We start from the raw sequence: 71,525 nt of genomic DNA, 5'->3' as shown, positions 1-71,525 counted from the left end.
TTCACACTCACACACATACACACACTAAGTTGAACACACACATTCTTGGGTTTACAGTGGGTTATTTAGGTTTTTCTAAAAACAGAACAGTGTGTGTGTGTGTGTGTGTGTGTGTGTGTGTGTGTGTGTGTGTGTGTGTGTGTGTGTGGGGTTGAGAGGATGCTGGTGATGTCAGGGGAAATTTGCAGTGTGAGTGCAGGCAGAGCCCCAGGGGATTTAGAGGCAGACTGCGTCGGCTGGCCTTTGGGAGTTCGACCAGCTGTGCAGTTTTGCAAACAAGAGTGTGAGCCTGGCTGCTGAGGTGAGACCTTTATCTCCAAACAGGCCTTCAGAGGGGGGCAGGCAATCGTCCATGTCAGGCACAAAGTGTTTAGCCAGGAAGCCAGGATTACACTCTGTCTGTTTGACACATGAGGAGCTGCTGGTGTCGTGGCCCGGACCCCGTACGACCAGAAGGTTGATCTCGTAAGACAACATCCGAATTTAACTGTTGGACGGGGTCGCGGTGATGGAGGATAATCTATTGGATCACATCTCAAGATTGTATGTCTGTATGATAAATATGAAGCTACAGTCAGCAGCCAGTTGTTTTAGCTTAGCATTAAGCCTAGAAACAATAATTCTGGGTCTATCTGAAAGGAAACAAAGTCCACCCACCACTTTACAAGGGATACTTAAGGGACCAGAATAAAAATAAATTTTTTTGGGCAATGCTCTGATGAATGCTTTATACCGAAACGCATCAGCAGATTTGTCAATAAATTCATATAAAGGATCAATCCATGAGCTGACTGTTTATAGATCCACCTTCTGTCCTGACTTTGTTCTAGAGAATATAGACAAATATACAGTGTACGTCAAAACTGCTTGTTGGGTCATCGAACAGCTTTGGAAAACCCCCGTGCCTCACAACTTTCTGAATCAGAATGAATTAGAGGCGGGCTGTGAATGTTTTCCAGGAGACTGTTTGAAGATGTGTGCTGTTATCCTACCAACATTCACTCCTTCTCTTTTCGCTCTTCTTTCAAGGGGCTTCTTTTTGAATAGGTACAAACATATTTTTGCATATGGTCAGAGAACACGCCAAATGAACAAGTCCTTTCAAGCATAACCTGGCCATTTATTGTGTCCAAGGACTAATCACTATCACACAGGAGGCTAAGCAATACAGCAACAATGTGACCCTTCGAAAATTAATTTTCCCAAAGATGTAACGCCTCCATAGCAACAGAAGGCACCATGTGTCAACCCCATCAAAACCTTAGGCCTGAATAGACCTGTCATGTGAAAGGGAAGGCAGGCGGTGATGGAAGAGGACCAAGTATCTCAGCACAGCAGTGTCCTGTTTTCCTTTCTAAGACTTTCATGTGCCTCCTAACAGGTGGTCCTTTGAGGAAACACAGGACGGGGATGATAATGGAGCACTCTGGGTGGCATTCCGGGTTTTAAGCACAGTCTCTTGTGTGTGATAAACAACCTCCACGAACAACATAGCCTCCTGCCAGAGCCTGTGTTATACATGGCTGTGTGTAGTAGGTAGGGCACAGCAGGGCAAGCATCTGCTACTGAGGCGATGGGAGGCCAAACGAGACAACGAGTTCCACTCCCAAATGAGATAATCCACCCTCTTTGAACTGCAACATTTAAACAGTGACTGATGGTGTATTGAAAAACCGATGATAAGAATTTGGTCTTTCATTTCTTGGTTGAAGGAATGAAAACATGTTCAAGGCCTTGAAAACCTGTTTCCTCCTTTAGTTTCTTACTATATCAAGAGTTTTGGTTATTGAGTCATTTCTGTATGTCTGTTTTCATCGGAAATCTTCTCTCTGGTTGGGCAGATCACCTATTTCCCTGCACCAATCAGGACTTAGCAACATTTAAATCAAGATGTGAAGGCAGTAGCACGGCTGCTGACTTATTTTATCAATCAAACCTTACCCACAAAGTCTTGAAAGAGTGTTGATGTTTTTTCCTCTGAACTTTAACTTTAATTGTTGCTTATTTAATCATGAATATTTATGGTTATAGGAAAATACTCAAGATTTGTAATAAAGTTTTCAAGGGCTTTAACAACATAAATAAGAGTTTTTTTTAATTAGATATGTTGGAAAGCAAAGTTATTCCCCATCCGAAAATCAATACAGAGCTTTACCAGAGAAGGGTTTATTATTATTGCAAAGACTGGAGGACCGGACCATGTGATGCAGCCTGGGGACTAACATGAGGTGACGGCCCCTTTCAGTTCAGCCATTTATTCAATGCCTTAAAATATACAAATAGAAAACAAGTGGTGTTGAACGAAAGTAAGTTTGAAATGAGCTCAACACAGCTGCTACCACAAAATAAGGGACTGGCAGCTGTTATGAAAACCAACAGTGAAATCACCTCAGCTTTAAAAATGTCAACAACAACAACAACAACAACAACAACAATGTTAAGTCTTGATTTTGATGTAATGCGTCCATTTAACGTTATATTAGCATTAATTTTACTACTGCTGATAGTATAATTAAAATATTATAAAAAATGTCACTTTTGTCACATTTGGTCTGCATCACACACACAGGTCTGGTGTCTAAAACCAGGACTTCGTCCTCTAAGAAGAGAAGAGGAAACTCATGATATCAGGGGAAATTTACAGTGCAGAAGTAATAACTGAGTAAAAATCAACAAATAAAGGTTTTTTTTAAAAAGGACACAACATTCGGACAACTGTATATCTCACTGTGACCTCAGATCTCCAGGTTGTAATGTTGAGTTTATGGCCATCTGAGCTCAGCAATATAAGGAGAGAAATGATGTACTGCAATATAAAATATAATAAAATCTTAATATCAATTCTACATTTTGAGGAAACCAGAGGAGGAGCATAGAGGTTAATATTGGATTATTATGGTTAACATTTTGTAGAAAACACAATATATATATGTGTATGTGTGTGTATGTGTGTGCCAGAAGCTTTTATAAGCACAGCGTAACAGTGTGAGATGGCCACCAGAGAGACATGCATCAGAGCAGAGTGGGATAAGTATGAAGCGATAGGTAATCTTGCAAGAAATTGCAAAGGGGGCACTATTGGAGGCTGGATGATTAAGCTCTGATGAGATCAGAGACCTCTCTCCAGTCTGTGATCAATCGGTCAGTCCCCTAAGCATGGCGGTACTTCTGTGACACACTCGTTATAAAAATATACTTAACAGAGAGTGGACCCAGATCTGAGGCCGAGATGAGCAAGGTAAGCAGGAAAAGCAGTGAGGCAGAGCAGGAGGCGACCCTGGTACTAAACTGCTGTATGTGCGCATCTTTTAGCTTCACCTGCTGTGACACCAAACCTCCAGGAGCCATCTGCTCCTGTTGTTTTATCTCTCATAGCAACCAGCAGGGCCATAAGGATCCAGCAAACAAAGGCTCCAGAAACAGGCGGCTGAGGCAGAGCTGTCATGACAGGCAGAGGCCGTCTTCTTTTTCCTGGTCACATGCAGAGACTCAAGGTTTAAATCAAGAAAAAAAAAAATTCCTGTCGATTAGTAGATCATATCTAATGGAACAGAAAGTCTTCAGCCAGCCATTAATCAGGTGTTTTCAACATACGCTCAATTTGAAAATTTATTACAGGCTGTCAAAAAGAGACCTACAGGTCACTCTGGGAGTGTGTTGCTGCACAGGAACAAGCTAAATCTCTCCTTTGAGCTGCACGCTTCATTGAGCAGCAGCAGCTCAAGTATCTGATTTAAACAGGCACGAAGGATAATAATAATTTTTTTCAAAAGCCATGATCAAATATAACAGTCGCAAAGAAAAACAAAAGTATCATCTGTTGTGTTACAAATACAGTTCAGCTTCACTCCACAGAGAAACCGTTCCTGTCTGTCATCAAGCAATAATGCTGAATATTTGATGCATAAACGCTTGGTTTTATATTTTTCATCTAGTGTAAAATAGGCCTCGTTTATACCACAGAATTATCATAAATATCAGCTCAATAACAAGCACCCAAATTACAGCTCTAGTTAATGCCTCTGCATAATAAACACCTCTGCCAAAGCCGCAGTTAACACCATAAAACTTCATTTCCTTAAGGGCCAATATGACTGACTTCAGCAATATAAAAGTGCTTTGTCTCCCAGAATCCTCAGCAAACAATATTGGTGAGATTCACACGTCGACTGGGGAGGCTTTTCGCAGCTTTTAGGTGTGTATTGGATGGTAAATGCGAGCGACACAGGGTGATAAAAAAACAAGAGCCATAAGGAAGGTCCATCTGTCAGTAAGTGAGCCGAAGCAGAGAGCACGGAGACGCCGAGTGATTCAGTGGTAATTTGGTCGCAGGTACAACAGATGTGGGACGAGACCAGAACATTGTCACTGATGCATGGTAACATCAGTGGCATCCTGCAATGAGGCCCTTATCTCCCGTTTGAGTGCACCAAGGCCTGCACACATACACACACACACACACACACAGATTTCCTCTCTATTGCAATCAGTGTATGCACACAAACACACACTCACAGCGGGGAAACCTCCTCCAGACACCTACATAGAGGCATGTTCCAAAAATGCTGTGAGACACATAAAGCACCAGAAGCACAGCAAGAGGCGTCCCACAGAGAGGAGAGAGAATGAGAGAGACAAAAGGGGGGTAGGAGGGAGGGGGGAAACTGAGAGGAAAGCAGAAAATAAGATGTAATGCTGAGAGAGAGAGAGAGAGAGAGAGAGAGAGAGAGAGAGAGGAGAGAGCAGGAAAGAAAAATAAAAAAGTGAGAGAGAAACAGGGAGGGAGGGAGAGGAGAGAAACTGAATCAAAGCGGGAGAGAGGGAGACAGAGGGAGGATTTATCCTGTCTTAATTAGAACAAAGTGTCGGTGGCATCTTTCATTTTGGTGGCAGATAAGGACACCAGCTGAATCCCCTCTAACGCACAAAAACACAACAAAGCTTTGGCTTCTGAAACCAACAACAAAACTTGTTCTTTTGCTAACCCGAGAAAATCTGGACACCTGGGTCTGTATCTGGTCGTTCCGCATGGGAACAGTTTGACCGGTCAGCGGTGGGGCGGTGGGGGGGGGGGGCACTCCTGCTTAGAGATGGTCAAGTGAAGCATGCAAACGCATTACATGAACCCCAAAGTTTCTCTCTCCCCCGGTCCTCCTCCCCTCCTTTGGTGGAAGCGAGCGGCATTGACTTCCTGCCAGTTTTGAAAGAGTCTTGATCAAACAGATGCAACCAAGCTTGGCAGTGACGTTCAAGGCAAGTTTCACACCACGGTGGAGGAGACTGGATGGGTGTTTAGCAATGTAGCCTTTTGGCTGAAGATCAAAACCGGGACAAAGGAAATAAAGAGATTTGCTCGTGTAAAGACTGAAAGCACAAATTTAAAACAAAATGTGATTCTTTCATGGCTGTTTGGATCCGTGTTTGACACTTTCAGATTAGATCCTGTGTGTTGTACAGATAAGTGATGAAGAGTTGGATGATGCCACAAAATGGATTTAGTGGGTATTTTTGGTAATTTTTTTTTGAAGAATACTAAATTCATTTCCACTTGAACATCAAATGATGTGAGTGTGTCCTTAGGTTACTGTCTCATTTTCACATAATTCAGTGATGGGTGAATCTGAGCTTTTGTTTTGGCCTGAGGTCGACTCACTGTGGGGTCCCTCCACACTCCTTCTGATCAGGTCTAATGCTTCCCTGCTGATTGACTCGCAATTAATTAACAGCAGCTCGTTAATGTGAGTCCTCAAATATTGCTCCTTTGCAGTGTGTTTTACTTTTAATTGAATGGTGTCACACTGAGACTCCCAACTTTAATCTCACCCTTTTTCATCTCTCCCTCCCTCATTCTCACCCCCCCCCTCTCTCTCTCACACACACACACACACACACACACACACACACACACAGTCTCTTTGGTGTGCAGTGAGCAACAATGTGCTGTCAAGAAGAGATAATCGCTGCAATCACTCCTGATTCTCCTCACTATTCATACAATACATTCCTCTGTGATGTTAAACTGATTTTTAAAGCATGGCAGGAAACGCACAAAAGTTGAAGTGATTATCAGATTAAATCTGTTTTTCCGGTATCAAACCAAATCTAATTTGCTATTTGCAAACAGTCAGTCTTTCTATCGACCGTGTGTGTGTTGAGCGACTCTCTACCTGCAAGTCAAACTGCTTTTTTTTTTTTTTTTTTTAAATCTGTGAAACTGGGAAGGAACCGTTTGCATTAATTAAGTTAATAACTTTTGTGACATTATGAAGATGATACACTGATGCGTTTTTTACGCAAAGATGGAAATCATGGCGGGCAGGTAGTAGCCTACAGTACAACTGCAATAAACCTATAATGTTTGATAAGCACTTTGGTGAGTTATGGCAGCAGAACTGAGAACTACCGACTATCTGGTGTATGGGTGACAATAAATCAGGTACAACGGGGAAAATAAAATGGCATATATTACCATAAAGTCGCTGCAAACTCATCTGAGCATCACAGAAACACCAGAAAACCATCCCACAGGACATCACAGAAACGATACCGGTGGGTTTTCATTGCGAACTATAGGATGAAAGCCACAAAACGGTAATAACCAACCCCCAGCACTTACACTGGGAATAATGCAGCTCCTGTATAAAGATCAGTCCTTACCTTGCGATTGTTTGTTGTTGTTGTTGGTTTTTTCCCCTCTTTTGTTGTTCAAGGTTTGAATACCAGTTCGGTCATATGGCTGCAGGCTGACACACAGAGAAACACAGCGCAGCAGCAGCAGCGGCAGCAGCAGCAGCGGCACCTCTGTAGTCCGCTCTCCGTGCACCCCGGGATGTGCCAAGCATCCGGACTGTCTCTTGCCTCTTATGGGGAGGAGAGTCACTGGCTCCGAGTGCGCGCTCCCGGGTGCGCGTCCGCGTCAGGTCTGGCTGCAAGGGGCTTGTCCCAGCAGGTGATACAAGGACAGAGCGGAGGGAGTGTGGGTGTATAAGAGAGACAGAGACCAGAGGAGATTATCCAGAAGTGATCCATCAGAGCTTTTTCTACAGGTTGTCATGATTTCCACCTCAAACCTCCATACTATCTGGATAATCACCTCAGGTCAGCACCACAGGATCCAAGTAAAACTAGTTCATCCTACAATAATTTGCTCAAAAGCGCCAAAAGACCACATCTGTCTGTTCTGCTGCTGTTTCCCAGTTAAGGTAGATCTATGTACAATGATATTTCAGACAATAGTGTGCTTCCAGCCTTGTGTCAACACTTTAAGGTTGTGTATTGTGAGTCTCAAGTATGAATAATATGGATCTGTATTGAAGTACTGTCTATAAATGTATGGGGACACTGGGAAGAGTAGCCACTGTTACACTTCCAGGAAAATTTGACTAAACCCGAAAAGAAGGTCAGTAGATGACTGGGATTTTTCACATTTTGTTTATTTAGTGAATCTTCAGTTGCACTTTCTGTGGGTTTGTTTCCCAGTATGAAGGTCAAGGCCTTCTCCACACTAAAAGGACCAAAATCTATGTGGTTAAAACCTGCAAATCCACAAAACAAACGAATAAATACCCAACTCCCACAATTTGCAGCCTGGTCCCAATACCTTGCAGAAAGTCATCCCAGGTGTAATGAGAGGTTCAAAAATCACATACAGGTGTAATGTTCAGGTGTCCATTTACTTATTGAACAGAAGTCATAAATGTGACCTGGTGTTTATTCCTCAGTTTATGAAAAAAAAAAGAGAATTTAGGTTTTGTGAATAAACAGCCCAGGAAAGCTGCGGTATCACCTTCAGTAACAATCTGTTTGCACTCAGTGGATATCCTCTGCAGTGAAACGCTGTAACTGCATTTTTCATGGCCTGTACTTTGTCAGTCTTACAAACTCAGTTGACTCCAGCAGGAATAATTCTAAATCTACTGTGTGAGCCTGTTGTGCGTCGACAGATTTAATGCTGTATATTTGCAGAGTGATTGTGTGTAAATCACTTAAGGGACTTGGTTGACATTTAGAATTTTAGTCTGTTATTTTGATTTGTGTGTCCGCCCTGAAAAAATTGTTTGTTACTCAAGCCAATAGACAAATGTTTGTTATTGAAGCCAATGAACAAGCTTTATATTCATTTGGTTTGAATACAAACAATGCTGACAAGCCACTTAGTGAAGTGTGAGTGTGGCACAGAAGGACTTGAGTCTGCTGAAGGAAGATAACAGACTCAAATTTAAAATGCCCTTAGAAATTTTGCACTCAATGCTCAAACATCTTACTTTGTGAAGGGTCCAATCATGCATGTCGTGTGTATAAAACATGCACCCTGTGGGTTTATTTGTATTTGTTACATACATGCTGCATGTTTCTTTATTTATCCATCATCTGTTTACTGGGCACAGGACTTCTAAGGAGGCTTGTTTGCACACTGATCCTACAGTCAGTATTCTTGGGATTTAAAAACACATTAAAACGCTTTGACTTTTTAAAAAAAAAAATTTTTAAGCTTCCGTTTCAAGTTGAGATTTCCAGATATTGCTTCATGCTTACAGCCTGTGTCGGGTACATTTGAGCAAGATATCAACAGCTCTGTAAAGTACAAGATGGCATTTGAATGGGACCCCTGTGGCTCCTGTGTGACAGCAGACAGATTTTTTTTTTTTTTTTTTAACAAATCTATTCCCACAGGTCTGAATTCTGCAGAACACCCGCTGCAGGTGTCCTCACTTGAAATGCAGATGGGTGTGGTTTGTTGCAACAGATTTAAAAACTTTAAAAACTATATATGTAAAACTTATGCGCACTAATGTGTATTTATTGCCACAGCAAAAACAATAAACTACCACCTAAGACAGGCTGACTGCATAAGACTTAGCTCCCACCAAGTTGAGCCAGTTATAACAGCCTAATGTGCTGCGATTAAAAGTGCATGTAAACTGTGGCAAACAATCCAACAAATTAAATCCTTCATAGATAAATAATTGAAATATGCAGCTTTTGTCCCTCCAAGTGGTGTCATATGACTGCAAACTTGACCAAGCTTACTGAAAGAATTAGACCAAATCTTTAAGGATCAATATGTCTTGTAACACAGTCCATTTTTATTTAAGTAAAACAAACAAAAAAGGTTGGGAACCGCTGCAACAGATAGCACAGTAAGAGCCAGAGGAGTGTCACATATTTGCAGGCAAGTTTAGCATTTTACGAATTACTTGCAAATAATATATGATCAAAGACAACCAGATCTTTTAGGAAAAAGTTTTTACAAATTACTCACACACACACAAATCTACTGTAATTACATTTATCTAAAAATGGCGATACACAAATTACCAGATTGTATGTTTCAGTTCACCTGATCAATCAAATTGATGTTATTGTTTCTCATAAACCCCAAAAGATTCAGGTACCATTTGCTGAACTCAAATCTGAAGCAAAACCGCCTTTAAACATTGTTGTTTACTGTAACTACGGAAATTGGTGTTATGCAAACAGTTATAGTCAATACTGCACTGTTTTCTCAGGGCCCCTGGTATCAGTGTGTTGTGATCCTTGCCTGTAATTAGAAAGTTAAAGCGGTCTGTCCCACTGAAGCTGCAGAAACATGTCTATGGAAACTGTAAGTTTCTCAGTTCATTCATACAACTGGTCTGAAAAAAATCTAGAAATACGATGAGTGATTGAGAAAACTAAATGCTAAAGTAATGTATTGTGTATACGGTACATGCAGGTTATTTTTCTCAATATGCTGCACCAAGGCTCCACCGGTGTTGCTTTGAATGAAATGCTAATTTCGGCATGCTAACATGCTGATATTTAGCCGGTATAATGTTCACCATGTTCACATTGTGACCTGAAGTTTGACATGATCACATCCAAACCCAATCTGAGATTAGTGTTCTCCTTTCTCTTATAGCTGCACAGCAAACTAAGGCTTAATAACATTTCATTAAAATACAGTAATTATATTTAAATGAAGACTGCATAGTTGCTGTGATGCAAGCAAATATCACCATGTAGTCAGGTGTTTTTTAGATGGTGTCCTATGATATTTTTGTATTTTGTGCTGTAGTATTGTTTATTTATGTGCAGAGAAGTCTCAGTGTGGATCTGAGATAGCTGTAGACTCCTTTGGACTGTCTCTATTCATCTTCATCCAAATACTTTTTAAGTTTCGGTGCAGTTTTTGAAACCAACAGTGGCACCTGAGAGTTCTAGTTCACCTGTCTGTGTCATGTGTCTTGCTCTTATTTTGGAGGGGAGAAGGGCCTTTTCCATGCCTTTGCTCAGGGACGCCCTGTCTCATAATCCATCTGAGTGCACCAGTCCTGGAATCAGAGACATTCCTGTCCACGTTGGATAATGTAAAGTGAGAAAAAAAAAAAACTAAAACAAAAACCGTAGCTACAACAAAACAGAGCAGACCTTACATGTAGATGTCACTAAATCCTCGAGGGCGTCTTGCAGAGCTGGCGAGTGTGTTTTGGCAGCCGGAGTGATGAGCGAGGAAAAGCAGGAGGACCCCCTGCCGGGCCCCTTCATGCATTATCAGCGCGGAGCTCCCCAGCAGACATCAACCACCACATACCAGGGTGTCGAGCTTTTATACCGCCGGGGGCAGGTTCGGTTTTTTAATATAGGGCAACTCTCAACTCTCCCTATTTCTCCACACGGCTGCAAACTCCCATAACACATCCACAAACTGAAATGAACACACACCCACATAAGAAGAATAAAATAAAGATTTTAACCGTTTAATTAAAATTGATTGTCAGGAGAATAATACACAAAATTGTGCTTGGTGCGCTTAACTGAAATGATGCTAATGAATTATATATATACATATATATATGTAAACACACACTTGTATATCACATATTTGTACAAATAACACATACAATATTGCAATTTGATTCCACATGTCAAGCATCTGTAACTTTGGAAAAGGCAGGGCTTTTCAAATCTGATCCTGCCTTGATTTCAAGATATTTACGATGAAGTCACCAATACAGTCAGCCACTTCACAATCACACAGTGTTTCATGTTTGTTACAACTATGTGCTGCAGCATTATTGCCTTCAAACAGTTGCATTTTTGAATCAGGGATGGATCACAGCGTGTATTTGTACATGTTAATTACAGTGAATCCAGGGACTGATGCCGTGGCCAGCTCAGTGACAGTAATTTCCATGTAATGCTTTGATCAGAGACTGTTAGAATATTTAACCTGAAATATGCAGTGTTAATTTTGACACCAAGCACCTTGGGAAAGATTTGAGATTTTTTTTATTTATTTTTTTTAAAACACACAGCACAGTAGAATACTGCCACCTTGTGGAGGAACGCGGCCTAATTTCTTCGATCTCTGTGATAGATTGCAGCTTCTCCCACTGATAAAACAATCTCCCTGATGCCACTATAACAGCTACATGAGTGACAGTGACAGTGGCTCATTTCTTAATCTCAATTTATTCACCGGTAGTCGTGAAAAAAACAGGAAATGCATGGATTTTTCTCTAGTCTATGGCGTGAGACTGCTGGAAAACGAAAGCGGATATTTGTGTAGTATTGTCTTCAACGGGAATTCAAAGCAGTCCGAGTGAACGATGCTTTTATCACATCAACCTCAAGGCACATTAAATTCACTGTAAAATGTGTTACCACTGAAAGCTGCGGCTCACTTTTGCTCTGTAACACACAAACACCCACACGCCAAAGAATCTCATTTGTCCATATGGGTGCACAGTGTTGTGCATTGGTAGCATGTTAATGACTGATGCTGATTTTTTTTTTAAATAAACTTCTGTTTCTGATTAATTTTCCTACAAGCTGACGATCTCATCTGTCGTAAGAGTCTGTTAAAGTTTACTGAACCCAGCCAGTTTAGCAGGTCATACTCCAGCTGCTGAACCAGATCAATAGGCAGATAATAATGATGGTAGCAAACTAAGTGATTGTACAGGATAATGGACAGAGACCTGCAAGAAAGCAATGATAATTCTCTTTATGAAAAACTGCACTAAAATCAATAGTGTTTTAAAATAAAATGTAAAACCTCCCTGCAAAAGATCACCTTTAAAAATCTGCCAAAAATAATACAATCAGCTTTACAATCAGTCATTCACTCAGTGGCAGTATACGATCATCATCCTTACATTCAGAGCTCCAGCTAATCCCTTCTGCTCGCTCGACCTTGGTGTCCCGTCCTGCTGCGACGTGAACATCGCCTCGCTCATGAGGGCATCAGCGCTGCAGAGTCCTGGCTGGGTTTTCCAGGCGGCACCTCATACTTGAAGACCACGCTGAACAGCTTCCCTCCCAGCCGGTCGGCCAGCCACGAGTTCTTGATGACAGCCATCTTGAGGCTCTCGCAGCTGAGCATGGCGTAGTAGTTGGTGTGAATGGCTCGGCCCATTCCCTCGATGATCACCAGGTCGGTTTGTCGCTCTCGCACCACCATCGCCAGCACTTTGTCTAGACGGCTGCGGGATGGCGCAGGCAAAAAGAAAAAAAAAGAAAAATTGCATGTTAACATCTGATGAACCCTTCAGCAGGTCCTCAGATCTGGCTTTAAATTATCATTGAAATTCTCTACAATAAAATACAGAGACAACGCTGTGTTATTACATTCATTTGTATCCCAATTCACTTCCTTCATACTTCACTTGACATTTGTGTTGCATCTCAGTTGTGAGACAAGTTTATATATCAAGTATATATTAATTTAATTTATTGTGATTTCAGGCCACTGTTTTCAAGAGGAAAATGGAGGCTGCTTCTGACACCCGCTTATGAAAAACATAGATAATGAAAGAAAAAGGCTGAAACTTCTCCTGTCCAAGTCAGTTAATTACAGTAGGGCAATATCAAAGTAATTTAGTGATGATCTTGCACAAGTTTGGTAGGCTTGTACGAGAATGATAAACAAATGAATGGTCAAGATCAATGCAGAGATATCCCAGCTTTTAGTCCCTAGTATAAGGAAATTTCCAAAATGCATTTCAGTAGCATATTGTTTTAAACAACAGTTCCCCTGCCTGGTGAGAGCTCATGTCTTTCAAACTCCATGGCCCAGTTTTCAATGCATGCTTTCAACTAAAAATCGCTGTAGTCTCGAAGCCCAGCAGATAGTATACAACTGTTAACACAGGCTGAACAGTACTCCCTATAAAAATGTCAAATAACCAACCTCAGATCAAGGCAGGGAGAACTGGATCCACTCTGGACCAACGTCAACCTGTCCTCCCTCAGACCGGCCCTGCGCAACAACAGATCACAGATCACTGAAGACATTTTCATTTTTTTTTTTTAGGCGTGATTCACAAGATTAGACATGAAAAACAACTTTTTAGAGGTTAAAAGTAGGCTGGCTCTTTATTGCCATCTGTGTGCAATAAAGGTTTATTTGTGTTCTTTACTTAGTATTACTTTAAACTTTCAACAGTTTTTTCTCATCAGTTTTTCCAGTCCGCATTTAAAAACCTTCATCAATACTCACTGAATCACTTGATCCATTGCAGCGATTCTTTCAGTCAATATCTGCAGTTCGCCATTCGTTACATCGTTCAAAGCCGGACCAGAGTTGCTGGCCAACACAACCTAAAGGTAGATGGACCGTAGAGTTGAAGTAACGTTTTTTACCATATATAATATATTTTAAATGATGTTCTAGTGGATCCTTACCTCTGTTCCTCGAGAGAGAAGCTCTCTGACAAAAGGCATCACCCCTAGAATGATGTCTACTCCACTATTATCTACGAAAAACAAGGCACACTTATGAGGAGGACCCTGCAAGAGAAAACCAGGATGGATTGTTTTCAAGCACTAATCGTCAAGAGCAGACAAGACAGAAACACTAATGTAAGCAAGTGAAATGTTACTAATGAGCTGTAAAAAGCCGTTATCTGTGTTTCCTCTTTGTGCTTAATGAAAAGATATTTGTGCTTGGTACTGACAGTGTCTGAGATATGTGTTTGTTTTATTCCAGGGTAACGTATTAAATACAGAGTGTCTATATTACTCATGGTACCGTCAACCTCCCACCTATGACGCTACATAGAGTGGTCTGAGTCTGACCTTTAGTCTCTCCAGCCACTGGTTGTAGGAATCCACCAGCCATGGCCGCTCTGACAGAGGAAAAGAAACACAAAATCAGTTCGAGCACCAACAATTTTCACTGTAGTTATTAATGAAAAGAAAAGAAAAAGTGTGAAAGCACAGACGCAGGTCTGACGTCTGTCGGTGTGTCAGCAGAGGTCAGAAGGTATTGGTGAAGAAATAGGCTTGTGGTGTGTCTACACAGGAAGCATCTTGGGCTTATTTTTCAATCTTTTATCTGTCTCACATCTGACAGAGCAGATACACAGACCTTACAACGCCTCATGTTTTACCTACATACACGACCTGAAGCATAGTTTCCTTTTCTTTCATGTAACTAAAGTGACTGTGTGTCGCCAAATCACAGGTGACCTAGGCGCTGTAATGTGCCTGAACACCTCTTGTGTAGATACGGACGGAGCACTGAGGCGACTGTACTACTAAAATGCCGCTCACACCACACCTCCTGTGTAGACACGGTGTTCAAGAGAGACACTCTGATACCTTCCAACTGTCGTTTAGCCTCCTCAAAGCCAAACTCGGGATCAGATTCCAGGACACTGCATGATAGACAAGACAAAGTACGCAAAAGTATGATCAATACAAACACAAGGTAGCTAGTACAAAGCAAAGACACTATAGAGTCTCCGAAATTGCAGGTTGAGACTTAAATGTTCTGGTCTGCAAGTATAAAAAGGTGCTGTCTGCCCTCAAAGCAGCTGTAATCATATGTTCCAACTGCTAACAATATGATCAACAAGATTCATTCTTTTCCTAAACTGCTTGTGCAGTTATGTCCAAGAAAAGCTGGCCTTAGCTGACCATTTGGCTGCCATTGGCTGTCAAAGTGCAACAGAAATATAACAAATCTTTAAAGAGTCACTGGGTGCACTCACATTGATTGTTTGAATCCATGATAAGCAGCACTTGCACTGATAGATTTTCTATTCTGTTCATATTCAGTCCCTGCAGGCTAGCAAACTCAGGGTAGCTTAACTTATCAAAACAACTTAACACTGCCAAACACACAACCAAAGCAGCGAAAAACTCCCCGTTTTAAGCTCCAGCAACACAAAAATACAAGATATGTACCCAGAACCTCTCCCAATACCCACAATCAACCAGGCTGCTCACTGCAGACACAAAAGGGGCTAAATCCACTCACTCTGACACGGCCTTGGCTCCCCAGTCGAAGACATTCCCAGCCAGGACGCCCCTGACCAGGGCAAACTGTCTCTGCTCCCAGCTCAACTCCTCCATGGACTTCACTGCCTTCTGGTAGTACTTGAGAGCCATGTCATTCTCCCTCTGTTTGATCTGAAACACAGCAGAGACATGATAAGGTTTACGCTTAATATTAAAAATAAAACACTGGCCAACTAGTTGCAATCAGAATTTTTTTTTTTTTTTTTTTTAAAAGTGATTATGTTAAAACAACTTAAAAACATGTTAAAGACTCATCTATTTCCTAAAAGTATGAGGTGGAAACAAATCGTGTAACACTATGAGACTGTATGAAAACATGAAATGGTAAAAGAAAAAATTCACTAAAACGCATCAGTGAGGGACAAACCACCTGTGTAACACATCACAAGAACACAACAAGAAAACAAAATAGGTTGATAGATTTCACTCAGACCTTAGAGTAGGGATCAGGAAAGTTGAACTCGTTTAAACAGTGTTCCCTCGTGTCTAAAAGACTTCTGACAGTGAGGGATCCATAAGCACTAGGTGAGAAGAGAAGCACTCTACATTAACCAGAGAGAAACACATACACACAACGGGGCTTGGGCAGTAGATGCATAGAACTTGTCACTGGTTGTTGTCATCACGTTTTTATATATATTTTGACAGTAGTTTTATTGTGGTTTGACATAGTGTTATAAAAACAATGTCAAGTGATCTCTGTACTGAAACATGGTACTAGTTTCTGGTAATCTGGCATATTCTATTGTGCCATATTCTATATTCTTATATTCTATCTAGGGCATATTCTACATTCTAGTGTCTATTTCAACGATAACTTACATGTCCAGCACTCTGATATCTGCGCACTGTGTTCTGCTAAGTCATTGGCACAATTAATACAACTGATACACACTTACGCACTGCACCCCATCCCTAAAAACTGAAACAGTAAACAGAATTAACATCAAAATTTCCCCTTTTCATTGACAAAGCATGTGGGCAGTTACAGCGAGTGTGAAGACATGAAACTAATGCAGACAATGAAGAAAGGAGTTTGAGTTTTAGTCTGCTAAAAGCAATGTCCGGGTCTAACAGAAAGGCCGCGTAAGAAGAAGTGGAGACAGTTCTTACAATGGCTGGTGGCGGAGGGTCTGAAGCTTGTGTCTGTATTTCTGACGGAACTTCTCGGCTCGCTCGTTTGCCTCCGGTATGTCAGGCTGGCTCGCTACGGCTCTCTTAACCACCTGCTCCGAAAAAAAAAAAAAAAAGACACAAGAACAGTAATCGGCCACGTTCACAACCTCAGAGACACACAAGCCGGGAGTGGAGTCTCCAAAGTTCAAACCACTTCATCTCATATGAAAAGCTGAACCGTAAACACCAAACGTTTGGTCCAGTTCTGGGCTTATTTGGTTTTTATATGGGCAAGTGATGATGTGACATATCATACTGGGATTTCTTTTCCAGTTTCTAGCCTGATGTTGTTCAACTTTCTTAAAATGAGAAACACAATCCACAGGAGGAGGCAGAGATAACAATTTTGCCACCAATGAGAACTGCATCACAGATTCAGTTCAAAACTTGCTCAATCACTCATTATCATTAAATTTCCTTCGAAGATAAACTTTACCTACATTTTCTGTATGGCACCTCTCAATATCAGACCTTGCTTTTATATTCTGAAACAAAACCGGCCGTCCTACCCCATCAAGGGCCTCCTCGAAGCAGTAGAGCCAGTACTCGCGAGCCAGAGCGTCCTCTGTGAGGTCCACGGTGTCAGGGATGTAAGAGGAAGGGTCCTGCAGCAGAGGCAGATTCACCAGCTGCCTCTCCAGACGGTCCATCTCCAACATGTCAAACTAGACACAACAAAGAGACAGACAAGATATGTGCTGTATGTCTCGTCCAAAAACAGATCAATGCCTCTTCCAGCTTCTCTCTTCTTCTGTGCTTTTTCCTTATTGAGACAGTCGAAGATGCAGTAAAGAAGAAACAAGAGGGAAGAATCCCAGCAGGATTTAATCCTAAAAGCAAGTGGATGTATTAACTAGGGGCACAACGAACCGTCTAAACGTTAGAGAAGACCAGTCAGTTGTTTCTAAAGGAAATACTGAATCTATAGAAGGTTTCTGAAATGGTACTTCACTGAAGATGAGCTAATATTTCATTTGTAATCCGGCATCACACTTTGCCAGTTTGCACTAATAAAAAACTAGCTGATGAAAGCTGGAGTAAAATGCAGGAATTTAAGGGGTGAGTTGGTGGTTAACAGCTCCTGATGCTCCAAGTATCACAACAAGAACTCAAGAAGCAAAGTGCACACTGTTATTGTCTCTCTGGGTATCAAACATGGTCCTTTTCCATCTTCATATAAATGATCTAATAAGCGAAAAAACAGCAAAGCTAAAACCAGAAAAACCCACTCTCAGGTCTATCTTGTTCTTGCGCAAGTGAACACACCAGAGTGTCTGCAGCTAGAGAAGGCACCATAAGCAGGAGCACTATGTCATCAAACCAGTGCACACAAGTGAAGCAGGCGGAGGTACTTACGGGAAACTGAAGGAGAGGGTTTGGTAAACAGAAGAATGTGTGGAGAGGAAATGAAAAGAAAGATTATCAGATTGCAAAGACTGATATGATGAATGTCTTTATATGATGCTTGTGGGTTCGGTGAGGACACGGGTGGTGGTATTTCCATAGAGGAGATCAAAAATAAAAAATGTGAGATGAAGCTCAAATGTAAAAATGTCAGAAATTTGACAGAATGAAGTTGAAGGAATAAAAAAACCAATGAACCATCAATGGCGTGGAAAATAGGTCATGAGGTTTTAAAGTGGCACAATGTGGTGCATGGCTCAGCTTCAGGTCCTCATATCTGATCTCTCTTCGCTTCCTGTGTAGACTCACCGTTCCACTACGAGCACGTTGCATGGGATTCATATCTGGAGAAACGCTCATCAGACCGGAGCTTCCAGCATAATTCTCACCCCAACTGTACTGGTTTGGATCTAGAGGAGTGAAACACAACAATATGATATATGTATGGTATAACGTGCATTATCATACATTTTGATTTTGATTTTAGGTTAGTGTTCAAAAACATTTGGTGCTTCATCAGCTAGCAGCTTTTGACAATTGTAATACAACAATTACTAATAACATCTTTTCATTATTTCACTCCAGTTATTTTCAAACTAATTTCAGTCTGTTATTGGCCTTTGTCCTCTAGCACTATCACTTACATCAGTTCTTATATATTCTGCCATGGCAGTTACTTGTGTTTATGTCAAGGACAGACTGACAAACAGCTGAAGTCTAGGGATTTTGTTCTTACCTGATATCAATGAAAACTTCATGCAATAATCTACTTCCAGTAATACCACAAGTTTCCACTTAGCCCCCATGTGTAAAGGTGGACTTTTTTTTTTCCTTACTATCTTCCTCTGCTCCTTTAAGAAATGCTCCAATGGCTCCGAGATAGCCCTCATGTCTCAGGAACAAGGCCTGAACTTCGCCCTACAACCACAAAACAAAAGGAGGTCATAACATAAAAATCGGGGTTGTAGGTGGAAGTTCAGCTAATAACAAACCAAGCTCAGGACTAAACTGAGATACAACAGCGAGGAAGAGAAAACAAAACATAAAACATAGTGAGGAACTTTTGCAGATCACCAAGATGCATTGTGTGTACAATGTGATTCAATGTGACAGTCATGTTTGGGGGATTTTTAGTTTGTTTTTGTGTCAGTAGGGGAAGAGGCCTTGCCTTTGTGAAGAAGTTGATGCTGTAGGTGATTGTGTGCATGGTGACAGGGTGCCCTCGAATGAAGAAGCCTCCAAAGTACACTCTGGACAGGTTGTGGAGCTTGGCATACAGACAGGCCAGCTGCCCGATGTCGTTGCTGATCATATGGAGTAAGCTCTTGGCCATGTCTTCTTTAGAAAACTCTGCAGTTCAGAACAGTTATATGAAAATACAGGGAAAATATCCACATTACAAAACTGAAATGCTGCTTAAGGGCATTTAAAAGACTGAGCTCTGAATATGTAAACACTGCCACTTATATATTAACAAGTGTCAGTCAACAATTCAGGTTCCATATTTCCAACCTGAAACTATATCAAGTACTCAAGAATGGCACCTATCAGTAGTGGATGGATAGTCCTTCAATAAGCCTGCATATCTGTGAATTTCTCTGGAATCGTGCCATCTGTTCATTTCTTAAAAGTTACAAACGCAGCACATGGAGCACGCAAAGCTGCATTAGAACTGGGTGAAAGGTCATCAGTTCATTTCAACATAAGTTTTGCACTAAAATTGAAAAACATGAAGCAATATTAAAGTGTGACTTGCCAAAAAGTAGTGGACACAGTATGACTGTTGGCAATATTCTGAGCACATGGATGGACGGCAGAGAAGTGGATTATGCTGCAGAAATGGTTTGAGTTCCAGTGGAAATTTTGATAAACTCTTAACTGTAAAACTGGGTCAGTATTGGAATATATTTTACCCACCATGAACCCAAGCTGACTACAGCCACTGCCCTCCGAAGCAAGCAAATGAGCCACCTTTCAAGTCCCAATAAAATGAGTGTTTGATTTTCAAAAGATGGGAATGATACTGCTTTAATGTGTTTTTAGTTATATCGACTGAATGAAACGCAAACGCAAGATTCTAAATAATTCAGAATTATTACAGTGACCTGAACATATGCATACAATACATAACGCTATAGCGAAGCCACATTAAGTCAGTGTGCCCATGTGTCACCTTTGTCTGCAGTAGCAGACTTTCCAAAACTGCTGGCGATTAGATCTCCAGTCAAGCCCAGAGACCCGTAAGATCCTCCGTAGATATCTTTGACAAGCATATCCACACTTGCATGCTGCCCTTTCGAGGCCAACTGTAGCAACTCGTCAAATCTCTACAGGTGAGAAAAGGTTAACGTTCAGGATGCCTCAGGGATGGTTGACTTCAAAGTAACAAATATTACAGTCTGACAGTAAACAAAGACCAAGCTATTTCAGATACCTTTGTTTTGGTGAGCAAGGCTCCAAGGCCCCAGAACGTCCCCCCACCTATTGAACTTCCTCCTATTCGCTCAAATTTGTCCTCTGATTCAACCTGTTGAAGAGGAAGTGAATGGGATATCGCTTTATGTGCAATCAAATCGAGTAAGAGCGGAAGGCCCTTTTTTACACAAATCTTAGTCATCTGAAAAAAAAGCCCTAACCCTTACTTTTTACATACTCTATACTACAGATAGAGACCCAAAGTTGTGTGCCTTCACCCACTAAGCTAGAGCAAACTCTGTCGCCCCTGAGCCAAACTGACACAAGTCTTTTTTGTGCCAGTGACAATACAAACATTAGAGGATATATTCACAGAGCTGCAACGGAGATACAGATATTTGTGACACAGATGCAAAGGATTTGACAGATTTCACATCTGCTGCAGACTTCAGTATGTAAACAGTGAAGTGTGCTGCACAGACTTTGTCACGATGGCACCGTTACAGATTGACAGTCTTTCTTCTGCAACTTGGTCTGTATTCAACACATTTTCTTTCACATCCTGGCCAATATTTATGCTGAATAAATACATCTGCGACAAGCAGCCAACGTCACTCTGAATTATGAAACTGCTGTTGTAATTTCCTCATTGATAAAAGGACAAAAGAAGGCTTCGGCTCACAGCTGGTCATCCAAAATCTTTCAGTTGAAACAACCTCTAGTTCCAAGTTTGGTCATTACCTTGACTATGGACACTCCAGAGCCGATGTTTACAAGCAGGTAAGGGAAGATATCTGGATTAGTCGTCTGAAAGCGGAACTCTGAGTCAGCGTGCTTGGCGTACACGAAAGCCTCATGGGGAATGTTCCTCAGCACAAAGTTACAGCCTTTAATAAGGCAGGTCATCTCATCCTCTTTGTCCACTCTGCAACACAAAATGAGTCCATTAGCTTGAATCATTTCATCAGCCAAATGTGTAACGAAGCCAGAGCAAGGAAGTAGCCATTTTTTCCACTGGCTGCCAATTCATTAAGTATAATGTTCAATCTCCTTTTTACAATATTACTCGTCATTTACATTTTACCAGGCAGCAGCTGTCTGCAGTCATGTGTGTTGGGAGTCACACAGGCAGATTTTAATGTCAAACAAGCTCACAGTACAGCTCCTTCTCTGAGCTGAATCACCAGAATCACATTTAAGTGGAAAACTGAATTAACTGCATATTTTGCTCTCAATGCTAATGCCATGTGGATTCAGACAAAAAGCAAGTCAAACATCATGTGAATGCTTTTGTTTTCACATGTTTGGTTAGCCAACAAAGGGGTAGCTAAAGCTGTCAAGCCAGTAAACAGCAGATTTTTTTTTCCAGAATAGTCTTCATAAGGTCTCCTAAAGCTCTCTCCTAAACAATCCAATGTGTCCTCTGATTTAAGCTGTTTCACAGGAAGAGGGTAGGAAATTACTTTGTGAGTGGATCAGCTACAGTAAGGGCAGAGCACCACTGTTTATTCCAATTTAGTCATCCGGAATATGCCAGAAATTTGCCTCCCTTTCTGTTTTGTTTGTACATGTAGTTGGTGCAATTTAGCATTGTACATTATGAGAAAAAACGCTGAGTAACACAGCATAGATTGTTGTTGTTTGCTATATTTACTGTAAGGTTGGTTTGTATACTCACTTGAGTCCAAGTTTCCTCTCAATGAGTTCCTTGAACTTGTGTGCCCCTCCACCAGTAGCTTTGATAACTTTGGTTTCCGTGTTGACCAGATGGTCTTTGATGAAGTCCAAGCATGTTTCAATGTAAGCATTTTCAAACTTGATAAAGTGCAGACGTGCAGTGACCTCTTCCTGCACTGATATCTCATACAGCTTGTCACTGGCAGCATCCTTGGGTACAGATGAGATGGAAACACAAAGGAGAAAGGGTGAACACTTCACTATGGCTACTGACATAGGTTTGTTGAAGGTTGCATTTTAACAGAAAGATATGTATATATAAGATAATGTAGGCTACTAAGAGATAAATGCTTTTCTCTGTTCAAGGACTAAGATAACACGTTACAGAATGGATGTAAACTAATACTAAAAACTAATGATAATAATAATTACCTTTACGTTGTGCTCGAAAGATCGTACTTTGGCCACTTTATGTTGAACAGTTGAGTAGTAGGCAAGCTTTGTTAGAGACCCACCTGTTAAAGCAAATCAGCACTGATTATGTGCGATAAGAAACACACTGCACAGCAGAAGATAAAAAAAGTGAAAAAACTGGATTAACGCTGAGATCCAGACTTAAACAAACAGTGCTCTTACAAACAGTTCACTGACTATTTAAGTCGGGAGCGACGAAATACTAACACAGGCTAGCTAGCAGCTAACGCCAACGCTGCTGTAGTTGTCAAAGTTGTGCAGGTTGTTTGAACACATCCGCTTTGTGGGATAAAACATAATCCCGAGAGACTTGCTAGACAGAAAAACAGACTTTCTGTCAAACAAATTCAAGTTACAGGCTAACGTTAGCTTTGTCTTGTTTACTTCCACTTAAAGTCATGTGTTGTCACAGTATCAGGCTGCGGCAGAGCTGCTCCATAAACACGGAGATTAGCTGCGTTAGAGCAAAAGTGACTGAAGAAATCCATAAAACTTTAATATTCCCAGGTACCTATGTCTATTGCGAAGCGTTTTGCGTTCTCCAAATTGCGGAATATTTCATCGGGCGGAAGAATAATGCTTTTATCCATCGTATGACTACTTGTGCTGCTGTCAACTCGACCAAATTCCGCCATGGTCGGCAATGATCTGACGCTGCGCACTGCGTGGCGTGCGTGCGTGCCCCCAGCTGTCCAATCAGCATTCACGCACAGTCTGAGGAGTGGGCGTCGTCTCATAAACATGACTGTAAACAGTCCTGCATTAAATCCTGTCTTCATGAAGGTTATGTTTAGTTTTTATTGATACCAATAACTGTATATAAACTATAGACATACATTTATTTACAGTCATTGATTGAAAGTGTATTTAAAAGGGGTATTGATTCAACTCTGTGATCATTTTGGAGGATGCAGTTTATGCTCCTGTATAACTGTATTACATTATACAGAGTGCTGTTTAGCCTAATCTCATTTATTTGAATGGAGTGGCCAAAATAACAGAAACTTGTGTCATCATAATGCAATACACTTCAATAGCATCACAAATCTCAGCCTCCAGAATAATCATACTGTTCAAAGACCAATCGCTGATTTGATTCAGAGTAAAGAATGAAATGGCACAACTTAAGATTCAGTTGATGTTTTTTATTCAAAAAGAATACACTGGTCACATAGTGTATTTGTACCTACACAGAGGCATCAGTGGTTATGATACATCACAGTAAAAACTTAAGGTCCAAAACAGTGTACTCAAATAAGAGTCGAGTGAACAACTTCAGTATCTTTACAAAAGACAGGGAATAATTTGGTCCAAGTCAAACAAAGTGAACCAACTTTTCTACACTGAGAGAAAATAACCTCACAGATTCACTTTTATGCTGCTGACACAGCAGAACATGTTGATAATAAAAGAGATGACTTCAAAACCCAACATGGGTCAATAATCTTTTACATTGTAAAAATATACACACAAGTACATCAGAAAAGATGCACAATGAAAACCACTACCAGAGACTGATCTCAACACAGTAGACCACAGGGATATAATGCTGGTATGATAATACTGGCCAATGAGGTCAATTTTTTAACACATTGATATCAATAGGAGAATGTATGTTATTCATAGAATACAATGTTGTGCTTTTCAATACTTTCAGAAAGAAAAAAACAGCAGTCCAATAGGACTTTGGGATAAATGAAAACAATTTGCACAGACACTTCTATTAAATTTCAAAATTATATGTTTGACAATAACTTTTGACCAATGTGGTCATCTGAGTTTGTCTGGTAGTAAGTCCAGTCTGTAGGTGTCTACCACGGCCTCCAGAGGGCGCTGTTGACTGGACTCTTCTCTTTGGTGATGCAGGTCTGGACTGTGGAGCTCAGGAAGGAGAAGTCAGCATCTCTCAGGCTCTTCTCAGAGGAAGACTGCAGCTTGTTGACCTGGTTCAGGAGTCTTCTCTGGGTCTGTGTCACCTCCTCCTTGGACAGGAAGTGGGCCACCTCTTGGACACATCTGGAGTAGCCCTGATCAACAGCTGCTGAGTCCACAGCTTGATGTTGTTTCTGCCGCCGCTGCTGCTGCAGCTGTGTCAGGAAGCAAACTGTCATCTCCAGGATGTCTGCTTTCTCCAGCTTGGAGTCTGGCTGCTGTTTGAGGAACTCTGGACCCAGGAGAGACTTGAGCTGCTCGATGCTGCTGTTGATTCGCTCTCTGCGTAACTTCTCCACCAGAGGTTTTCTGAGCTGCAGAGAGAAGAACAAAGTCATTAATAAACTTATTCTGGAGGAAAAGTGTGAATATGAACAAAGACAACCTGTCATGGATAAAGATTGAGTCTTCTTGAATCTCCAATTTACCTTGTGGGTCAGAGTCAGGTGCTCCTCAGAGTTGGTCATTGTTGCAGTGATTGTAGGTGTCATGGCTGGATCTCTGTGCTGTAGAGGTCTCTGTAGAGAGGATCTGATCTCTGCTGGCTTCATCCCTCCTATTTATAGTCCCACATCTCCATATGAATGTGTGGGTCTTGGTCTGGCTGGAGTTTCTCACAGTCTCAACCAATCAGAGAGCTCAGTAAGACAATAAGGGATGTAGAGCAGCAACATGCCGAATGCTGTTATTGCCCGGGGGACAATAGTTAGATCTCAGGGGAACAGGTGGAGGACTGGGGGGTGATGGAGAGAGACTCACAGAGCTCTGTGTGAATCTGGGAAAGTGGTGACCCTGTAGAGAGATCAGATCTGCTGCCTGATTCTCAGATCAATGACTTTGACTGAACACATGCTGATCATCCCATCACACACATGGGACAGTGACAACATTCAGAACACCTCCATACATTAGAAGATTTGTTATATTTGTGCTGTTGAAACAACTATGTGCCCTTGATATCTGAAATATATCTGAATTTGAAATGAAGTGTTATACTTTAAAAGCAATCAACATTTCTTTAACATTCACATTTTACCTGTGTTAAAGCCAGCATATATCATTATTATGGTCAGGTGCTGAGGGTCCTTTTAAGGCTACACAATTGTACTGGTGGACACAATTCCTCAAACTAGGTGCATAAAATAAAGTATTAGCTGAGTAAAATGGTGATAAGTGACAAGAGTAGATCTCTCTCATCTGAAAGTTGTCCAGATGAAACAGAGCCTCGTGTCTTGTGACAGGTTTTTCCAGTGAGTTAAGAGTTGGTCGGAGTTTCCCACACTGAATCCTGTGAGCTATGATCAATGCAGCACAATAGGAGTTTGAATGCTTCATTGATGACTATTGCCCTGTGCTGTGAAAGGACAGAATCTGATGGCACGAACCATCTGGAGGGAAAGAAAGGCAGAGGCAGTTTTTTTTTTAAAGGGTATTGGCATATACTAAAAAGACATTATTATTATTCATATTATTTACCACAATATTTAAACTGTTTTATAATGTCCAAAAGTTGGTTCCAGGTAATTGATAAATGGTTCAAGGAATACCAAATTCCCATTTTATTTTGATCTATAAATCCAACAAACTTTTCATCCCTGTCTTTTCTGTTCAATCCAGAGACCACCCTCTGCACCATGAGATATTTTTGCTTGTTGAATAGTCAGTTCATTTGGAAGTTTCTTTAAAAACATGGCATTTATATAAAGGCATGTGTGTGTCAAAACATTAGGAAAAACAAAGTCTTGATAACCTTTGTTTTTAGGGACACATTGCCCTGACAGTTTGGCAACCATCAATGGAGTAAATAAAAAGGCTTAGATTGAAATGATGACCCGTTAAACAGAGGGGAAATTAAGTTGGCAAAAGTTAGTGAGTTGGCACCACAGAGAGCCAGACAGTGAAAGAAATATAGAAAAAAAAGAGAATAAGGAGAGGGAGGAATCTTCTTCTGAAGTGTGCCAACTCCCTTTGGAGAATAGTCAGGTGCTGGTGGGGCTGAGGATGCTAATCACACTGAACTGTGACTCTGCTCTCTCAGCTTTCCCACACTCTGCCCATTGACAGCACTCCCACTCAACAATAGACATGTGCCTTGTTAAATGCTAATTCATCCCCACACAAGCAGCTCCCAGCTCCCCTGAGGGTGAAGTTTGTTGTTTAGACACTCTCAATTAGGAGAAGAGAGCTGGAGAGATAAACACAATTATTTTGACTTGGGTTGTAACTTAACAACCAATCAACTAAATGTATTTGGCAGCAGAGTTTATAATTAGATTCAGCTTAAAACTCCATATTTTTACATCATTTTAAACCTGACACTTTATAAACAGTATATAAACATACATTGAATAGGTTTATAACACACTGTAATGTAATAGCAAGCAGATATAAGGCATTTTAGAGTTCATTTGCTTAGTTAAGTGTTTAATAAGGAACAGTATTTTTCAACAATTCTAACTTTGAAGACATGTTTGAATAGTTTTTTACTATATAGTGATTCATTTTCTGCTTATCCATTTTCACAGAAATATTTTTAGTTTTTGACATATTACAACAAAACAATAAATACTTATGCTACATCTGCCATTTATTAAATGGTTAAATTATCAAATTAAAAGCATTATAAGCTGTATATATATACAGCTTATAATGCTAAAGTTAAATGGGAAATTTAAAGTATTTATGTTTTAAAAATAATTTTAGAATTGTACAATGTATTTTATGTCAGTTGTAAGTATTATAAATTAAACAAAACAATCATGTTTAATCATCCTTTCTTTTTTTTAAATGAAGGCCTAATTGAATTTCTTTTAACAAACTATGAATGTAGACATTTCGATTTTTCCCACGTGTGATTTAATTTTTGAAGTAAAAATGAAATATATAATCTAAATATACGTAATGTCAGCTTTAGGGAGTAAAAATGTAAACATTTAAAATTCAGTAGTAAAGAATTCCTCCTCCCCCTCACAGACGCCTTTGTCTGGTCCGTCTCTATTGTCCCACAGGGGCTCTGTGAGTGAGTTTTCTCTGGTTTCCCACACTCGGTCCATTCACTGCTTCCAAGAACAAAAGAAGTGTGTCTGGTTGCACATCACATTAATTATGGAGTCAGTTTACGAGTTTTGTCTCACTGCCTGTGAATGGAAATTCCTGTCATCTAGACTCGTCATTACCAGGCTTTTGTAAAATGTCTATGAGGAATTCTGTCATGCTAAGGATTAATGAACATTCAAAAGCTCTTGTTACTCCCCTGCTTTAGATTCAGATTGTTCCTCTGCATTCCAGGCGGTTTATTTTGACGGGACAAATAAAAGGGAACCCACTCCCGAAATGATCAGGTCCTGGTCATGGTGCACTAGGACTATGAATTTGAAGTAAAAGCTTATTTGTAATAGCTGTGATCAAACTTTGAAACATGATCAAATCATCTTCATGCTTCGTGGTTGAAAACTATTAAAATGGTTCTGTTTAATCCAGGGTTTGATATTACTCTATCAAAGTTTAACTGCTGATTCAGCAACATTGGCTGACCACCCAGTTGATAAGAAACCAACCAAGTAGGGGAGTACTTTATACTCTGTGTGTTGCACTTAGACTCTTTATGTTGAATTTGATGTGTTTTTCTTATATAAAAATAAAATATACTCATGTTCAGAAAAATGAAAATGTAAATTGTTTAAATTATCTTTATCCCACATGTGTGATGGGATGATCAGCGTGTGCTCAGTCAAAGTCATTGATCCCAGCATCAAGCAGCAGATCTGCTCTCTACAGGGTCACCACTTTCCCAGATTCACACAGATTTCTGAGTCCCCCCCACCCTCTCAGTCCCCCACCTGTTCCCCTGAGATCTAACTATTATCCCTAAGGCAATAACACCCTTCAGCGTCCTACATCCCTTATTGTCTTACTGAGCTCTCTGATTGGTTGAGACTGTGAGAAACTCCAGCCAGACCAAGACCCACACATTCATATGGAGATGTGGGACTATAAATAGGAGGGATGAAGCCAGCAGAGATCAGATCCTCTCTACAGAGACCTCTACAGCACAGAGATCCAGCCATGACACCTACAATCACTGCAGCAATGACCAACTCTGAGGAGCACCTGACTCTGACCCACAAGGTAAATTGGAGATTCAAGACTTAAACATTATTATTAAAATGTCTTTTGTTTAATGCTATCACTTTACTGCAGAATAAGTTTATTAATAACTTTGTTCTTCTCTCTGCAGCTCAGAAAACCTCTGGTGGAGAAGTTACGCAGAGAGCGAATCAACAGCAGCATCGAGCAGCTCAAGTCTCTCCTGGGTCCAGAGTTCCTCAAACAGCAGCCAGACTCCAAGCTGGAGAAAGCAGACATCCTGGAGATGACAGTTTGCTTCCTGACACAGCTGCAGCAGCAACAGCATCAGCATCAAGCTGTGGACATGGCAGCTGTTGATCAGGGCTACTCCAGATGTGTCCAAGAGGTGGCCCACTTCTTGTCCAAGGAGGAGGTGACACAGACCCAGAGAAGACTCCTGAACCACGTCAACAAGCTGCAGTCTTCCTCTGATAAGAACCTGATGGAGGCTGACTTCTCTCTCCTGAGCTCCACAGTCCAGACCAGCATTGCCAAAGAGAAGAGTCCAGTCAACAGCGCCCTCTGGAGGCCGTGGTAGACACCTTAAGGACTTGTAGAAAAGTGAAGCTCAAGAGCGAAACTCTGTAATCTTGTAAGAGCACCAGACTCATTCTTGTGGTCATCTCGTTTTTGAAGAGTCATTGCACATGACACTGCTATGTTTTCCTTTTTATTAGCTTTTGTAAAGTTTAAATTCTTTGTTTCTGTGATATTTGCAGACAACAGGTTGGCTACTATCTTGCAATGCAAAAGTAGTCACATATTTCTGATTCAGGTGTTACTCTGTGCAGTAGACATTATTGTCCTCTGTGGAAAAGCCTATATATTGTTGGTAACACTGACAGTGATGTATACCTATTTTCTTCCATGGAGACACAGCTATTCATGTTGAACATGTATAAGATTTATATGTGATATTCACATACCCCACTGACTGAAATGTCCCTTATGATATATCTTTGAATATCTTAATATCTTGTCTGCATTTTCAGCAGATGAAGTTTATGTATGAACAAGAAATCAAATGTGCTGCTTTATTACTCTGTGAGTGACAGCACTCATACCTTCAATGAAGGGCCTGTTCTTTGGAAAATGTCTCAAAATGAATGTATCTCTTCAAGCCAAGTGATGTGCATTAAAACAATCACAGAAAAAAACAAAAAGAAAAACTGTGTGATCGTCTAATTTTTCAAATATAAATCAAAATGTGTTTCACAATAGAGGATATGAACAGCATGCATATTTCTCAGTAACACCACCCTTTGGTAAACCTGAGCAGCAAAATGTCACAGTTGCCATCTTAACTTTGACAGACAACTATGATGAAAATGAAATTGAGTAAGAGAGCAAGGTGAAAGGACAGGACAACCTGTGGATCAGGAGAAGGAGCAGGATTAGGTGAAGAGATGATGAGGGGAGTGAGAAAGGAGTAAAAACCCAAAGTTTGGAGAAGAGACAAGGAAAATATGTGATGAAGAACCAGGAGGAGTGGAGTGGAGAGCGGGTGAGAAGAGGACAGAGGAGGAAGTCTGGATTTGAAGAGTGAAGAAGAGAGTAGAAAAGGTGGAAAAGAATGAAGAAGAGAAGAGGAAATGAGATGTGAAAACTTGTGGAGAAAGCACAAGTTACGCTTACCCCATAATCTACAGTAGCTGTGTAGTGTATCTCATAACAGGTTTCATCCAGATTTTAAATTGGACATAAGGTTTAAGATATAAGACACTCATTTCGGTGTACGAAACAACAAACATTTTATGGCCTCACAGCATCAGGGATGACATTGCACATTTCAAGATTCTCCCTTTAGTTTCTAACTTTAGAGGAGAGTGCTGCATGTTCACAAATATTCACCAGTCTGTCCTGCGGCACAGGAATAAGAAATGTGATTTCTTAGAAAGCGTTGGATTTTCCTTTAAATACACAATCCATGATTATGAAATAGTGTTCCTTCCTCAAAGCATCTGGTGAAGAAAAATAACAGACTAACATTTTAGATATTGAAGAAATTATAGAAAGCTATTGGGGACTTTATTAAGATTCATGTAAACTTGAAAATGATTGCAATGTAGAACAAACCAAGGAGATTAGATGTACTACCTAACAACAAAATAAACACGACTTGAGGAAATAAAATGAAATGAACTCACTCAACACACTCAGGAACAAAGGTGAAAGGACAGAGGGAATCAGCTCAGCTGAAGGACAAACAGAGAATGAGCTCAGGACACAGAACAAAGAACAATCAAGGCACCTGTGTGAGCTGCCTTGTTAGCACACCTGTTCTGCTGCTGCTCTTCAGCCCAGCAAAGTCAAGACGATTAAAAAGAAAATGCAGTAATTCAATTTGCATTTTCACGCAATTCCTTTAAAAAAAAGAATAATACTAGAGTAAATGCTATTCTGCTGGCCTGATATTCAGTTCAGAGTTGTGAAGACATTGTTGTGGATCCATGACTGGTCAGTTAGAGCAGCACATGTTATTATCGTCTGGATCTAGAAATGTAGATTTTATCATCTAAACACTAAATCTGTGAACTCTACTCAAAAATAGGTTTCAAAGATTAGTGATGCTGTTTATGCCAAATTCATTCCTTATAATTTTTGCTTCTTTTTATGTGGCAGTAGTGAAAATTAGTCATTGATACAATTTGTTGTTTGTTTGTTTGTTGTTTGTTTCAGAATGATGGAGACAGAGAACAATTAGATTCAAAATATGATGCCGGCTCTGGATGATTTTCCTTTTCCATGGGCAACTATCATGTTTTCCCCAAATGATGTACAAATGGCTTGATACAGTAAATAGCGCATGAACTGTAGATGCTGTGAATGGGGGGAAAAAATCCACGGGGGAGTATGTCCCCTGAATATAAACTTAAGTGCAATGCAAACTGAGTCATTACTTAACAGAAAAAAAACAACAAACGCCTCAAAGTCTGGGTGTCATGGGGAAAGCCAATCCTCACACTCGGTATTTGTACTGGTGGGCTGAACCACTCCTATAAAAGGTATTCTCTCATATGGTATTTTGATGCTGGTAGCGGAGAGCTGTCTGACAGATGTGGTGAATGCAAAGCTCATAGACTGTGATTCATGGAGACCCTGTGTCTTTAACACAAGCATCTGCTTTTGTTTCTGTGTTGCTTTGTTCAGGTTTTTCTTCAGCTTGACAGCTGCCTGCGTCATGGTGGCTGTGACATGGAGCACGGTGTTTAAAAAGCATTGGTTGTGAAGTTCTGAATTCATTTTTTTGGTGGAAAATTGTCAGTTTTAATGATGTTACTCCCCAGAAGTAATTTAAATGAGGTGACATGAGAGGACTTCTTCATCTTTTATATTTTTATTTTCTTGAAAACTGCAAAAACATCAAAACAAATCTGAATCCACTTTGGATGAATAGAAATTAAAGTGATGCATAAAACAATAAAATATGCATACATGGCATACACAAAATAATAACAAATCCCTTTTCAGAAGAAAGGTTGGTGTTTAAGAATATGACACATTAAACCTTGAAACAAGGCAGTATCCAAACTATAATCACACAATATTAGCCTATACAGTCTTTTTCACAGGAAATAGTAGGTTAACATTGTTGTTTGGCTTAAAATTTTAAGCAGATTTCACTGAAGTTAAACAGTAAAAATTCTGAATGTAAAATAAAATCCATTAAAAAACATTTTGGTCCTATATATTTAAACATCAGCAACTAATTCCTGCATAGTTAACACACTGGATTTATCTTCTGTGGTCTCGTTCTACAACCACTAGAATCATAAATCCCACAAATAGCAGCACAACATGTTTTAACAGTCTCCTGTTTAGTCAGTAACCCCTCCACCCTCAGCTCCATGTCCACTTTTCTTCCTCGGGCTGTGGTTGAAGTCAGACTGAATCCACAGCCAGAAAGGCGAGTTGGAAATTTCTTCTCTAAAATGCTTGGATGATGCGAACGATCCACATCAGTCTTTGCATGTCCACTCCACAAAATGCAAATAACGCATTTCTTTCTTTCACAGATCAAAAAACTTCTGTGACGCTCTATTGTCCATCCCTGGGCCTCATTAAAAGCAGAGTGGAGCCACGTCTTCCTCGGCATCAGGAAACAGCCGTAAAATGTCCCTTGAATATTTGGAGTAGCCACTGTGTGACAGCAGGGCTTTTCTCAAGGTGAGGAAGGACTTTGTTTTCTCCAGGATGTCTGAAACAGGGATGCCGTTGTGTAGGTGTTCTTCAATCAGAGCCTTCAGCTTCTCCACTCCAGTGCTGCATTTCCTCTCCAACATGTGGAGTTTACACCTGAGAAAAACAAAGCCATGTCTTTTAGTAATATGTTCATCAGTTAAGCAAAAATAACTTAAATAAATATAGACTTATACAGAAATTAAAACAAATTTCTAATTGACAGTTTTGGCTTACCTAAAGAGCTGTTCCTTCATGGTGTCCTGAAGAGCGAGGTCCGCATACAGAGCCATTTCAGAGCTTGTGTCTGGTGGTGGTGAGTTCAGGAGTCGCTTGCGAAGGTTCAGAAAACGTCTCTGTTGACATGTGCGTCTCCGCTCTGCATTTATGCTGCTCAGACTGCGCTCTCCCTGCTGCTCAGCCAATCAGGAGCCTCAGAGCATGGGACAATAGAGTGAATTTAATGGCTGTCACAGAGAACAGGTGGGATGCTTTATCTGTATGCCACACATCAGGGAGGTCAGTGGGAAAATGTTTTTCCCAAGGTGGACATGGGAAAAAAAAATTTCTTACTATTTTTTTCTTACTGTGATATTTAGACCTGATGAAGACCCTGAAATGACATTAGTCTAGGAATGTGAAGTGAAAATAAAATATTAAATGACAATAAATACTGAACAGCATGGGCAAAGTTAAAAAAAAAAAAAAGTATTAAAACATCTAATGTCAGAAGGTGATATACCATTTCAATAACTCATTGATGAAATCATTTTCACTGTTAGTGTTTAATTCATTTAACAACAAAACTTTCATTTACTTCTATAAATAAATAAATAAACAAATAAAACCTTATACCATCTATGAAATAAACATTCTTATATAAATTAAGTAACAAATTTATAGTAATAAAGTTTTAAAGAAATATTTTCTCACTGTGTGTGTCTGTGCAGTGAGTTACAGCTGAACCAGATGGTTTATCTGTGAAGTGGCCTTCTGTCTTTTCCCTGCCTGAGAACAGTCCTGAGGCTTTGTGAGAGCAGACACACTTCTATTGTGTGTGCGGCTGAGCGGGCTGCATACAGAAGTGTGGGAAGCCGTGTGTCGCGGTGGCTCCCAGCACCAGAGAGAGAGAGGAGGGCGTGTGACCAGGGCACGTTCAGCCTTGTGTAAGGGAGGTGTGGGGGCGCTGGTAAACCTGAGTCGCCTGCACAGACAGCAGATAGACACAGAGACAGATGGAGAGGAGATAAGCAGGGTAAGTAATTCCACCTGAACCTGGTTACACGCCAGTTTGCAGTTGTCTTATAGCGTGCTCACAGATTATTATGAACAAGAAAAGACATTTATCACAGACAAGAACACAAGATTCACTGTCTCGAAGCACATACACTCATGTGCATCAAAGAGATTTAAATAAAGAGAAGAAAAACATGATGATTATGAATCTAGCTGGAAAAAAAACAATAATCTTACAGACTTTGGTGTAAAGTTACAAAGTACATTTACTGAAGTACTGAACTTAAGTACAATTATGTACTTTGGTATTTCTATTCTATGCAACTTTATACTTATATTCCACGACATTTTCACTCCATTAAACTAATGTTTTTGCCAGAAGTTAAAAATTAAGATTTTGTATAGAAAACACGAGATAAGTTTAGAGTGCACTGTTATAAATTAAAGTAGTATACAGATGAGTTAAAATTAGCTCCATATTGACAAACTACAAAAGCATTTTCACATTAATGCATCAGTATTAAATATCCTGTAATATAATATATCATTATAATAAAACTCTAACAGGGGCCTTTTTTCTGCATTATGAGTACTTGTACTTTGCGTTGTGGTATTGCTACTTCTACTTAAGTAAAATAAAAAAATCTTAATAATTCTCTCATCACTGCTTACGGATTATAACTTTAGAGCTTCATCAATAATCTAACCTTTAAAGTGTCTGTAGGCATTACAAAGACATTGCCAGGTTTCTGGCACAATAGCAACTTATTGATGTAAATATCATGTAATTTCTTTTACATATTCTTGTTTATTTATTACTCTGTCGGTCAGTCAGATGCATTTTTCTGGAAGTAAACTGACTTTATGAGAAAACTCAGCATCTGTGCATCTGCATACACCACCAACACTAAATACAACCAGTATAGTCAAAATCAAAGTCAAACTTTTTTCATATTACTCAAAATCACAAACTTGCCTCTAGGGGCTTGAGTGGGTGTCCCCCCAACACCTCCAACACCCCACCCCTTGATTAAAGCAGTGAGCCAACAGGAAAGGTCAGTGAGGCGTTGCAAAGTTTTTCAAATAGTGAGATTACTGAGTCTTTTGCTTTTTGCCTTGAGAATATTTAGTTTCCTAGATTCCTGTTATGTGTGAGGGTGGTAATGAGGGGTTTCTTGAGATTTCAGTGAGCTAAGTTTGAGACAATGTTTTTGCAATTTAGTTTTGAATATTACTTTTGAAACAAGACTGGCGAGCTGTCCAGGGTGTACCTCTTGCCCAATGTCAGGATAATTGGTATAGCAAACTTTTGAAACAGTGGAGTAAAGATGAATGTAGTCACACTTTCAACACTTTCTTTGACTTGATTTATATAATTCAGTGAAACTTCTTCTCTGTCTTCTATTCTAAAGTTATCAATGGCAGCAGAACCAAAAGAGATAAAATGTAAATTTCATAAAAAGACAAAATGAGAAAAGGACATAGAGTTTTAAAATAGCAATGTTTGTTTATTTCATAAGCGAAGTCGAGCTACAACAGATATGAAAAGCTGACAATAGGTGATGATACATCACAACAATGATTTGCAGATTTCTACAAGACATATACTCAAGGAGAGTAAAGGAACAACTGTCTTTATAAAGGACAAAAAACTAGAGAATACAAACGGCTAGTTAATATTACTAGAAAGTAATTTGCTCTTCAAAAAAGCAGAAGCAAAAGGTATAAACTGACCTTAAAACAGATCAGATAGTATTATCAGTGTGATGAAAGTGGGTTAATGACCACCAAACACGTTCATGTTCATAAAGGAAAACATGATAGTCACTACAAAATTTTATGTAATTATAAGTAGCAAGAAAATGTGGAAAAAAATAATATACGTCTGGATCTCGTATCATACAAGAGCTTAAAGTCAATTATGACACAATACGAACAAAAAGAAGAGTTAAGGTTTCTGATCAATATGATCAATACCAATCAAAATTTTAAAATGCTGTAAGAGCATTGTTTTCTGCATATACATGAAGTACAGTGAAGTATAATAAAAAATAATTGCTGATGCAATCACATTTGATTCATGCAACATGCATGACAAGATGTTCTCTTTCTTCATTAGAAAGATATTGTTGTTGTCATTTCCATTAGGAAATCTCATCTTACACAAAGAAACAAAATACAAGCTTCTGTTCACACAGAAGAACGACTCTTTAAATTTCATAGAATTCAGTTCAAGTAATCTTTGACCAACATGGTCATCTGAGTTTGTCTGCTAGTAAGTCCAGTCTGTAGGTGTCTACCACGGCCTCCAGAGGGCGCTGTTGACTGGACTCTTCTCTTTGGTGATGCAGGTCTGGACTGTGGAGCTCAGGAGAGAGAAGTCAGCCTCCATCAGGCTCTTCTCAGAGGAAGACTGCAGCTTGTTGACGTGGTTCAGCAGTCTTCTCTGCTGTTGATTCTGCTGCTGCAGCTGTGTCAGGAAGCAAACTGTCATCTCCAGGATGTCTGCTTTCTCCAGCTTGGAGTCTGGCTGCTGTTTGAGGAACCCTGGATCTAGGAGAGACTTGAGCTGCTCGATGCTGCTGTTGATTCGCTCTCTGCGTAACTTCTCCACCAGAGGTTTTCTGAGCTGCAGAGAGAAGAACAAAGTTATTAATAAACTTATTCTGCAGTAAAGTGATAGCATTAAACAAAAGACATTTTAATAATAATGTTTAAGTCTTGAATCTCCAATTTACCTTGTGGGTCAGAGTCAGGTGCTCCTCAGAGTTGGTCATTGCTGCAGTGATTGTAGGTGTCATGGCTGGATCTCTGTGCTGTAGAGGTCTCTGTAGAGAGGATCTGATCTCTGCTGGCTTCATCCCTCCTATTTATAGTCCCACATCTCCACATGAATGTGTGGGTCTTGGTCTGGCTGGAGTTTCTCACAGTCTCAACCAATCAGAGAGCTCAGTGAGACAATAGGACATTTGGACCCGCAATGTGCTGAATGGTGTTACATTACCCGGGGGACAATAGTTAGATCTCTGGGGAACAGGTGGAGGACTGGGGGGGTGATGGAGAGAGACTCCCAGAGCTCTGGGAAAGTGGTGACCCTGTAGAGAGAGCAGATCTGCTGCCTGATGCTGGGATCAATGACTTTGACTGAGCACACGCTGATCATCCCATCACACGTGAAGAAGAAAACATTTATTCTTTGATTCATGAATTACACTTGATGACAAGATATATGAAGAAATTGTTTTCTTTTTTTCTAGCAATTTTATTGAGCCACAATCTAAAATGTAGCAGATGAAATCCGTCTATTTTGAAATGATCATTTAGTTGGATATTTATTTTATACATCATGATTTTTTAAATTAAATTTTGCATGATCAAAATGATGATCATTTAGCAAAACAATGTAAGATATCACAAAACAGTGCAGTCCATTCATGTAATTTAAAATAAACTCAAGACAGTAATCCTGCTGCTGCCCAGATGTAGCAAAGTCTTTGGACACGTGCCGCCTTGTAGTCAGTGTGAGTAACAAGCTGAGCTCAGTTTCCCACACCGACTCCCTGAGCAGTGGTCAATGAACAACAAAGGGACTTCAGTGACAGATGCTGGCAGTGTGTTGTTATGGAAACAGAGCCTGACATCACCAACCATCTGGAGGGAAAGGATCCCATTGGCTGGAACTGACACTTTGTAAAATTTGAAATTATGGTGCAAAATCTCTGATAAAGTATCAAACATGTGACTTGACATCTCACATTTCCAATTTCCAGTCATGATCATTTCTCTTTATTGATCATCAGTTGGATCAAAATATCAGCTCCATGCATGTGGGTGGGAGGTTTCCTGTTGGGGGGTGGCGGTCCAGTCTAATTGTTTCACGAAGTGTGCCAAATCCCTTTGGAGGATTACTTTGCTGCTGGTGGAGTGGGTGTCATTCACACTCACCTCTGCCTCCACAGTTTTCCCACACTCCATCCATTAGCAGAAAAGAGACATGTGCCTCTGTACAAATGAACTTTTTGGGGATTCTGTGCAGAAGCAGTGGGTGGGCAGTGGTGCCTCATCAAAAAATAATGTGACAATGTGGCTCTTGAGCATTATGTGAGAATCAAGATTGATTACTTCACAATTTTGCAAGATTATTAATTGATATTGTAAAATGCTAAAATCTCCTTCTCATTATTTCTGATTACGTCAGTTTGTCCAGGTCATACTTAAAGTTACAGGAAGTGGACACTAAATACAACCCTTCTCACAAAATGAACCAGCTAATTTATAAAAGAGACATTTAAATGTTTTTTTTAAAAATGATGTGACTGAGACTTTACACCAGTGATAGAGAGGCAAATGTCACACCATAGGAAATATTAGGGAAAAGAAAAGTGAACAATATGAAGAAATTCAGTCGTTGTTAAAAGCTGACCAACATAAGAAGCAGGAAAGTCATCACCCAAGAGCTAACAGCTAAAGTTCGTCAGATGGAGCCTAGCAGCCCAGCTCCTCTATTCCTAAAACATTGGTTCTCTTGCCTTCTCTTGGCACTTTTAACACTATACTACTTATTGTTTGGACAAAAAAACCAAGCCAAGGCAATGTGAAATTTTAACCTGTCCATTTACAGAGAAAGTGGTTTGAAACAAGGTCCACCTTTTAAAGCCAGAGTCCCTTTTAATCTCTGTCTCTTCAGGGCAAAGGTCTGGATCTATTGTCCCACAGGGCTCTGTGAGTGGGTTTCCTCTGGATTCCCACACTCTGTCCTTTCACTGGAGGAACAATAGAAGTGTGTCCTATTATGCGTCACATTAGATACAAGGTCTGACCTCTTTAAGGAGGGAAATGGTGAACTTATGGTTAACTTAAAACATTTTAAAATAAAAAACCTGACAATTATCCTGAACAGATGTTGCAAGAAAAAGGTTTTTTGAAAGTGCATTCTGTCATTTACTTGATTACTTGACGTACTGCAGATAAACAGAGTGGCCTATCTTCATCAAACATCTTAAATGAGCCACATCAACTTTTACTCTGCTTGAAATTTCAATAAAAACTTTATGTTAAAGATGTACAGTTACTCCTTGGTGTACATTCAAATTCACTGTAGCGAATGTGGTCATTTCAGAAATTCATTAAAACAGATGCAGAAAGTTTGTGGTTCATCATGATGTGCAGGATACATATAAAGGAAAATGACATGGAAACAATTTCATCTGACTGTGTTTATTCAACAAGGCACAATGAGCCACAACAACACAACAACACTTTATTCCCTCTTTGAAAAAGAGGGAATAAAGTGTTGTTGTATTTTGGACATCAGTTCAGTTGTGTATTACACAAAGCTGTAATTCCCATGCTGTATTTGAATTGAATATAATAGCAGCGATCGTGCTGCTGTCCAGATGTGGCACAGAGTCCTGACTTGTGTCTCATCATCAGTGTGAGTAGAAAGTTGCTCTCAGCTTCCCACACTGCCTCCCTGTGCTGTGGTCAATGAAGCACAAAGGGACTTTGAATGGAGCCTTTGTGACTGATGCTGGACGTGTGTTGTAGTAGAAACAGAGCCTGACGTCACCAGCCATCTGGAGGGAAAGAACGCCATTGGTTGTCTCTGACTGTTTGCAAAGTTTAAAAGTGTGTTGAAAGTTTTATCATAAAGTGTCAGATCAAGTGATTTGGCAGATTGTTTAGTCAATGTTCAGTCACTATCACACATTTTGACCGTCCAATCATAACTGTGCCCTTGTATGAGCAAGTGGACGAAAAGTTCAGCTCTATACATGAGTGTGGGAGGTTGAGGCAGCTGTTTCCTGAAGTGTGCCAAATCCCTTTAGAGAATAGTCGGCCGCTGGTGGAGTCAAGGAGCCTAATCAGTCTGAACTCTTCTCTCCAGAGCTTTCCCACACTCTGTGCATTAAAAGAAATCAATGATTTAACTAAATCCAAACGGCCCTTTTGAGGCTCCTCCTTTAAAATGTTTAGGACATTTTTGTGCTTGTTTTTGAATTGAAAAGCTCATAAAGTCCCAATTTCCAAATATATACAGTCAATATCTGGAGTAGTGCAATCTATTGGCAACATCACCTACAACATTCAAATGTTTTAGAAACTATAGTGTAAGTATAACCAATATGCACAGAGTTCAACATGTGATACTCGACTGTAGTCATGTTCTTTCAGTAGAACACTGACCTCCCTGGTTTTATACTTAATAATCTTCTTTTCTCCAGTGTCTTGTTTTCAGTGGCCAGATATCATAAAGCTGTAATACTGAAATGTGAGTTAAATTAAACAAAAAACTAATTCTGTTTATTTGAAAATCTAAAGAACAACTTACTTTTACATTTAACCTAATTGACATCATTTTTTTCAATGATTTTGTTTAGTCTCAACTTTAGGAGATGGTAAAATACGTAACAATGGTGAAGCCTACCACATTCAAAAAAATAAATTTAAAAAATTTAAAAATGATATATGTTTTAATAACAGATCAAGAAGTTCCCATTTTGTGAGTCAGTGTCCCTTTTAATCTCTGTCTCCTCAGGGCAAAGGTCTGGATCTATTGTCCCACAGGACTCTGTGAGCGAGTTTCCTCTGGTTTCCCACACTCTGTCCTTTCACTGGAGGAACAATAGAAGTGTGTCCTATTAAATGTCACTTTAGATGCACTGTGTGAGCTCTTTAAAGAGGGAAATGATTAACTTAAAAATGAAAACACACAGCTGTAAAACAGTAATGGTGCAGCAAATTCTCATTTGGTCAGATGACTTACTCCAAATACGACATAAGATGTTAATCCCTCTTCATTAAAAGTCTTAATCGAAGTCGTTACGATTTTACTGTCTTCAGATTTACACTAAACAGTCACGTTATGAACGGACTGGTATGTGTGTGCTGATTTTTTTCTTGATGTGTCATTAGAAGGTTGGAACATTGATGGAGATCTCTATCAATTAAGAAGAAATGGAAAAAAAAGTAGGATGTCTGACTTTCATCATTATAAAGAGGATCACAATGATGCACAATGACATGGAAACAATTTCATCTGACTGTGTTTTTATTCAACAAGGCACAATGAGCTACAACAAGTATGACAGCTCCAACTAGAGGTGATGATACATCACAACAACAACTTGTAGATTTCTACAAGACACACTGTACTCAGAGAGAGTAAGGGAACAACTGTCTTTATAAAAGACAAACAGTTTACAATATTGGAGGACACTGTAATCACTGTCCGAGAGGGAGTTTTTTTTCCAAATGGATAAAACGATTACAAATACTGAACAAAAGAAACAGTAAAAATTGACCTCACAACAGGTCAGATTCTTAATAACCAGAAACATCAGTTCATTCTCAAAAGTAAAACTTATATTGTCACTGGAAAACTGTGACAATGTGACATTAAAGAAACCTTTTACAATAAAAAGAGAAACATATTGATCTTAAAACAGATCAGTTTTCAAGAATCACATGAAGTGAGGGAAAGTCCATTATGACAACATGTGCATAAACAGGACAATTAAGATGTTTGATCAAAATGATCAATAGTACTCAAGGGACAACAAATATCACTATTGCATCATATTTTCTAATACATGATGCACAATGAAGCACAAATGTATCACAGCAAAATTGTGATATTCAACAAAAAAGAATAAACATCTGGATCTTACAACAGATCATTTTTGAATAATCAGAGAGATTAAAGTGACGTAAAGTCCAATATGACCATATGTCCATAAAAAAGGACATTTCAATATTTTTTTTATCACAATGATCAATAATAATCAAAAGATAACAAATGTTACCAAAGCATTATACACCACCAATACATGAAGTACAGTGAAGTATAATAATAATAATTGCTGATGCAATCACATTTGACTCATGCAACATGCATGACAAGATGTTCTCTTTCTTCATTTGAAAGATATTGTTGTTGTCATTTCCATTAGGAAATCTCATCTTACACAAAGAAACAAAATACAAGCTTCTGTTCACACAGAAGAACGACTCTTTAAATTTCATAGAATTCAGTTCAAGTAATCTTTGACCAACATGGTCATCTGAGTTTGTCTGCTAGTAAGTCCAGTCTGTAGGTGTCTACCACGGCCTCCAGAGGGCGCTGTTGACTGGACTCTTCTCTTTGGTGATGCAGGTCTGGACTGTGGAGCTCAGGAGAGAGAAGTCAGCCTCCATCAGGCTCTTCTCAGAGGAAGACTGCAGCTTGTTGACGTGGTTCAGCAGTCTTCTCTGCTGTTGATTCTGCTGCTGCAGCTGTGTCAGGAAGCAAACTGTCATCTCCAGGATGTCTGCTTTCTCCAGCTTGGAGTCTGGCTGCTGTTTGAGGAACCCTGGATCTAGGACAGACTTGAGCTGCTCGATGCTGCTGTTGATTCGCTCTCTGCGTAACTTCTCCACCAGAGGTTTTCTGAGCTGCAGAGAGAAGAACAAAGTCATTAATAAACTTATTCTGCAGTAAAGTGATAGCATTAAACAAAAGACATTATAATTGTAATGTTTAAGTCTTGAATCTCTAATTTACCTTGTGGGTCAGAGTCAGGTGCTCCTCAGAGTTGGTCATTGCTGCAGTGATTGTAGGTGTCATGGCTGGATCTCTGTGCTGTAGAGGTCTCTGTAGAGAGGATCTGATCTCTGCTGGCTTCATCCCTCCTATTTATAGTCCCACATCTCCATATGAATGTGTGGGTCTTGGTCTGGCTGGAGTTTCTCACAGTCTCAACCAATCAGAGAGCTCAATGAGACAACAGGACATGTGGACCAGCAACGTGCTGAATGGTGTTACATTACCCGGGGGACAATAGTTAGATCTCAGGGGAACAGGTGGAGGACTGGGGGGGTGATGGAGAGAGACTCCCAGAGCTCTGGGAAAGTGGTGACCCTGTAGAGAGAGCAGATCTGCTGCCTGATGCTGGGATCAAGGACTTTGACTGAGCACACGCTGATCATCCCATCACACGTGAAGAAGAAAACATTTATTCTTTGATTCATGAATTACACTTGATGACAAGATATATGAAGAAATTGTTTTCTTTTTTTCTAGAAATTCTATTGAGCCACAAACTAAAATGTAGCAGATGAAATCCGTCTATTTTGAAATGATCATTTGATTGGATATTTATTTTATACATCATGATTTTTTAAATTAAATTTTGCATGATCAAAATGATGATCATTTAGCAAAACAATGTAAGATATCACTAATGCAGTCCATTCATGTAATTTAAAATAAACTCAAGACAGTAATCCTGCTGCTGCCCAGATGTAGCAGAGTCTTTGGACACGTGCCGCCTTGTAGTCAGTGTGAGTAACAAGCTGAGCTCAGTTTCCCACACCGACTCCCTGAGCAGTGGTCAATGAACAACAAAGGGACTTCAGTGACAGATGCTGGCAGTGTGTTGTTATGGAAACAGAGCCTGACATCACCAACCATCTGGAGGGAAAGGATCCCATTGGCTAAAACTGACACTTTGTAAAATTCTAAATTATGGTGCAAAGTCTCTGATAAAGTATCAAACATGTGACTTGACATCTCTCATTTCAAATTTCCAGTCATGATCATGTCTCTTTATTGATCATCAGTTGGATCAAAATATCAGCTCCATGGAGGATTACTTTGCGGCCAGTGGAGTGGATGCCATTCACCACCTCTGCCTTCACAGTTTTCCCACACTCCACTCCCACATAAAATCTGCAAACATTGCACCCACAGGCTGTCCTCCTCATGTCTAGAGACTTATTGTCATGGTTTGCCCTGACAGACAATTTATGTTTAAATTAGTTTTGTGTGATTGAAACTTTTGGTTTTTGTTCCTGAGTTCACCTGTGTAGCGTACATACCTGACCTGGCATCAGTCACAAGCCATTAAGGAAGTTCATTGTAAGGACATGCAGAGTTACGGACACACAATCGTCACTTCGCGACTCTTCCCACCATCAAACTATCAAATTGATAGGAAACAGAGACAAAGGGCCTTTGTCTCACAAACGGAACATCCTTTTAGCATGTCAGAGAAACACAGAACCAGACCAAAGGTCAAAGGGTCAACTCCAGAGGATTAACCAATGGACAAAATCTCCAGTTTGTAACAATAAGACTTTGTCTAATGATATTTGATTGTTTCTTGTATAGGACAAGTAACAACAAAAGGACTGATTAACACTCAGGTGTGAATCCTGGCCTGTCTGTGCCATGCATGAACACACACACGCACACACACACTAACCTCCCTTCCTCTGTCCCTCTCTAGATAAGAGTCATAAACTACAACCCACATCCCAATCCTGGGTAGTGACCAGCAGAACACTCTTCACAGACACAGATCTAAGGAAGAATGTAAAATTAACTATCTAACTGTTCTCTAACTCATGAGATGTTCCTATGCAATAGTTTAACCCCAAACTTCTATCCCATAAAATGTTTGAAATGTAGCATGTAGATTTTAAGACAATGTCCGTCATGTGACCATACTGTCAGCATCCTTCACATGAGGTAACACACTACATGACATCCAGAATGTCCATATTATTATTATTACAGTCAAAGAACTGCTGTGTAATCCACATGTATAGACTTTTAACTTTGGGAAATGTTTATATTGTTGTTTGATCAATTAACCACTTGTATCATGATTAATTCCAGGTTTGAAGGATGTAATATGAAATCAACACTCCTATTACTCCTCTCTGCCATTATTAGTGCAAGTAGTTTTATATGTTATTTCATTTAATGTTTTGTGGTCATGGTGGAAGACAGATGTGCGAGTTTATAAGTAAACTCTAGAATTAAATTATTCCAAAGTTCAGTGGAAAATTACTCTCTTCTCCAAGTGGAAACACAGGAAAAGATGGGTGGTGCCCATGAAACATGCGCCCGCCCCCAGGGGATAAAACAGTCGTGAACAATTCACACACGTTAGAAACTCTGCAAGATGCTAAGAAGGAAGAAGATGCTAGAAGCTGAGAACTTTGCTCAAAGCTCAGAGTCCCGGCTCAAAGCCTCTGTAGCCACGTAAACTCTTAGCTCTAAGCTGCTCGCCACAAACTCATGGCTCTTAGTCATTTTTGCACTTTTCACGTCCTTTATTTTTCTTTGCCACAAGCTCCAAGTAACATCATTTTTGTGTACATGTGCAATCTTTTATTTTTATAAGGCAAGTCAAGACCAACTGAACCAAAGCAACAGAAGTGCCTCAGAGTAATTTTGTAACTTTTAAATCATCATCAAGTTTTCCTTTTTGAAGATTTTGACAACTTTAGAGTCGTCTGGTCAACGCCAGTCTCCTCTAAAGTTATCCAGCCAAAGTGAAGAGCATTAGAGTTTATTTCACATCAACCCACAAGAGACGCCAGCAGATAACATCTCTGCACGACCGCCTGCAGAGAAGCTGAGGTTCCAGCCAAGGGTCTTCAGCTACAGCGCAACTCACAGTAGGCCGGTCTTTACACTCTGCTCATGACTGGGTTGATGTCGAAATATAGCAATATTTAATCATCAAACCTAATTCGTAGATGTAGCATCATTAGCTGTATAGCCATAGTGTATAGCCATAACATATTCTCTCCCACCATTGCTAACTCATCACACTGCTCATTTCATTATTATTTTCATCTTTATGATTATTACACCTTGCATTTACTCTGTAGATAGTAGTTTAGTTAATAAACTCCTGTATTTACACCCAGTTGTTGTCCTGTTGTGTTCTTTTGACGTAGAGACTGGAGATCCATTGAATCGAGAAGTCATGGCTTCCAATATGAGATTGATAAATTTGGCAATGAAGTAATTCATTGTTGTCCTCCCAGAGGACTGGTGCTCCATTTCAACGAGAGTAAATTCTAAATATGGCGTTAACGCTATACCTGGGTTCTGTTTTTTTAGTTCTGCTTGGGTTGTGAGTTTGGTTTTCTTTAATTAAAATAACCCTTTTTTTCCTACCAAACCCTTTTGCATTTTGGTCCTTAGTTTCTCATATCTGACACTTATATCATGCCTCCCTGTCCTCCACTTTTACTCAATGCATCACATGTCAAACCAGAGATAACAGTGATACTTGACACTGGTATGCTAATGGCAAGAGGGCATACAACTCATCACAAGCAGAGAGAAATGGTTAAGTTATGTGGATGACTACACTCCATACCCATATAGTCTCAAATTTGGGTCCAAATGATTTTGAACTTGTAAAGTGATGTTCACAAATAATTCCAATGTTTTTAGCAGCAAATCAACATCTGTAAAACGGTAAAATAAATCTCCTTGACAAATTCAAGTTTGTGCAGATTCTAGTCTATATAGGGTCGGGGGAAGTAAGTTTGCAGTAGTATGTAGGAGGGAAGTAAGTCGGGGGAAGTAAGTAGGAGGGAAATAAGTCGGGGGAAGTAAGTTGCCTCCCCCATCAGTTAGCTTGCAGGTTAGCCTGATTTTGAAAATCCCTAGTTTGACACAAACTACCTGTTACTGTGTGCTACAGGTAATTAGTGACACTTTGTGCAGCACTCCACAAAATCTCCTTCATAGATGTTAATAAATCCTTAATAAATGTATTCCGGTACAGGATTGGATGCATTTTTTTGGTCTCACACATATTTAAAGAGGTCAAGTGGTCAACCAGTCCATTTGTTAAGTCTTCTTTTTGAAGTTCTACCTAAAAATACAAAGTAGGCCTATTGTTGTTCTTAGGAATGGAATTTAAGTCATCTGTAAAGCATTAATTTATTAACTATTATAAAGCCTTTATAAGGGGTGTGTTATTAAAAAGTACCACATGTTGTTTTTCTTGTTATGAACGGTTGCCTGACTGAGCGGAAATGCAATTTCACACCAAACTATGTAGCGGAATTTGCACTGCTGCACTTGCATAAACACAACATTAAACACACCGGTCCAGCTGCTTTCGGTGGGTTTGTTTTTTCTGGTAAGGAACTATATTGCTCATCAATGATGTGGTTTTGTGGATTCTTCTGTGGCTTCTTTTTATAGTAAAAATAAAAACTCCCTCTGCACCAATCTATGGTTAGTTTTTTTCAAACCCATAGATTATATATGATATATGTATATAATCAAACTACTAGGACTTCCTCTAAGTGCACAGGACATTCAGACAGAGACATTCAGACAAGCTTCACCAGATACTATCAAACATTAGGCAGATAGGAAGCACAATGAATGTGGGTGAAGTGATCTACACACTGGTGGAGGTGCTCATTGCTGTCAGCTGCTGTTTGGGTAATTTGTTGGTTATTCTGGCTCTGTGGACCAGTAAGAGCATTCAACTGCCCACCTTCTGCCTGATTGTCTCTCTGGCTGTTGCTGACTTTATGGTTGGCTGTGTAGCCATACCGTTGGCTGTGCTGGTGGACGGACGAGTGAAGACTTCATTTCATGGCTGTCTCTTCATCAGCTGCATGGTCATCCTGTTGACCTTAGTCTCAATTTTGTGTCTGGTGGCTATTGCAGTGGACCTTTACCTCCGGGTGTATATCCCTCTCAGGTAAGATTATTGAGACAATGCTTGCTGAGATAAAAGTAAAGTTGCACTGGTAGGGTAAGGAATTCAGTTTCCTATGCTAAATACATGTAGTGGTGGTACTGTGAGGTGTTTTGGACAATGAATAAGGCAAAAAGCTTTTGTTTACTTGCACTTTTTATATAGCTTGCACTAAATTTTATAATTCTTACTCAAATTTTGTTATACTATTTTTAATTTATTTTGTGTCAGTGTAGTTGGAAACACAAATACATAGGGAACTCTTGATGATACCTATAACTAGTGTTTTTCTCTGTAGGTACAAAAGGACTGTGACACAGAGACATTCATGGCTTGCAGTAACAGCATGTTGGTTTGTTGCAATACCTCTAAGCTTTGCTCCCATGCTTGGATGGTACAACGGTGAAGCCTTGTCTAATTCAGTCAACTCTACCATCATCTGCCACTTCATAACTGTGATCCCCATGTCATACCTGGTGTACTTCAGCTTTTTTCTCTGCAGTTTGACACCTCTGATGGTGATGATTGTATTGTATGGCTTTGTATTCTGTACCATACGAGGGAACCTTAGAGAGAAACCAGGTAGCGGTGCCCAGAAACAATCTCTGAACTACCTAAGGAAAGAGAAGCAGCTGGCAGGATCTCTGTCCCTGGTATTGGCTCTTTTTGCACTGTGCTGGTTCCCTCTCCACATAATGAACTGCATTGTTTACTTTAATGGGCCGAATTATGTACCAGAGATAGCATTCTATGTGGGCATCCTGCTTTCTCATGCTAACTCAGCTGTAAACCCAGTTGTGTATGCGTTCAAAATACAGAAGATCAGGGCTGCATACCTGAAGCTCTGGAGACGGTATATCGCATGCAGAGAAGAAAATCAAGCATCTCACACAAGCCAGACGACAGACAACAATCCCATCAGTACCATTAACAGTGTGGCCAAAAATGAATGACAGCAGATTTGATTCATGACTATACAGCCACATTGTTTACCACAAGCATTAATACAACCTTTGCTTTGAGTCAGAGATCACTTATCACAATCTTACTGAGCTGTCTCACGCTTTATTTTAGAGACAGAGACATACTGTACTTTTATAGGTGTGTGGTTAGCAGTGTGACACTGTTTTTTTCACTTTAAAAATACCTGCTGAGCGCTATTGTTTGTATTTTTTTTCTTGATGCACAAGATGATCAATGTTTTCAGCTGACTCAGTAAAATGGCAAACACATGTACTTCCCAAAACGTGTTCTATTAAAGATGTATTTTCTAGTCTCCCAGGAAGTGAATTTCTGTAACATATTAAAACAACAACAACAACAACAACAACAACAACAACAACAACAACAACAAACACAATTGATGTAATTTTAACTAGATTTGCACAGGTTTTGTTGTAGCCAGCTGTAAGGTTGTATTTGTGTTGCATGTTGGTAACTTTGGTTTAAGGATGTCAAGAATGTGAACTTTAGGTAGGCTGCTGACCTTTGGGGGAGCAGGAGATAACGGGGTCTGTCACACGTCAAGGGTTTTATGGTTATATTGGTGTTTAGAAGATTATCTACATCCTGGCAGAGATTTAGTGATGCAGGTACTTCCAGGAGGATGTAAGCAATAAAAGTGAAACATTGAGAGAAAGGTTTTGAGGTTAAACAGATGATAATTACCAGGCCCTGATCAAGTTAGGATATAAGAAGCTCAAGTTCTGTCATTCAGTGAGAGACTTGGTGTACCCAGCACCAGATCTGTCCTTTGTGCACAAATAAACCAGCCAAACTGAAGCGTTAACTTGTTGGTCTGATTTGTACACTTTTCCATCTCTCGGTCACAAGAAATCAAGTTTTCAGTTGGCGTCACAAAACAGCGGCGGAGTCGGCAAACAGGTGAGCAAAAGTTTTATTTTTCTTCATTGACTTATGAAGTTTTGCTCCTTGTTTTGCCCTCTCTGTGAAGAATTAGATGTAATTCAAGGAAAACAATATGGGCCCAATGCAAGCTTAAAAAGGCGACTGCCTAAAGATGGCTGGAAAGTATTTCTAGGGGTCATAGGGGAATTTTCCCTTTTTACAGGGTTTTTCGCCCCTATTTGCATTGAGGAATTTGATATGTTATGAATGTGATATCAAATGTTATTTCTTATGATTATATGTTTGTTATTGAATAGATGTTTATCAACATGTAACCTCAGCCCCTGCAGAAAAAAAGGGGATATAAAAAGGGAGGATTGTAAGGTTGTATTTGTGTTGCAGAAAGAAAATCAAGAAATCAAGAAGAAATCATCTTTTCACCAGCAAATATAGAAAAATTAGGATATAAAACATCTAATATGTGCTGATATCTACTTCTTTTCAAAAACTAAAACAAATGATGCATGTTTAATAGCTACAATCATCTCCCAAAATGTATTACTTTACAGCAAAAATTGGTTAGAAACATAAGAGTGGTGTTAGTGCCAGTAATACATTAAATTATTTCAAGTTCGTGCAGAAAACAATGACCATCAACCGATTAAATGAGAAAGTTAAATGAGATCATTTCCACTTGTGGTTTTCTCCACCGGGGTACAAATACTCTCTAAACTCTCTAAAACTTGCCCCAAAAATATTTACAGCAGGTATTCAAGGCCTGATTATTTTTTTATTTAATGTTCATTTGTATATGGACAGTATATATCATGAATCCACATACAACAGCACTTGCAGCCCATTGCCCTCTGAAATACATAAATCTGAAAAATAAAATACATATTATACAACATTTAGTTCTGACCAAGTAAGTACAACAGCACTGGGACTTTTAACCACGTGTATCACTCCGCTTCACAGGCGTTCTATTAATCAGCGTTACATTAACGCTATCGTTATCTATATTAGAACTTTGTAGGGATGAATATATTTCCAGAAATAATATTTGACTTAAATGATGTAAGGTCGTCAGAAAAGGATGAAGGGAGGAAGCCTAGATACTTCGGCGCACTTAAGCGGCGAGTTAAGGTGTAGGCAAAGTAGCAAGCTAGTGTGCACTGTGCAGGTAAGGAAAATGTTTATATGTTGCTTAGCAACAGTGCAGTACCAGTCCAGTTGCGGAACTATTTGTTTTGGCGTTGCCAAAAAAAATGATGAAATAAACAAACAGATCATCTGTTGTTGCTAATTTAACTATTACAGCACTCGTATAACTGTTGTATAAAAGCAATATCACACTCGAGGTCGTGATGTTATACTAATTATCAGCACAGCTGTGATATGGCTGATATTAAACCATATTCCTGCACTGTATTATCACAAAGATATTAATAGAAACATCCGTCAATGCCATGCATGCCACTGCAGGTGCAAAAATTATGTTGCAGTTGTCACTTTCTGCATTAAATCCTGCATGTTTATGAATAAATCTGTAATTTAGGTCCATCCCCTGATAACACTGAGTTTTTTTTCTGTATGTTAATGGGTGAATTAGTCTGCCTCTTTGGGTTACACCCAACTACATCCGGTGTCACGGATCATGGAGGCTGGCTTTTCTGGACATCAGTGGGACATATGTGGGAGTCACAGTCGTTTCCCCCAGGATCATTAACGCTGCACCACAGACTCTGTGAGCGGCCTCATGTCTAATTACTTCTCCCTTGAACTTCGACCCGGCATAAAAATAAAACGGAAAGATCAGGTCGTCGATCTGTTGACGTCTCCGCTGTAAAGTGAACTTTCAAACGGGTTCACAGTATTTCATATGAGCCGCTACAGTTGGACTGAGCTGTTCGTGGACAAGGACCGTTTTCTGCAAGTTGTCTTGAGTAATGTAAGAAAGCGCAAGTTTTCCTTAAAACGTGAAATCATAATGTAGCTAGCAGGAAAAAACTCCTTCATGCAGTATTTAAGCTGTTCTGCAGCGAGTTAAATTAGTAGTACAGCGTTACAGGTAAGTTTATGGCTCACACGTGAACTGGTTAATATAAGGCCTCTACCAAAGTTGATTTGAGTTGAATTTCTTGCAATGATTAGTCAACTGTAGAAACTTACACTAAGAGGAATCATGACAAACATGATGTTGACTTGTTACTGGTCACGATATGAAGACTTGACTGCTGCATTGTGTCTGCAGGTCTTACGAAAGGCTTAAGTTCAGTTTCCTAATAAAAACGGCCTTTAAAAATAGGATTGAAAAGCCTTAAATTCCATTTACAACTATATTATAGCCTCCCACGGCAACGTTACTTATAAATGTGAAATTGAAAACAAACTGTCTGGAAAATCAGCCGTGCGACTGTTCAGGCCTCTGATGTTATGTAAAACCAATATGTGGACCTTAAATAAATTGTTAATCCTTCCATCCATTTTCTGCTGCTTATCCAGGTCCAGGTCATGTTTAATGATTACTTATTAGGAATTATCGTTAGCCTATATACATTGGGGAAGTAGTGACAAAAATGTGATATAAGTATCAATACATTTATGCACTTAAATATTCCTAAGCAGTAGGCCTATCATCCCCTCTGGTTTTCATAGCTGTTTATCATTCTTTGGTCCTTCAGATATTAAATTACATTTGGTGTGGTATTAAAATGCCTTAAAAAGTCTTAAGTTTAACTTGGCGAGCTCTGCAGAAACCCTGTACTGAAACAGTTCAGACTAGCACAGGAGACTGGTTATAACGCTGTAAAAGAACTAATTATAGTCTGTACAGTTTTCCTGCAGTTTTCATAGTTAATATTTGAAAGATGATCATGTGATGGAAAATCACTTATGGATGACCTGGCCTTGGCTTTTATCTCTCAGACGCTGCAGAAAGCAAAAAAACAAACCAAAAAAAAACCAAACAAGGATCTGTGTTTCAGTGTCATACATTACCTCAGCCAAAACCTTTCACATATAAAACAAAAATCTCAGTAACTCCCTATAAAAACAAGGGAGGAGGTGCAAACCAGAGTCTGCTATTGCACGTGTCAAAAATACTACTGAGTACTAGAAAAAAAAAAAAAAAAAAAAAGGCACACTAACATGTTAAAATGGAAAAAGCTTTTATCAGGGTGGTTACATCAATGATAAACACTCCAATAACTTATTGGGTTAGATAAATTACAGTTAAATGCATTAATTACATTGGATTTGATTGGAATCAATCATTAGTCACACAGAATATTTAGCAATGACAGTATGTGATCATCAAAATATAAATTCTGTGGATAATTATACTGAATTCTTGCATAGCCCTATAACTATACTTTGAATTAATAATGCCTAATGAAACATTATTACTGATGCCATCTTGTACATTTTTTATAGCCAAGTTTTTAGGCGAGTGTCCATCTTAAATGGTGATTACACAAATGGATGTGATACACAATAGATGCTCCTCAAGTGTGTGGAGTTGCTGCTCTGACAGTAAACTGAATATGTTTGGGTTTATGACTGATTGTCGACTAAAACTAATTTACATCATTTTTCAACATTTCATAGATAAAAAGATTAAATGAAAAAATAATCAGCAGGTAAACTGAATAATTAGTTGTACCCTTAAAGAGCTTATACTTAGGGATTTACCTCCATTGCAACAAAAATTTCTCATGATTCTTCTTTTAATTTCTTCTTTTAAAGTCCCCTCTGGCCATGAAGCTGGAAATCCGACGGTACCGTCCCTCAGACAAGGACACGGTGTTCACTCTGTTCAGCATCGGCATCAAGGAGCACATCCGTCCATGTTTTCACAAAGCCATGACCAGCCCTCTCTACCTCGCCATCACCCTGGCTCTGTGTGTTGCTGGATACCTCCTCAGCTCTGTGTTAGGGGCTGTGGCGTTACCAGCAGTTTGGGTAGGCTTTGTCTACTACTGCTCTTATAAGCTATATGCCGACTATGTCAGGGAGAGACTCCGGACAGACATGCAGGACATCCCTGGGAACTATCTGAGCAGACCGGATGACTGTTTCTGGGTGGTTGAGGCTGAAGTTGATGGGAGGGTGCAGATCATGGGTATGGTGGCTGTGATGGCCAAACAAAGTGGGAAAGAAAAGTACGGCGAACTGTTCAGAATGATCATCTCTCCACTGTGCAGAAGGATGGGCCTGGGCTTCAGGATGGCTCAGATCGTGGTCGACTTCTGTAAGGAACGAGGCTTCTCCAAGGTGGTGCTGGAGACCAGCTCCACCCAGACGGCTGCCGTGGCCCTATACGAGAAACTGGGGTTCTGCCACATCCTCTCACACACCAAAACAGAGGCTCCCTTGTGGGTTGTAACACTGGCCAAAGTCACAGTTTTAAGAATGGAAAAAAAATTGTAGGCCTGAAATAACCCTGATCAGCCACTGTGACGTTCCTGTTCTGTTCCTCTTTATCAGCGATTTAAGCTTTTGCAGTGATAATACTTTACCGAAACTATTATTAGTAAGCTATGTCTCACACACACACACATAAGTTTTAAAATGTGTTTCACTTGTACTGTATGGACGACCTATTCGTTGGTCTCAAACATGACACATTGCTGCTCTTCTAAGTTTATTGGATCAAGAGTCAAGATTCACCAGATAGTTATTGTTGTTCAAAAGTTTTAGGCAGGTGTGAAAAAATGCTGTAAACTAAGAATGCTTTCAAAAATGGAAGTGTTAACAGTTTATTTTCATCAATTAACAAAATGCAGTGAATGAACAGAAGAAAAATCTAAATCAAATCAATATTTGGTGTGACCACCCTTTGCCTTCAAAACAGCATCAATTCTTCTAGGTAAACTGGCACACAGTTTTTGAAGGAACTTGGCCGGTATGTTGTTCCAAACATCTTGGAGAACAAACCACAGATCTTCTGTGGATGTAGGCTTCCTCAAATCCTTATGTCTCTTCATGCAATCCCAGACAGACTCGATGTTGAGATCAAAAATGAAATTTCTGCTTTGAAATCTTTGTCTGGGAGAGACCTTGCTGATGCAGTATAACAACCTTGTGTCTTGTTGCTGTGCTCAGTGTTGCCATGGTGTATGACCTGTGACATGAAACTGTCTTCTACAACCTCACCTTGATAGTGTAGAGTTCGGCTGCGCCTCACCCAGTTTAAAGCCTCCTACACAGCTGTTTCTGTTTCAGTTAATGACTGGGTTTCAACCTACATGTTCAAATTGATGATCATTAGCACCTGTTTGGTATAATTGGTTGATCGTACACCTGACTATAATCCTACAAAATCCCTGACTTTGTGCAAGTGTACCTATAAGAATTGATGCTGGTTTGAAGGCAAAGGGTAGTAATACCAAATATTGATTTGATTTAGATTTTTCTTTTGTTCGCTCACTTTGTATTTTGTAAATTGATAAAAATAAACTATTATTATTTATATTTTTGAAAGCATTCTTAGTTTACAGCATTTTTTCACACCTGCTTTAAACTTTCGCACAGTACTGTGTATGTATATATATATATATATATATATATATTTATACTTTTTTTTTTTTCAACTGATTTTAATTTCACAAATGATACAGAGAACATTCCACTGTTTTGCACACAAAAACATGCAAGAAATAAACCCATTCTCAAAGGTTTTACCTGGCTGTGTGTTTCTCCCACCTAAACAGGCGCAACACGACTAATAGAAAGGTCGGAGAGATGTGAGGCGAACAGCCACATAGTCCTGAGAGGAGGTGTAATCCAGTAAAATATGAAAACACCTGTGTGGGTGAATCATGAGTGTGTAGGATCGTCACAGCTTTATTTCTTATCACCATTAAATCAACGGCTCATTCAAACGCACCCCTCGTTCTGCCGGCAAATTATACACAATATATAGTGAGTAGTGAGTGAACTGTAATGCCATAGTATAATGATTATATAGTAAATTTTGCATATGGATGCCAGTGGTCATGATAGTATGTGTTTTTAAAATAGGCCTTTTTCATAGACATAAAGTACGTTACCAAGTTTATAGACAGGGTTGTGGATTGTAGATGAAACAGTAGAGGGCATCATTTATCTAAGTAACACTGAAGCGCTTCTCTGTGTGCAAATCAATAGTATCTACAATATCGTGTTCTCAGTATTTACAGTACATGAATATGAGTCATTCAAAATATCTGTAATATATATGTGAATATTATTATAGTAAGTATCAAAGCAAAGTAACAAACGTGCATTTACTCAAATACATTATTCCATTACATTTAGCTATTCTTTTTTTTTTAAAAAGGTAATTTAGTATTAAAAGAAACAGAAACATATTTTATGATCTGCAAAGGCCCTGCAGGAAATTCCAAATTTTGTAGCTCATAATGTTGTGTTGGGTGGTAATTTGAATAGGCACCGTGTAGTCGGTGTGTTTTTTTTTAACTCACAATGTGTAGAGTCTTCCTTTTATTTTTGCAGTAGGCCTGTCATTCACATTATTCTGCTGCAGTAAGTTTTTGTTTGCTTAAAAATGAGACAATCCTGATGAAAACCGCTGTGGTCCATTTAGCTTCAGCCCCTTTATCTATGTGCCAGATCTGTGGGATCTCTGAGTATGTTTGCATGCACCCTACTATCCTGGTTTTGAGGCTTTTATTGAGTGTGTTTTTTTAATTTTTTTATTTGTTTTCATCATATTAGAAATGTGAGGGGTACTCAGAACATAAAGAGACTTGGATTGGTTTCTGGTTGCCAGGTCTTTGCTGCATTTACCACCAATTTGATAAAATGTATCCTCCATGTGACCTTTGTATTCAAAGGCATGGACAACAATGAATGGCAATGATAAGATATAAGGCAACATCAAAATATGTGCAAAAATGTAAAACAGAAAACAGAATTAAACTTGTAAGATCAAATTATAAAATAAAAGAAACATAGAATATTAAGTCCACTAAGAGCAAAAAAAGGCTATTGAAAACATGCATGTCTTGTGTTTTGTCTTAAAAGTGTCAATGGGGGTTGAACATTTCATTGATTATCTAAGAGGCCTAGAATAGAGGAGTGACAGAATTGTTTAGGGGTGCCAACCCAAGTATGGCTTTAAAAACAAATACAAGAACCATGAAACTGAGCCTGTTTTTGACAGCCAGTGCAGACGCTGCACTGGCTGAAGAGTATGGAGTAAAAAGTACAGTGTTCCCCTCTGACATGTAGTGGAGGAGAAGTTTATAATAGCACAAAATGGAAATATGGAATTAAATGGAAGTAAAGTACAAGTAAGTTGAAGTTGTACTTAAGTAGAGTACTGAGTAAATGTACAGTACTTCAGCTGAAGTGGTCCTGTTTGCATATTTGGGTTTGTGAATCTGACAAATATGATCCAGGTTCACAGTGCACATGTGCCACTGTGGCTTTTTTTGATTCTACCACTAGGTGGTGCCAAAGTTTTCAAATCTTACACACAATGTGCTGTAAACACGTGATTAAACATTCTACTTGGAGTGACCTTAAAATAAAACTTTTCTTGAAAAGAATTTGACAAGAAATGACATGAATTAATATTGATGGGGAATTTGAGGCACTGTGTGGAGAGTTCTCATGTTCCTCTCATCTGTACGTGGGATCGTGCTCCATGTGTTTCATCCGACAGGTCATAGAGTCCACCTCAGGTGAATGAATGCCTGAATGTGTCCCATGTAGAGGCAGGACTGTACATGTCAGTATATCTGATTGGTTTGCTTGTAAGGCAAAGAACTCTCAGAAAAAGCTTTGTGATATTTCATTTTAAGCCACTGTGAGCTTTTACACACAAGGATGCTTTGTTAAACATGTCAATTTATATTCTAGGAGAGGCCCTTTGGCAGTCATAGGGGCTGACGTACATGTGATGTCCATATATAGCAAGAAAGCTCAAATGAATCAGAATCAGTATTTTAACAGGCTTCCCACTATGCATTGTTTGAGAATTCAAACTCTCCTGAGACATGGCAGACATGATGGAAACTTTCTGTGCATCTTTAATACATGTTAAAATAAGTCATAGTTCTCTCTTTTCATAATCAGGAAAACAATGTTAATAAAAGTTTGTATCGAATTCAACTTAATATCTTTAGTTTATTCAACTTATTGTCTCAAGTTCAGTAAGAGAAGAAAACAATACAATACCACAACCTTTTTTTTCTTTTAGACTGTAAGAGGTGATGCTGGTGCTTATTTTGAGGCTGCTGTAGTTTTACCCGGTTGGTTAGGATCTACAAATGAACACTGTTCCTCTAATGCAGTCGTTAATATGTGTTTAATATATTTTTGAACATATTAATAATTTCCATGACTTTGGGACTTTGCAGTTTTAGTGAGTGATGCAATTCAGACAGGAATCAAGACTACAAAGGCAGCAGAGGATAGTTTGCAGTCTGCCACTTTATACGTCTATTGCTGCTCTACTGCTTAAGAATTAAGGATCCACCTCAACCAGCTAAAACATTAAAACATGTCTCTTTCTTTCTTCATTTTAAATTTTGGTACATTTTGCTGATTTTGCTGATAAAAATTCTGTACCTTTAAAACAAGGAACATGGATGCAATTCAAACGAAATTCTTTCTCAGTGGTGGAAAGTAACTCAGTACATTTACTTAAATGTTGCATCTTTTTTTTCAATCAATATAAACCATAATATAATAATAAAATACTGACAAGGGGCAGTGAGTGCTGATGTGTACATTTTGCTGATAATTCTTCTGCACTTTTACTTAAGTAACATTTTGAATACAGGACTTTTACTTATTTAGTATTTTTATACTGTGGCATTGCAACTTTTAAGGAAACAAATTATCTGAATATTTCTTCTGCTGCCGCCTTTACTCACCAAGATGTTGTTTTTTGTAACCTTTGCAGAACATTTCCAGATCAGTTCATTTTTTGGGGAAAACAAGTGACCCACACCTAAGTGCCCCATGGGCTATAACTGGGAAGCACGCACACACACATACCTATCCCATGTGTGTTTTTGTGCCGACAGTCAACCAGCAGACCAGTCAACAACTCACTCAGCAGGATAGAGGGCCGTTGGCTCCATTGAAACATAACTATGCCACAGTATATTACCTTATTTACTACCATATGGAAAAAATCGCAATGGATCCAATCAGGCTTGTAATAAATGTTTTATCTGTAGTTCCCACTGAAGATTTAATGTTGTTGTTTTCACTTTAAAGGCCCTGTAAACTTATTTTTCTCAATCAGCCTTTTAGTATTTATAATGGGATCCTCCACGAACACGCTATTTTCTGCTTAGGTTTGACAGTTTTGTTGTTTTCACATGAAGGATTTCTCTTTTTTATTTCTTTTCTCTGAGCTTTTTTCACAGGTTAGACTCGGGCAGGGCTCGTGTAGAAAAACCTGATGTCGCATGTGCTACATCTGCAAACCATCAGGATTACATATATTTTCTGAGTTTGTAAGTGCTACTCATGAATATTTAATGCCATAGAGAAATATTTGAATAATAATCAATATTTTCATAATACCACAGTGTATCCCTTGGCCTCATTATCTCAGAGATTCACCTCTATGCGTGAAGCTAACTGTTCCAGGCTATGGATGGTTGCTTTACCAGGATGCACAGCTACATGAGAGATTTATCCCCGAGTTTCCCCAACCAACTCCTTCCAGGACAAATGCTTACACCGGGGCCAATCACAATTATGTAACGCTACTGCGAAATAAGAAGCTATAGCTAGCAGCTTGTTATCTTAGCTTAACAGCACCTCTAAATCTCATTAATAAACACATTATATCGCATTTGCTTGATCTGTATAAAACTGCATATAGGTGTAAAAGTGTTATGTTGACACAGCCAGGTTATCTGGTTTCCCCCGCTACATTTTTACTGTACAAGGTGTCAAACTTCGGTCAGCAAATAAACAATTTAGCATGTTTCCAAAAATCTTGAACGATACCTTTAAATCAAGCCAACATACCCGTGGAAATGCAGAAAATTGCAAAATGAGGTTTTCCCAATTTAGTTAAATTTCTTCAGGAACGTGTTTTCATAAATGTATGTATTTTAATATAATAATATTTTTTCAACCAATTTTATTTGTTTTATAATACATTAATGGAATGTTATAACATGTTTAGTCCACTTTCTTCACAGAGGCAGAAATCTTCACCTTGATAACAAGTTTCCACAACCCCATTCTTCCCATCCCTGTACCCACAAAACCAACACATGACACTTGTTTTGAGTTCATCTCTACACACATTTCAGGTGAATGACACTTGGCAGCTCTCCAAAGCAAAGAGTGTGATTGAGAAACCAAAGGTAAAGTTACTCCTGCCTGTGTTATAACACTTGGCAGTGTTTTTGTGTGCTCTATCTGTCCGTCAAAGGCTCTGAGTTCAACACTTGTGAAAAAGCCAAACAAGATGGCAATACTGAATCTGTGTCAGTTGTTGAAGAGGCTGAGGGGACAAACATATCAAGGTTTGTGCTGTTGAAGGCCTTGAGAGTCAACACACAGCATGTGTACACTGTGTGATATTATCCTAAGGGGGAAAAACTGTTTTCACACTCTACCTTTACAGATATACCAGGGATATAATTTGTGCTCATGACTAAGAACAAAGTATGTATATATCCCTTTTTAAAAAAATTTTTACTGCATGAAGAAAAATTGTGTATGAGGGAGAACCCCAAAAAACATTTAATGGAAAGAAAAACAGGAAAAATATGTAATAATAAATATTATAGCAACAATAAGCCAAGTGATAAACTGATGCAAAAAGACTCAGTAAACGAAACAGTTTTTGGCCTGACAAATCATTAGCATTTATATATATATATATATACATACATATATATTTGTCACACAAATTTAAGGGATAAAACAAAGTAGATAATAATATTAATTATAAATAATGACACAAAGCTTATGTTTTCATCAAGGAAAACTGTTAAATTAGCATATCTACAGCTCATTATTGCAATACCAGCAGGACCCACACACAGGACTTTAATGTTCTCTGTGATGTTTCAACTGTATCACAGTAAAAAATAAAATACAGCTTATTTGGCATAAATGAAAATTAATATTTGTTGGGCCTTAGAACTTGAATGATCAGCATTTCAAGAAGCCACAACCATGCTGGTACACATCAAGCTAGTTTTTGAAAAAAAAAGGTTGTTAGTCCTGTTAATTTATCATTTTAATCTGTTCCCCTCATTATAAAACCAGAATGTTGTGTTTCTTTAGTTAGAGAACGCATGAAAAACATTTTTTCATTCAGTCTTTATTTCATTTGCACTGTAAACAAGTTATAATATTAAGTTATATTAAACTTTTCTTTCATAATCAACATCATATAATTAGCTAAAATATGATTACATAAATTTGTCTGTTTCAAATTTAAATCGTTTTTTAGTTGCATTACTGTTAAAAATTCCCCACAAAACTTTCTTTTTTCTCATATGAATAAAGTTGCATGATGGAGGCTTTCTCTGAAATGTAATTGAGTCATAGAGGTCATATTGAGCAAAAACTATCATGAGGGATAAAGCTCGTCACAATATCCCGTCAGGTCTGAGGATGTCAGAATTGCTTCTCTGCTCATTGCAGATGATGTGGTTCTTTCGGCTTCATCAGACTGCGACCTTCAACACACACTGAGGTGGTTTGCAGCTTAGTGTGAAGCACCTCCAAGTCTGAGACTATGGTTCTCTGCTATAAAACTGTGGATTGCTTAGGTCTGAATTACTGCCTGAAGAAGTTTGAGTATCTCGAAGCCTTGTTCGTGAGTGAGGGTAAAATTGAGCGTGAGATTGAGGCAGATTGATGCGGCATCAGCGGTTGTACTGCACCGTGGTGGTGAAGATGGAGCGGAGCTGGAGGGCGAAGCGTCTGATTTACCAGTCGATCTACGTTCTAACCGTCACCTATAGTCATGCTCAGACTCTCAGGGGGAGCTCCGAGTAGAGTCACTGCTCCTTCACTCTCCTCACAGGTGCTTTCCTCTGGAGTTTCCCAGGCATGGCCAACAGGTAGGAAACCCTGGGTCAGAGATTATATATCTCATCCGACCAAAGGAAAAGCAGCAAAAAATGGATGGATGATAAATAACCAAACAAAACATACTGTATGTAAATAAAAGGAACCCAAACTCATTTGTAAACTAAGCCCTTCAAGTGGATACAATATACAGATTTGAGTCACATTAACGTGAAGAATTAATAAATAAATAAATAACTCAACATTATTAAAATTCTGAGTTGTGATCATGTAAAATAAAATTAAAGTTAGTCTAACCTAAAGTAAAAACTTTAAGTTTGATCAACTCAAAGCCTAAACTTTCACTGTAGTTTGCTGCCTTGAAATTTGAAGTCTTCTCAGCGTTTTCTTTTTAACAGTGCAGATGTCTCCCCCAGGCCTCAGTTGTATTGATTTTTGTATTGATTTTTGTATCTCAGAAATCAAATTTTTAATTTTTTTTTTGTCTCATTTCTTTTGCTGGATGGTGTGTGGATCAATAATGATGAACCTTACTCATGTCCATATATTTAGAGCAAATGGGATGTTTAGTTTCAAAGATATTGTGTTTGGGAATTGCTGTGGCATTCCTCTGTCCGTCTTGGAGATATTTGTGAAGGGTTATGTAAATGTAATACTTTAGAAATCTTTGAAACACCCCTGCTGTTGGCCTTCTTATAGACATTGTCAGCTATCTAGATGACCTACAAAGATGACTACAGAAAAACAAAGATAAAAACAGAGGAATTACATTTCTATTATTGCCTATAGACAAGTCGTATCGCATCGTATTGTATATGTGAAATAGACTATATCTTTGCTTTTTCTTTTTTTTTTTTCTTATTCATTTATTTGTGCCATTTTCCCTTTATTGGGCAGTGACGGTGCAGAAACAGACAGAAAAAAGGGGGGAGAGACGGGCATGACATTGAACAAAGGTCCCTAGCTGGATCTGAACCAGGGACATTGCATTTACACAGCGTGCATCTGAACCACTGGCTCATGGATCTGAACCACTATACCTACTGTGTAAAAATAAAGCACTAAAAGTAAAGTGAGGATGCCTTTCAAAAATAATGCCATTGATAATTTGTATTTATCAACTAACTTCACAGAAAATGCAGTAAACAGAGAAACCTTTGAAACAGCACCAATTCTCCTCGGTACACAAGTGCAGAGTTTTTCAAGGTGCTTGGCAAGTAGGTTGTTCTGAGCATCTTGGAGAACTTGCCACAGTCTTCTGTCTCTTCATGTGACCCTAGACTGACTCGATGATGTTGAGCTCTACAGGGCCAGACCATCTGTTGCAGGACTCCTTGTTCTTCACGTCACTGAAGATATCTCCTTATGACTCTGGCTGTGTGTTTGTGGTTGTTGTCCTACCGCAGAATGAATTTGTGACCGATCACACACTTCACTGGTGGTGCCACTTGATGGATAAGAATCTAAACATTTAAAGTGCCTAATACTACCAGAATAAGAACCTCCCCCCCTTAGTTTGCATTGTCTCAACTTCATGGCACAAGCAAGCAGACCAGACAGGAGCATCATCTGAGGTCAGGTAAGGCAGAGACCAAAAACACACAAGAAAACAACTATAGTTTCCAGCCTTCCTAATTCAGATGGAATTATCCCAACTCAAAACTGAGAGGGTCAAAAACTGAGCTGGGTTTCTCAGCATAAGGAGCCTTGTAGGTTTTAATCTGCTGTTTTGATCAATGTAATGCAACTGTTGCATTTTCTTACACAACTGACACACATACATGCACGTGTCCAACAAATGGAACAGTGGGTATCGTTTCACAACAAGCTGCTAGTCACACTGGCAAAAATCCTCCAATTGCACAAAAAGGGAGAACAAATGCCCAGGTACAGACAGACACACACACACACACACATACACACGCTGATACACGTATGAGCGCACAACTGCCAAAATGTGTAATAGTTGTTTGATCAGGTCATGTTGACAGATCGACCCTTTAATGATAAACAGATGGACATCTACTCTATGCTCCCCAGGAGGCAGCAGACCGCAGGACCCTGACTTCCTCTGCAGGCTGTTAATAGAGAACACAGCTCGGGTCAAACAAATAAACAGGCTGCTGGACACGCACAGAAAAACCTCCCAGCTCCAAGTTTACCATTTGTGTTTTTTTACCGTAAAAGGACGGCATGAACAAAATGTTTTTCTGACCTTGTGACCCTCTGAGCCAAGGGCTTGATAAGCCATTAGAGCATGTCAATTTAAAAAAAAAAAAAAAAAAAGGACCAGTCCAATGAGTTTTATTCAGCTGCTGAAGAGATAACAGACTATGATTTACAGTAAATAGAAAAACAGATATTCATAAAGGAACAGTTATTAATGGTAACACTAATCAGTTGATAGGAGTACTTTTATTTTATACAGAGATGACAAAAGAGATAGAAAATACTGATTTACTTATATGTAGGAAAGATATATTTTTAATTAGGATTTGCAAATTGATGATTGATACAGTTCTGGAGATATCTTAAGCATTATTACAGTAAACATGATGCACAAATAAAAAAATAAAAAAATTGTTGTATATTCTTAAACGAGTTGCAAGAATCTACAGGTTTGTTTATGCTTTGATTGTCCTTATTACCAATGTTACCAAATCATTATTAATTTTGTTACATTCGCAAATAATTTTAACAATCTTTGTCATTATGGGCAACAACAATTGTTTTTATGCAATAAATTGTGAAAAAATGTTATTTCTATTATTAATAAAAGGAGGGCTTGTAAAATTCATTATATATTATTATATAGAAATATTGAAGAAATGTTAAATTTTTTATCAAGAAAATGACTGATCTAATCTGTCTTCTTCAGCAGCTGACGTTTGCTGAGATGTGTTGTTTAAACTTCATGTTTCACTGAGTGCTTTTAACTCTTTAGCCAACATGGACAAAAGGTCGTTAAAGCACTCAGAATAAAGTAAAGTTTCCACTGTTCCAATGACATCTCAGCGAACTCAATCTGCTGATGAAGACCATGCCACACAATCGAAAGACCTGAAATGAAAACTCAGCTCTGTAACCTCTTTTCCTCTTGAATTCCTGGTTTTCATCTGTTCTAATCCTGCATGGCAGCAAGAAATGAACTTTTAACTTTTTAACACACTTTATTTTTTACTGTCAACTACACACTGTAACTCAACACAAATGACAGCAGTTAAATCAGGCCCCACCGAGGCTTAACTTAATGCTGAACAGAGCCAATTAAAGTTTTACAGTGCTCTTTCGGAGAAAATGACTTCCGCTACCGTTAAATAATATTTACCACCCAATAAACTGTCACTGATGCATTGTTAAGAGAGACTACACCTCACAACTTTTACAAGAAACTTTTACCAGCAGTTAAACCGCTCAAAATATTCGTCTGATTATAGAAAGCAAAGCAACAGAGACGTGAGACGCCGCTTTCCAACTAACAGCATGTTTTTCTGCTTTCTGTCCATGGGTGAAAAAGAGCACAACAAGTTTACAGCAGATCAGAGTCCTCCAGTCTGAGACCTTGAGGAGGTGGTTCATGGAGAAATCGATACGGTTAAATGAAATACAGTAGCAAAAACAGAGTTAGGAAAGAGGGAGAGAGATGGAGGGAGACACAGAGGGGAGTACAAACACACACACACACACACATGTTGGTGTTATTACGCAGTAAGGGGTTAACGATCAGATGGGCGGCCTCATCGTGTGTAATAACATCTGTGGAGAGGTCAGTCACTCTGTGGCCCCGCTGGCCCCCGACAATCATCCGACGTGGACGCACAGTGAGCCTGTACACACACACACACACATACACTGTACACATGTAGTTCATACATCAACATTTACCAGAAACAAGTCAAAGAGAGCAAATGCCACCCATTTTAGCATCTCTGAACCGACTTCCTGCCTCTTTTAGAGCTGATTTAAAAAATGTTATTGCTAGGTTACGGTTAACTGTCTCTCCCTCTGCACTCCTGCTGCCTCGGGTCACCGAACACTGTAGTATTAAATGTACCAACAGTTGAGAGAAACACATTGTACCGGTCCGTATTTATCGAGATGGTCAGAGTTAACAGTGCTGATGGTTCATAGTTTATAGATGGTTTATCAGTTTAACTTTTCATAAACTGGGCTGATTAACAAGCCAATTAACAAAATGTTTTATTAAAAGAAAAACAGACAATAAAGCTGGAAGAAGAAACTAAACTAACGATGGCATGTGTAATCTGTAAGATCAGCAGTGTAAGTGAGTGCATGAGCGAGGTAGTGTGTGAATGCAATGTTGTATCAGAAACAACACAAACCAAATGCCAACCAAACCAAAGGGGGGCCTCAGGGAGGAGAGAGAACCAGAACTGAGCTCCTACATGGTTTTAAAAGCACCAGCACAATAGGGCCCTTGAACCCTCCAAACACAAGCAAGTTTTTCCATTTCATAGTAATAATGTTGAGGGACCAAGGCAAAGCCCAACTGGCAAAGCTCGCGACTGCACTGGGGCCGCACACCCATAGGGGCCCAAAAAACCACAGGTTTACTCCATATCATTTGGGTATAGATAATTTAATTAATCACAAATTTATTAGACATTTGCTCCACTGAAGTAGAATATCAACTATGACACATCTGCCATCCTCAAACTCGTGGCCCCCGGTCCTGTAGAGTCAAAATCTACTTTTAAGACCTGAATTGTTTTAGTTTAGTTTAGTTTGTGGTAAAGTTTTGCTTTATCAGTTTACTTCCATTTTTTCCTGTGTCAGGTAATACACACAGAAAACCTACAGTAAGGTGGTAGTATCTCATTGTAGAAGTACCATAAGGGAGCAACATACAATTATTTTCATTATTGGTGTTTAAAACGTTAAAACATGGTGGAAGATGCTCGTCATTATTCCCTGGAGCCCATAACATTTTTTTTGTTTGAGAAACAGAGAAAAACCCAAAGATGTGAACTTTTTGGTATTTGCTTAAAAGTGACTCAAACAGGTTATTAAAATTTTTCTGTGATTCAACTAATTAATAAATCAACTACAGCAACAGATTCTTTGGCCCCCCAAAAAAAGTTCATCATTAGAGGGACTTAGGGAAAAAAACATGTTAACATCAAATAATTCTTAGTGTTTAAATTGTATGATTGACAGCATCACTTACTGCCCACAGTCTCCTGTGTATTGCTGGGTGAGTATTAGAGCTAAATGCATTGAGACTCTGTCGTTATCACACTGAGCTGTGACGTGCCGGTAAAAAAGACTATAGACTCCTTTCAAGGCTTGAAAAGAGGAAAAACACAAGTGTAAACTAAAAAACACACAGTCGTTTGTGTTGTGAATGCAGGTGAAAGTTGTTGATAAGTGTCCAAACAAAACCATTATTTTGTGTGATTTACTGGCAGTTAGAGTGCTAAAGCAAATCCCTGTTTATGGACTCATTTTAATGAGGGAATAAAGATCCATTTGGATCCATTTGTTCCTTAATCCACCAGCTCCCGCAAAGTCATTTAGGACCTATTATGGTCTTTTTGTGGACTCTAAACTGCCACAGATCCTAAACCAGATACTGAGTCACAGAAATCTTGAGGACCCAGTTCCAAACCGTTTTGACTCTGACGCCTTGAAATAAACTGATATCTATATGTTTGCTACTCACATTGTTTCATTGGAAGGATTTTTAAACAATTGGAAAGGATTGACAAGTATATATGTGTATTTTTAATATAATTTAATCATGTTTAGATCCTTCAGGCTCATCTTCGGACACAATTTTTTAGTAGAGAACAGTTACTTGTTAGTTGTATTTCTATTTATTGGTACTTCTACTCTACTACATGTCAGAAGGGAATATTGTTTTTTTTTTTTCTCCACTACCTTTATCTGAGAGCTCAAATTAAGATTTTGCAGTAACAAAACATATATAGAACCCCTTTCAAAGACAGTGTTTATGTAGTTGGGGCCCTGTGCCATGTTCCACCAAATAAATGTTCTCTCTAAACTCACATGGTCTCAAATTAGTAACTGAGGCTCAGAGGCCAAATCATCCAATATTTCACAAAAAGATTGGAGAAAAATCTGAGAAATAAATACAAATTTGTGCCACATTGAATTTTGTTAAGACCCTTTGAAGGGGCGCGACCCCAAGGTTTGGAGCCACTGGATTAAATTGCTTAACTGTATATAAAGTAGTTAAAAACAGTTAAATGCTACTTATGTATATTAATATTAACAATCTAATATTGTTATACATGATCATTTATCATGTCATGAGCCAACTACATTAGCTGAGCACATTTTGTTCACAATACTTCTGCACTTTCACACAGGTTGGACTTGGAATGCGTGAATTTTACTTGTTATAGCGGATTTTTACATTGTTGTACTGGTGCTTTTAAAGTAAAAGTAAAAGTAAAAGTTTTGCATACTTTTTCCACCACTGCCTTGGAGTTTACCCAGTATGTCCCCTCATAAATTCATTAACTTTCATCAACAAAAAAGACTTTGTCAAATGATTTTGAGACGTAGAAATTAGAAAATATTGTGGAACACTGATATTGTAAATAAATGAAAACATAAGATATTTTTTCTCTCTTTAGTGTTTTATTTAGTGTGGGCTATAGGCTTTTTTTGCCTGTAATATAAAGAAGAAAGAAAAGAAAATCTCTTGCAATTATTATGTGTTTGCTGTTTGTTCATGTTACAGACAGATAAAGAGCTGCAGCCTGTAAGAACATCTACAGGAAACATGACTCAGACATATGTGCTGTCTCCTGGTGGGTTTATGGAGGGTAGGAGGTGTTTCAAAGCGGTACTGCATGTTATCAGTGTCACATCCACGCAAATAAGTGTTGAGGCCACCATGGGCAAAGTGTGTGTGTGTGTGTGTGTGGCTGTGTGTGAGTGGGGGTTGGGTTTCGGGGGGAGGGGGGAGGGGGGGGCATTACTTTCCACCCTGTTGGCACAGGCGAGGTCGACCGGTGCATGTTTTTTAGCTCATTCACTCATTTACCTACCACTACCACCCCTTTCACCCCACACACACACACACACACACATACATACTGAGGTTGCAAGAGTTCAGAGCAGGGTACACAAGGACCCCTCTGAACTCAACAAGTTGGCTCCTTTTACAAAGAATATCTCACCCCAGAGTCTCCGTGCCCTCCTTACCTTGTACACACACACACACACACACACATACACGCACACACACACACACACACACGCACGCACGCGCACACACACACACACACACACACACACACACACACGTAAAAAAACACAGCTTAATATACTGCCATGCTTTCCAAAACAACCGGGTTAGCCCTGCCCATGTGTGCTAAACAGCATTTTAAAACCCTCTTTTGATGAGACTGGATGACCTCGGGGCTTTGTTGCTCTGCGACATCAACACACAGCGTCGGCACGGCCTGCGCCCTGGCACCAAAGCCAGACAGATGTTGTAACAACCAGCGTGAGTGATGAGCTGGTTGAAACCACATCAGACTTTGTAAACACGAGTGAAGATGATAGAAAAACAGGAACATGGAAAAAAACAAGAGGGAAAGCCTGGGAATGGTGCAAAATAATTACATGTGTAGTCATGCACAAGAAACCTGCACACGTGTTAACACATGAATGTGTGGTTCCTCTAGATATTACTGTTCAAGCATGTGTGTGCACTTGTGAGTAGCATACGAAAATCACGGCACAAACATACAAACGGGTGGCAGTGGAAACATTTGTTCATTGAATATATTTCTAAAGCACAAGCAAGAAGTACAAAGTCATTTGCAGTGGAAGGGACATGCAATAACAGAAATACTGAAATACTTATACTATATTATACTAAAAATATACTTAAAACACACATAATTTAACACTTTTAGAAAGTAACAAGCCATAAACTGGACAAATATACACAATGGGGAATGCAACTGCAAAACCACAAATGACGATGGAGTCTTTCTACATAACTGGACTCCAGTGATATTGCACCTTAGATTATGAGTGGCTGAACAAAGGAACATACCTGTATCAGTGGTTTATTATGTCTGCAGCTACTTGTTACCTCTGTGCCTAATATCAAGAAAAGTTTAAAACAGTTGTAGCTGTATTTTGAACTTTAAATTTAAGTAAAATGAAAAAAAAGATTTCAACAGCCACTGCACAGATCTTTTTGACTGAGCAAATAACACTGCATATTTTAAACCAATGTCACTGACACACATTCTTCGTGTTCTAACATCAGCATGCTTACACGCTCACAATGACAATGCTAACATGGTATAATGATCAACATATTCACCATCTTAGTTTTTCCTGTTAGCATGCCAACATTTGCTACCGCTGTAGCTGATGGTACTTGGTTTTAGACTAATTAAAAAATTTGACTTGATCGTGAAAAGTCCGGCATTACAATAATTAATTCAATTGAGGAAGAGGGAAACATGAACTGTCATGGAAATCTTGACCTGCTTGTGGTGCTAGATGTAAAGTTAAGAGGATCATTAAGCTGGGGACCATGAATATCTGTGCCATATTTCAAGGTTATCCATGTACTAGGTGTTGAAATATTTTAATCTGGACCAACGTAGTGGACCAACCAACCAACATTGCCATTCCCTGTGCCATGCCATGGGCCTGACAAAAAAAATGTCTAAGAACTGGTGATTGGTCTTGTGATTGAGTGTAATGGTAAAGCAGGATTTATACTCTGTCTTGTTGGGTAATCGGAAACCTTCTTTGACACACACACACACACACACACACACACCTTTCTGACCGTGAATAAAGGGGTCTATGTCCCACCATCTCTGTAACTATCCAAAGCTGACACTCTGGCAGTGTCACCCACTTCACGTCATGATCGGCCAACTGTGCACAGCTTAGAAAGGAGTCAAGGATTATACTTCTCTAGCTCTCTTTTTTTTTCATTTGTTACACAACTATTTGGGGCATAAACACTTTTGATTTCCAACGTCTTAAGAGCTAGTTCTGACAGACCATAAACCAGCCTTAAGAATCAGTAATAGGCCCATCAAAGAGAACGTGGGAAAGCTCAACAGAAAGGATTGTTCTTCTTTTGTTATTTTGGAGAGGTCTAAGTGCACCTAAGCCTCATCTTTGAAACTGCTTCTTAGGTGGTCTGAACAGGCAAAATTGCAAGCAAACATCATCTATTGACAACAGAACGGATGTGTACGCCTCCACATTGATCACTGTTCTTTTCTTCTTTTCTCCCTCTAGCCTTTAACCAAATAAGTACAGTAAATCTGCATGAAGAGTGATCAAAACACTGCCTTGCACAACTCCTCTCTACAGGAGTAAAAGTAGTTGTAATAACTTGCTGCGCCTTCATTTTTGCCCACATGCGATCACCTACCACATATGTAAAAACAAAAACACACTTTTGCACTAAGAGCCTCTGGATGTTAGTGGGAGTTAAGTTGGAGCTACTGCACTGTCTCAACATGTTTGTTTTGATGGCTTTTATCTCCATTTCTGAGTTCCTCTCCTTGTGTTTACTACGTCATTGAGCAGTGTAGTTCCTTTTCCCAATGAAACATGATATTGTTACTGTACGCTCAGGAATGTTTTTCACCCCCTGAGTGGCAGGGTGTGTTCACATCCCTTTGCCTGTCCCCAAAAAGCCCCCGTTTGAGGCTCCACTGTTTCCTCACTCTCTCTTTATGAATGAGAAGTAACATGTCACGCAAAAATGAAGGCACAACTTTTCCTAGAAGTGTGCATAAGGGCTCTTTCTTTGCAAACCAGTGCTCTGGTTACAGTCGTAACAGATGTTAAATTAGTTCAGAACTGTCCACCACTCAGTAGTAAACAACACTGTCCTGCAACAAGGAGGTGTTATGCTCTTATCCTTGACACTGACACCATTTCATCTCTTAACAAACAGACTCTAAATAAAGAGCAATAACCAGACGGTGGAGGGGAATCATGCTTGACGTATTAAAATCAGTTCAGTCAGCCAACTACTGTGGAACAAGCTTATTTATATGTGCAGTATGTACAGAGGAGTTATTTGGCATTTAGGCTGTGACCTTGTCACTAAGAAAAGAGACTGGGGAGTGAGTGACAGTAGTAGTCTGCCCCCTCCAAAAACACATCGATGTGTCAAAATCTGTTTCCCTATCAGCTTTTGTTTGCCCTTACCTTACCATGACCCCACTTAGTCATCTCTGT

At 39.3% G+C, this 71,525-nt stretch overlaps 6 protein-coding genes and 2 pseudogenes across 8 annotated transcripts in view; 3 read left to right on the top strand and 5 right to left on the bottom strand.

The window, feature by feature from the left end:
- Positions 1-6,870, bottom strand: part of draxina (dorsal inhibitory axon guidance protein a) — an 18,741-nt gene extending 11,871 nt beyond the window's left edge. For both annotated transcript variants that reach the window (XM_056365068.1, XM_056365079.1), the window contains exon 1: positions 6,658-6,870. The gene's annotated coding sequence lies outside the window, so the exon portion shown is untranslated. The remainder of the gene's footprint in view (positions 1-6,657) is intronic.
- Positions 6,871-10,709: 3,839 nt separating this feature from the next.
- pank4 (pantothenate kinase 4 (inactive)) lies at positions 10,710-23,078 on the bottom strand. Its single transcript, XM_056404014.1, has 19 exons — positions 22,946-23,078; positions 22,393-22,475; positions 21,962-22,170; positions 21,025-21,208; positions 20,303-20,395; positions 20,042-20,195; positions 19,037-19,218; positions 18,705-18,786; positions 18,178-18,278; positions 16,974-17,129; positions 16,402-16,514; positions 15,722-15,809; positions 15,248-15,399; positions 14,587-14,642; positions 14,062-14,111; positions 13,669-13,773; positions 13,484-13,584; positions 13,175-13,243; positions 10,710-12,467 (listed from the first exon to the last, which is right to left on the bottom strand). The coding sequence occupies exons 1-19, from the start codon at positions 23,067-23,069 to the stop codon at positions 12,218-12,220; spliced, it is 2,352 nt and encodes a 783-aa protein (XP_056259989.1). The 5' UTR covers positions 23,070-23,078; the 3' UTR covers positions 10,710-12,217.
- A 486-nt stretch (positions 23,079-23,564) lies between these two features.
- On the bottom strand, positions 23,565-25,454 carry LOC130184832 (transcription factor HES-5-like). The gene is made up of 2 exons (XM_056400884.1): positions 24,795-25,454; positions 23,565-24,680 (listed from the first exon to the last, which is right to left on the bottom strand). The coding sequence occupies exons 1-2, from the start codon at positions 24,915-24,917 to the stop codon at positions 24,246-24,248; spliced, it is 558 nt and encodes a 185-aa protein (XP_056256859.1). The 5' UTR covers positions 24,918-25,454; the 3' UTR covers positions 23,565-24,245.
- Positions 25,455-28,309: 2,855 nt separating this feature from the next.
- Positions 28,310-29,656, top strand: LOC130184689 (transcription factor HES-5-like; annotated as a pseudogene).
- A 5,735-nt stretch (positions 29,657-35,391) lies between these two features.
- LOC130184998 (transcription factor HES-1-like) lies at positions 35,392-36,832 on the bottom strand (annotated as a pseudogene).
- Positions 36,833-41,073: 4,241 nt separating this feature from the next.
- On the bottom strand, positions 41,074-42,589 carry LOC130184587 (transcription factor HES-1-like). Its single transcript, XM_056400559.1, has 2 exons — positions 42,452-42,589; positions 41,074-42,342 (listed from the first exon to the last, which is right to left on the bottom strand). Exons 1-2 carry the CDS (start codon positions 42,572-42,574, stop codon positions 42,010-42,012), a joined length of 456 nt encoding a protein of 151 aa, XP_056256534.1. The 5' UTR covers positions 42,575-42,589; the 3' UTR covers positions 41,074-42,009.
- Positions 42,590-47,091: 4,502 nt separating this feature from the next.
- Positions 47,092-48,690, top strand: LOC130186496 (adenosine receptor A1-like). The gene is made up of 2 exons (XM_056403669.1): positions 47,092-47,420; positions 47,716-48,690. Exons 1-2 carry the CDS (start codon positions 47,092-47,094, stop codon positions 48,368-48,370), a joined length of 984 nt encoding a protein of 327 aa, XP_056259644.1. The 3' UTR covers positions 48,371-48,690.
- Positions 48,691-50,925: 2,235 nt separating this feature from the next.
- On the top strand, positions 50,926-57,247 carry nat8l2 (N-acetyltransferase 8-like 2). 2 transcript variants are annotated; one of them, XM_056387329.1, is made up of 2 exons: positions 50,926-51,216; positions 53,013-57,247. In XM_056387329.1, exons 1-2 carry the CDS (start codon positions 51,148-51,150, stop codon positions 53,694-53,696), a joined length of 753 nt encoding a protein of 250 aa, XP_056243304.1. In that variant the 5' UTR covers positions 50,926-51,147; the 3' UTR covers positions 53,697-57,247. The 2 variants fall into 2 exon arrangements, with proteins under 2 accessions (XP_056243304.1, XP_056243313.1); XM_056387338.1 differs by having other exon boundaries at positions 50,926-51,336.
- Positions 57,248-71,525: the final 14,278 nt, after the last annotated feature.

Source organism: Seriola aureovittata, chromosome 2 (assembly GCF_021018895.1).
Source record: "Seriola aureovittata isolate HTS-2021-v1 ecotype China chromosome 2, ASM2101889v1, whole genome shotgun sequence".
Taxonomy (NCBI): Eukaryota; Metazoa; Chordata; class Actinopteri; order Carangiformes; family Carangidae; genus Seriola; species Seriola aureovittata.
Note: the sequence above shows the minus strand (reverse complement) of the source record. Positions and strands in the feature narration are given on the sequence as shown.

Coding starts and splice junctions, on each gene's coding strand:
- pank4 (XM_056404014.1), bottom strand. CDS start 23,069: ATGGCGGAATTTGGTCGAGTTGACAGCAGCACAAGTAGTCATACGATG. Junction 15,400..15,721: donor TTCCTGATCCCTACTCTAAG/GTCTGAGTGAAA, acceptor GCTGTGTTTCAG/ATCAAACAGAGGGAGAATGA. Junction 12,468..13,174: donor TCTCCCTGCCTTGATCTGAG/GTTGGTTATTTG, acceptor GCCATCCCGCAG/CCGTCTAGACAAAGTGCTGG.
- LOC130184832 (XM_056400884.1), bottom strand. CDS start 24,917: ATGAAGCCAGCAGAGATCAGATCCTCTCTACAGAGACCTCTACAGCAC. Junction 24,681..24,794: donor ACCTGACTCTGACCCACAAG/GTAAATTGGAGA, acceptor TTCTCTCTGCAG/CTCAGAAAACCTCTGGTGGA.
- LOC130184587 (XM_056400559.1), bottom strand. CDS start 42,574: ATGAAGCCAGCAGAGATCAGATCCTCTCTACAGAGACCTCTACAGCAC. Junction 42,343..42,451: donor ACCTGACTCTGACCCACAAG/GTAAATTAGAGA, acceptor TTCTCTCTGCAG/CTCAGAAAACCTCTGGTGGA.
- LOC130186496 (XM_056403669.1), top strand. CDS start 47,092: ATGAATGTGGGTGAAGTGATCTACACACTGGTGGAGGTGCTCATTGCT. Junction 47,421..47,715: donor CGGGTGTATATCCCTCTCAG/GTAAGATTATTG, acceptor TTTTCTCTGTAG/GTACAAAAGGACTGTGACAC.
- nat8l2 (XM_056387329.1), top strand. CDS start 51,148: ATGAGCCGCTACAGTTGGACTGAGCTGTTCGTGGACAAGGACCGTTTT. Junction 51,217..53,012: donor TGCAAGTTGTCTTGAGTAAT/GTAAGAAAGCGC, acceptor CTTCTTTTAAAG/TCCCCTCTGGCCATGAAGCT.